At 41.2% G+C, this 70,385-nt stretch overlaps 6 protein-coding genes and 1 long non-coding RNA gene across 8 annotated transcripts in view; 4 read left to right on the forward strand and 3 right to left on the reverse strand.

Annotated features, from left to right (window-relative positions):
* Nucleotides 1-2,619: 2,619 nt before the first annotated feature.
* ywhag2 (3-monooxygenase/tryptophan 5-monooxygenase activation protein, gamma polypeptide 2) lies at nt 2,620-9,218 on the reverse strand. Its single transcript, XM_084950492.1, has 2 exons — nt 8,952-9,218; nt 2,620-5,917 (listed from the first exon to the last, which is right to left on the reverse strand). The coding sequence occupies exons 1-2, from the start codon at nt 9,036-9,038 to the stop codon at nt 5,261-5,263; spliced, it is 744 nt and encodes a 247-aa protein (XP_084806618.1). The 5' UTR covers nt 9,039-9,218; the 3' UTR covers nt 2,620-5,260.
* A 7,012-nt stretch (nt 9,219-16,230) lies between these two features.
* LOC146373477 (RIMS-binding protein 2) lies at nt 16,231-18,615 on the forward strand. Its single transcript, XM_084951870.1, has 5 exons — nt 16,231-16,559; nt 16,922-17,078; nt 17,431-17,552; nt 17,678-17,749; nt 17,843-18,615. Exons 1-5 carry the CDS (start codon nt 16,338-16,340, stop codon nt 17,906-17,908), a joined length of 639 nt encoding a protein of 212 aa, XP_084807996.1. The 5' UTR covers nt 16,231-16,337; the 3' UTR covers nt 17,909-18,615.
* A 5,094-nt stretch (nt 18,616-23,709) lies between these two features.
* On the reverse strand, nt 23,710-34,878 carry ca4b (carbonic anhydrase 4b). Its single transcript, XM_084951649.1, has 10 exons — nt 34,843-34,878; nt 29,384-29,500; nt 28,174-28,258; nt 27,377-27,421; nt 27,103-27,267; nt 26,646-26,791; nt 26,429-26,521; nt 25,886-25,952; nt 25,459-25,622; nt 23,710-24,520 (listed from the first exon to the last, which is right to left on the reverse strand). The coding sequence occupies exons 1-10, from the start codon at nt 34,876-34,878 to the stop codon at nt 24,347-24,349; spliced, it is 1,092 nt and encodes a 363-aa protein (XP_084807775.1). The 3' UTR covers nt 23,710-24,346.
* A 7,277-nt stretch (nt 34,879-42,155) lies between these two features.
* LOC146373479 (dehydrogenase/reductase SDR family member 11-like) lies at nt 42,156-49,345 on the forward strand. The gene is made up of 6 exons (XM_084951650.1): nt 42,156-42,275; nt 42,358-42,452; nt 48,698-48,827; nt 48,947-49,039; nt 49,138-49,200; nt 49,316-49,345. The coding sequence occupies exons 1-6, from the start codon at nt 42,156-42,158 to the stop codon at nt 49,343-49,345; spliced, it is 531 nt and encodes a 176-aa protein (XP_084807776.1).
* A 5,247-nt stretch (nt 49,346-54,592) lies between these two features.
* On the forward strand, nt 54,593-57,904 carry LOC146373480 (dehydrogenase/reductase SDR family member 11-like). Its single transcript, XM_084950080.1, has 7 exons — nt 54,593-54,855; nt 55,333-55,542; nt 55,808-55,902; nt 56,994-57,123; nt 57,266-57,358; nt 57,444-57,509; nt 57,633-57,904. The coding sequence occupies exons 1-7, from the start codon at nt 54,724-54,726 to the stop codon at nt 57,660-57,662; spliced, it is 756 nt and encodes a 251-aa protein (XP_084806206.1). The 5' UTR covers nt 54,593-54,723; the 3' UTR covers nt 57,663-57,904.
* A 1,912-nt stretch (nt 57,905-59,816) lies between these two features.
* Nucleotides 59,817-67,971, forward strand: LOC146373481 (dehydrogenase/reductase SDR family member 11-like). Its single transcript, XM_084950082.1, has 7 exons — nt 59,817-60,098; nt 61,397-61,606; nt 66,333-66,427; nt 67,178-67,307; nt 67,427-67,519; nt 67,627-67,692; nt 67,808-67,971. The coding sequence occupies exons 1-7, from the start codon at nt 59,967-59,969 to the stop codon at nt 67,835-67,837; spliced, it is 756 nt and encodes a 251-aa protein (XP_084806208.1). The 5' UTR covers nt 59,817-59,966; the 3' UTR covers nt 67,838-67,971.
* The window catches only part of LOC146373482 (uncharacterized), a 13,414-nt gene continuing 9,443 nt past the window's right edge, over nt 66,415-70,385 (reverse strand). For both annotated transcript variants that reach the window (XR_014802160.1, XR_014802159.1), the window contains one exon: nt 66,415-67,080. This is a non-coding gene — a long non-coding RNA (uncharacterized LOC146373482). The remainder of the gene's footprint in view (nt 67,081-70,385) is intronic.

The following is a 70,385-nucleotide window of genomic DNA, read 5'->3' on the forward strand; positions in this document are numbered from 1 at the left end:
ACCAACATGCAATTTAGTGCTGGTTAATCTGGAATTTTAACACGAGTGTCTGTGTGGGCTGAGTGTGTTTTAAAGCTGGCCTCAAAGGGTCTACGCCAAGAGCTGCCATTTGTGTCTCTTCTGTGTTTGTTAGCCCCTGAAGTTGCTGCTTTACACATTTAAGTCTAAAAATGGTTTTTTTCTTGTTCCCATCAAGCATTCCTATTATAATACACCAAATCTCTGTCTGTCTGTCTGTCTGTTTCTTTGTCCACTAACTCCTATCAGGAATTAAGCAACCAGACTTGACACACAGGTAAATCTTGGGCCACCCAAGGTTCTTATCTATATCATTGTTACGCAGAGAGGTGTGGTGAGGAAAACATCAGACATCACTCTATCTTAACCGAAGTAATGACTTTATTGTCTCTTGCCAATATCTTGCACATACAGACAGCGACTTCTCAAAATGGCCCCTTAGCCATTTCCTGCCACCTTTAAATACGCTAGAGACCACGCCTTCTCAATTCAGACTGGCCTATAAAAGAGCTGCAACTGAGGCGGGCCTCCTCTTTACAGGGAAAACAAGATGGCCACCACAGAGGCAACCTGCGAACACCTTGCTGCATTAGTGCTTCCCAACAATCATATATATTATCAGGCTAAAATGATGTGTGTGAGTATTTATTTACCTGAAAAATGTTACATACAAAAGAATTGCATTGTTTCTCATTTCATGACAGTAACATTTGATTTACATCCACAAAACTTGCAATATAACGACATATGATAATGCCATCAGGTTGCCTGGCAACCACCTAGAGAGGGGCTAAAATCACCTGTTTAAAGCATTTATGTGCCTACTTTTATAAGGTAAAGCACCTTGTAAAAGCATTGTATTATTTTAACTTTATGGCCAACAGCACAAGCAGGGCAAACAATCCTATACCACAAGGATGTACTAAAAATATCCAAGGTACTGGACACACTGGGAGTGCAGTGCAGTAAGTTTTAGTTATTTTAAGATAGCGCTAGGCTAACTCTTTCGCTTTAATTTGCTGGAAAGAGATGAGAATGGTGAAATATCCTCATCAATCCATAAGCATATTTATAAAATGTCTTTAAATTCAGTGTCTGTACTTTCAGTTTCCTCTTCTATGCGTCACGTACATAATCTAAATAAGTGTGTAGACAGCTACTTCTCTACAACCTTGAAAGAGCTTGTGAAATTCAGAGAGGACAAAAATAACCTGCCCCTATCACTACAAGCCTGACTTCCAAAGTTTATTTTTAATCCATCATCAAAGGTATACATTCTTTGTATCACCAGAAACGTCTCAGGAAATCTAATTGTGGCCCTCCGTTGATGATAACGATTCAGTGATTTAAAAGACATTTTGATGGCATAACAATAGCTCGATGATACCTAACTGCATCGTCATCCCGGCTTCATCAGGGAAATGATGCTTCCTGTAATGACAGAGCAGTTATTGTAGATGTGGAAGTGATGCACAGTTAAACAAATGTTTCCCGTGTATAGGGCCTTTAATACCTAATGTAAATAACTAATTTAAATGAACATATATGTATGGAAAACTATATGTATATGTATGCATGTAAAACTATTGAGTTTTATTCAGATTTGAAAGAATTTGCCATGAGTGGTACTAAATTGAATTTGTAGCTACTGGAGATTCAATTACACGTCCATCAGCAGGCCCCAGAGTGTTTTGGGATGCATAATGTCAGCAGCATTTACCAACAACTGTGACACCGGTGTCCCTGAAAGTGTGGCAGTGAGTGCATTGAAGCACCAGCATGAAGATAGGTTGGTGCTGAATCCTAATGCCTCCTGTGCGCTCTGAGCTTTCATTTTTTACAGGATGCAGTAGGTACTGGGCTGATAGTGGGGTACTTATTATAGCCCTAGCAACAGGAATGGGATTGGTGACTGCAGAGAGTAAGCTTGTCAGCTATTGGCTGGTGAAGAGGACCTTTCAAAGCAGAGAATTTCATCTCATGAAAGGTTCAGTGCAGCAAGCTGCAGCGAGAGGCTGCAGTCCGGGGGTGGGCGAGCCAGCAGCTTTATCAGCGACATTGGGTTGACAGATGTGCATAAATGCTCAGATAAACTCGACCTTTGGGTGTCAAAAAATACAACAGGGAGGTGAATTTAAAAGCCTAAGGGATGGTGATTCTCCATCCTTGCCCAACATTAGATGCAGGACTTTGTTTTATTGCTGCGGTCATAAAACCTCTAGTCTTTTCAAGAAATATTCTTTGATCTATGGCCTAATTTAGTTAATGATTAGCAAAGCGGCCTGAAAAAGAGCCTCATGTAAGACATACTGCAGTAAGCTGTATGTGCTGGCAGCATCTCTGCACTGCAGCTAATACAGACTCCATCTCATAAGTTCAGCACATGGAACAGCACAGTTGCATACAGTACACGCATACTCACCAAGATATGGATGCACATACCACATGTATGTGGTATGTGACCCACAAAAGGTTATATAAGGTCAAACTGGTTTCCTGTATTAATGTGTGGGCAGAAATGTTGAGTATTGGAATGAAAAAGAATGAGCTGTGGTGGTTTTGGCATGAGTGTAACAGACAAAAAGAAAAAATATAGAATAATACTGATAAACAAATAACTTTAATGGGCAACAGATGGCAACCAAAAATTCCTCAGAGGATACAGTTTGTACTGTTTTCAGTAATCAACCCCTGACCCCCAACTCGGACTAATTTGCAGCAGCTCAGCTCTTTTATTTTTAATCAAATTTGTAATTTATCTGTAATTTCTGCATGTTTTCATGTCACAAAAACAAAGATCAACTGCCAAATAATGAAAACTTAAAAAGAAAAACACAAAGCACTGGGAAAATAAAACAAATTAATTTAAAAAGGGAACACAATGCATGTTTTCTTGACAATGAGTGAAAGTCTTTCAAAAATATCCAAACAAAAACAAGTGACAAAATTCCCTTTCTACTCGTTTCCACACACAACACTTAAAAATTAAAGCAAAGGACTGAACTCCATTTTAATATTGGTGACATGCGTGAGCAGTTGTGCCAATTAGGATTTCATGCTTTTTGAGTGGCGAGCTTTTCAGCGCCGTCAACTTTTAAACTGCGTTAAAAATAAATCAAAGCAGCTGTGACATAAAGTGTGAGCTCATGGAGGCTGACTCATGATGGTGACATAACCGGCATACATGAACAAGGTTGTATGACTGACCTTAAGGCTTTAGGTTTCTCTCTCAAGTCGTCACATCTGAAATAAAAAAGGTCTCCCAACCTGCCATGCATTAAGAAAAAACTAAACTTCCATTTGTGTGAATATATTAATACTCTAAAGAACTAGCAGCATTGTGACTGTAAACCCAGCAGCAACCTCAGCAGCTTTCTGTCCTCTTAAGCAGCTTCTAAGTGTTTATTTAAAGTTTGTTCTGAAGACGTGTAGTCGCTAATCGATAACCAACACTAGCGAACTGACTGTGCTCTCCCTGTGACTGTTGATGATGATTATTCATACCCATGTGCTGTACAGACAGCAGAAACGTGAAAATGAGAAAACACTGAAGGGAAAATATTATCTTTCACACATCCTTGCAGGAAAGTAAAATACTGGCAGATAAATCCTTTTTTTTCCTCCATTAAAGGTCAACTTGCAAACGAGGCATCTTAAATAATACAGGCACGCACAAAAAGAAGCCAGTACTGTACTCAGGGCACAAAACAATAGTGAAACATTTTTTTCCTATGAAATGGTTTTCTTCAAGAACAAATTTACTTATGGGTGACGATACAACAATACACTAGACCACCACGGAAATGGTGCATGTATAATTTAGTCATATTTTTTTTTATTATCATAGCTATTATTTCGGTTCTTGTGCAACTGCTACATAATGACTCACATTCAAGATATTTTGTCACTCAGGAACAGCTAAAAAGTATAAAAACAAACAAACAAACAAAAAAATGTATACTGTCAGAAATAAAATATGGTCCATGTCTGTGAATTCATAACAGAAACATTGAGCTTGGAAACTTCACCATTATTAAAACTGGATAGCATGACAGAAAAAAGTACTTAAATACTGTTCAAAGAACAAAATATATCATAATCATACTTCAATGTGACAAACACCAGCTGATAAGATTAGGTGATCACTGGTGGGTTTTTATCTTCCTTTTTTTTTCTTTCATTAACAAATTAAAATACACATATTGCATGTCACTATAGCAACGCCCATTACAGGTCAATTTTTACGATCAGCATTTTGGTATAGCAAATCAAAAACCATAACAAAATGAAATAAATTAGAAATCAACATCAGACAAAACCTGTTTTTCTCAATCATATGAATACTTAACACCCACAGTATAAGTTAATAAAGTCAAGCTACTGTATATAAATACATCACCGGCATGCACAATATTGAATAATCGATATTATTGTTGTCATCATCTTACACTGAAGAAACAGTATAGTAGGCAAGTGCATTTAATAAAACAAACACAGAAGTAAACCACAAACTCTGAAGCTGCTTTTATTTTGTATTTTTTGTCTTTTTTTTTTTCGTTTTATTTTGTTAAGTCTCTGCCTTTTAGTAATCTTCACCTCCAAAAGAATCTATGGTTCCAGCGACAAAACGGACTAATAGAACAAGGGGAATTAAATTTAACTAACCAATCCTCAGATATTTTCACTCCCGTCTAATTTAACCTCTAAAATTTGGGGGACTTGACTGGTTTGAAACTTTCTCTTTGTTTGCTAGTGTGAGTTTAAAGCATCAGTGGCTTTCAGGGCTCTTTCTCTTACGTAGACTACTACTGGAACCAATGCAAACTAGTTTTGTGAGGCATTCCCATTCAAGCATTTTCTCTCTCAAGTGACTCAAATGCATCTCTATCACGCAAAAACCTAACTAAGCAGCTTATCTTGACAGAACAAGTTCAGTTCCTACGCCAGTGTGAGGCTGCCATTTCAATCCAACAACAACCACTTCAGGCTGATTGACTGACATATCAGTGGTTTTGGCAAATGTCAAAGAGAAAATCAAGAAGACGGAGGCCCCTTTCAACTGTATATATATTTCTATATATATTTAAACTAAGATTTAACCTCCACTCTCACCTCTCTTTTGATTCTTTTCTTTTAACACATGGAAAAATAAAGAACTGCTGCTGCGGTAGTATCATCGGCAAAAGCGGCTGCCAAAGTCCACCGGCCCTTCATATTTTTTTTTTCGAAGTGCGGTTTCTTTTTAATTGTTGCCCTCCCCTCCCTCGTCATCCTGCTGGTCACTTGTCCACAGTGTCAAGTTGTCTCGGAGCAGCTGCATGATGAGAGTGGAGTCTTTGTAGGAGTCCTCGTTGAGGGTGTCGAGCTCAGCGATGGCGTCGTCGAAGGCGGTCTTGGCCAGATGACAGGCCTGCTCGGGGGCGTTTTGAATCTCGTAGTAAAACACAGAGTAGTTGAGAGCTAAGCCCAGGCGGATAGGGTGGGTGGGCTGCATGTGCTCTTTGCTGATCTCGTGAGCCTCGTTGTAGGCCTTCTCTGAAGACTCCACCACGGTGGCCCTCTTCTCTCCTGTGGCCACCTCAGCCAGGTATCGATAGTAGTCGCCCTTCATCTTCAGGTAGAACACTTTGCTCTCGTGCTGCGTGTCGCTGCAGTTCTTGATCAGGAAGTTGTCCAGGAGGTTGAGCACATCCTGGCACACGGCCTCCAGCTCCTTCTCAATCTTCTCCCGGTAGGCCCGCACCATCTCAATCTTTTTCTCATTGCCGTCGGCCGAGGTCTTCTGCTCAATGCTGGAGATCACCCTCCAGGAGGAGCGACGGGCGCCCACCACGTTCTTGTAGGCCACAGACAGCAGGTTCCTCTCCTCATTGGACAGGGCTTCGTTCAGCTCTGTTACCTGGAAGAACAAGAAAAAGAAGAAGAAGCAGATGGACTGTTAAATAACAGCACCAGACTACATTCACTTTGTGGAAAAAAAAAAGTTAAAGCAAGAACATTTCATCCAAGAAACAATTCTCAAGATGATTTGGTAAAAATGACAAGGCTGTTGCTGTTTAACGGTAGCATCTTCTCAAAACAGGGTGATTTTGTGCTCTTTAGTGGTTTGTAATGGAAGCATAGAACTCCATGAAATTTTTAATTTTACAGACTAAACAAATGTAGAGATCAACCAATAACAAAAACAGCTGTTAGTTGCAGTCCTAATTGCCACAACTCAAGCTTCTTTTGCATGAAATAACCTGGGTTAATGGGGCCATCCACAGCAAAGAAGATGAGCAATATTTCACGTCATGTGCAATTCCAGTTTCCATGGCAATCCATTCATTTAGTGCACCAGTAGCTTCAGCTGCCACGTGGACAGCTAATGCTAGTTAGTGAGAAATGATATTCAAGATAGTTGGCAGCAGTGGGGGGTTGGGAGAGGAAAGGAGGACTGGAGATGGCTAAAATGTTCCCACGAGCACTCGGGGGCAGCTGCACTGTAAATGAAAACCATCACTGCTCAGGCGGTTCACATGTCCCAGTGACCTTCTCCCCAACTGAAACTGACCTTTTTACCTGTCTAAAACACCACACGGTGACATCACTCTGAGTTAGGCTGTTAAATTGAGATTTTGATGAATCCGAATGCTGGCCGGGCAGTCCTCAAAGAGACTGGGTTATGTAACTCGAGGCTTTTATATTGGAAACGTAGTTTGTGCTGGAACATGGCCTCTCGCAGATCAATAATCGGTACGAAACATGGTGCTTAGGCTTATCATAACTTTTCACCGAGAAAAGAAGAAAGAGCTTATTGCAATTTTTTTTGCAGGTTTTACTCAAAAAGCTTTTCGTTTTGTGCAAACATTTCTCCTGAGCAGGTCTGACATTCTCTGCTCAGGCAGAGAAGCACAAACATGGCGCAGACTTGCTGATGTCACAGCGATGGAGAGCAAAGCTCTCAACTCATAGGGATTGAGTGGCCTTTGCTCTGCTTGTTCAAAACTGTCACACAAACCCAGTGATACCATCAGACTGCAGATGAAAAACACACGAAACAGTCAAATGAGGTAGATTACTGCTAATCTGATGACTCAACCTATGTGGAGGGGTTTTGTTGTAAAAAGAAAGGAAACAGGTCACTGCTCTAATTATTGTGATGCTTCCAACTGGAACTACACTAGTACACTATATATAAATATAGTTATACTATTATATATGTACAAAATAAAACAAATACCTCATTGCTGATGACATGGTCATAAAACAAGACAAGAACAACTGAGGTTGATACAGAGTTATCAATCAGTCGTTTAAATGTTTTATTAGGCAAAAATGAGATCAGCTGTGAAAAGAGTTCTGTGCCAGTTCTGTATTTTGGGCTGTCTATCAGCACTGGTTGGGAAACTTTTGAAGGGCATTTCTTGTAATTATTCACATTTCTGCCTACATTTTTCATGAGGAACACAACGGTGACAGCCTATCATTTGTCTTCTCTGGCTGCAATGGCGAGGGATTCCCTTCGATTAGAGAGGGAGAGTACACACCCCTGCAAAAGGGCCCACTTTGGACCGCACTGACATGGCAGATTGCTTAAAGAGAAAGGAATCCCTCCCCTGCATGCACATCATCCCACCTCCTGCAACCAGAAACCCTCGATGACAAGTGCTCCACGGGGGCTCAACCCATCTGGCATAAGGCAAAATGTTCCTCGTTTTAAAAAGTATGGGATGATTTTAATCCGTGTGTGAGCTCACGGACGCTGTGCTGAGACTACCGGGATGTTGCTGGTTCCAGTATGAGCTGGTGTGACACAGCAGTTTTTTTTTAAAAAACCTGTTACTGAATCCACTTCCCAGAATTTCTTAAGGGGCCAGAGGAAAAAAAAAAAAAAAAAGGCAGACAAAGGCTCTGTCCTCAGCACCATCCATTAAGAGCTGAGAAAGCTACAGTGAGGCAGGCCAGCATGTCATCTTCTTCACATCAAATATTACACCATTAACCAGGGTCATTAACCAAAAATGGCATTAAAATGGTACCAGATATCAGGCCTTGATACACAAGCAGCATGCACAGAAGGTGATATGTGACAAATAAAGTAATAAATAGGAAGGAAATTCCTGTAATCAAATCTGACCACACTGACTCACTGCAATATGACAAAGAATATTCTAGAGAGATTCTGCTGCCTCCTACGTTTGTTTGGAGGAGAGCGTTTAGTTTTTGGAAGCTTTTTCTTTGTCCAAAGCAATCATGCTCCAATTTATCCTCCAAGCCTCGAGTAGAAACATTAAAATGATCGCCATCATTCTTATTGTTTTAATTTATGTGACAAAGAGAGAGGAGAGGAGGCGGCGGAGGAGGAGTGGGAGGAGGAGGAGGAGAAGAGGACGAGGAGAAGGGGGGGCAAGAGCAGTTGATAGGCTTTTTCCGAGCAACCTCACATGGCTCCCAGCAGCAGAAGCTCTTAGAAATTCAGCATAATGGAGGAAGGGGAGGTGTGGTGGTGAAAGAAGGGGAGAAAAAAAAGGAAATCAGCAAATGTGTCAGAGCAGAGCCGTTCCACGATTCGAGTCTCTTCTTAGCCTGAGAGTGAAAGCTCGGGCCTGCATGCGTTTCATTGTAACGCGCCCTCAATGAGCGGCACGGCCGATAGAAAGGCACCGCCCAAGGAGGAGCCGATTTGGACTGGAATCAGAAAAAAAGCCTCTGAGCTGTCAGGGAACTGGCGACAGCACAATAAACACAATGAACGTTATTTCAGAATGACCCCCAGATGTAGTGCTGTAATATCGAGAGCCAGTTGTAACCGCAGCTTTACAGCTGCGAGCCTTTACGCAGGGCGAGCCTTTACGCAAACGCAGCAGCTTTACACCGATATTCACGCACATGTAAGCCACAGTTATCATCTTTCTTTTTTTGTATTTTACTGTTATTTTGAATTGACTTACCGATTTCATAGCAGCTGCCATGTCATCATATCGCTCAGCCTGTTCAGCCAGCCTGGCTTTCTGCACCAGCTGCTCGCGATCAACCATTTTTTAGATGATGTTTGGTTGCTTTGTCGAGCTGCTCTACGTGAAGTTTGGGGAAAGAAATTACTTAAAATTTAAATCGCAATGCAGTGAAATCCTACGCGAACCTAATGCTGCAGCTGTTCCCTGCTGTCTGTCTGAGCTCCGTGCAGACGGGACACCCTCTCCTCGCTCCCTCCCTCCCTGCCTTTCCTCCTCCTTCTCCCCCCTCCTCCTCCTCACACACACACACACACACACACACACACACACACACACACACACACACACACACTCTCTCTTCCCGGGCTGCGTCATCACTGGAAAAGGTGGGTGTCTGTGCCAATGATGTAACACTCCATACATGGGAAGTAGAGGGCCAGGCCTGTGGGGATGGATGGATGGGAGCAAAGGTGAGCTATAGATGAACTATGGGAAATGGGGTCCCCAGCAGAGCGACAAAAAGGCCTACCTAAAGCACAGACTGTATAAATGATGGACATACCGCGGTGACGTCACCCACCGGTTTTGGACTGTGTATTTTCCGTGCTGTTATGTTAATGTTTCGGATCCAGTATAGTGCCCATACTTGAATGAAAAGGTGGAGTGCAGCTGTATCTTGCATCTTGACATCACACAGCTGAGGCCATTGTATTGCAAGCATAGACAATATAAAAGATGGGTGTAGCTTCTGGGACTGAAAAGTGAAGTCATTGCAGTGCCTTAAACTGCATTCTTTTTAGAGGCCTCCAGGGTGCGATTGCTTTGGCTGCAAAACAGAAGCCTACAAAAAAAAAAAAAAAACCCAGCCCTTTGCCCTAAACTAAGCAAAGAAAACACTTTTCCAGTGAGTTTATTGGCACAGTCACTAGTTTTGGGTCATACTTATAAAAAATTAAGTCCATTTTGAAAATTCTGGTCATTCCTAGTGTCAGAAAGGTGGGACATCCAGGTTACATTTATTGACAAGCCATTAACCAATGAGTACACAGGTTCACAGCCTTGCTTGTTAGCCTTAATTTCAGCAAACATGACTTTAACATTATTATGTAGACACTATTTTTTAAGTCAGTTTTGTAACTTCAAAGGTTTGTGATGTATACACTGCATCCACACTTCACCATCTCTGCACTAAATGCTTGATCCAAACACAGATAAAGATGAATTTATCCACTATAATCACATGACCCTATTATTTTGAACTTTCCATTTTGAAACCTTAACGTTAGCATTTTGGAATCCTTTATTTGCCAGCTGTTTAAGATGGTCAGAGTCTGAAGCTACCATATTTGGACAAGATTTCGAGTTATCAGCCAAAGTTAGCCAGCTTGGTTAGAAAGCGCTGTTCTTTAACCAGTAACTTCCAAGAAAGCTACACTATATATGAAATAATCACATTTCAAAGCTCCAAACATAGTAAAGAGGTCTTTCAAAGAAAAGGGTATTTTAACATGAGTGACAACATACAGAACAAAGCAGGCATCACTGATAACAGATTGGTTTTATTCAGTCAGGCACAACATGAAAACAAGGAGATGAGGTGCAGGTGGGTTGCAAAGCAGCTTGTAGATGCACAATAGGCAACTGTAGGCAAGATAAATCAGTAAAGCTATCACTGTAGGTAGGTGTAATTACATTTGTGGTCTGGCAGGGAAGGTGGTCACCATGACACAGCATGGTAATGACTGATGACATTGCTCACTGGCCAATTCTTCCCCCAAGGAGAGGAAATACCTCAATAAAGTGTAGTAAGAGTTAGACTTAAGCATAAAAAAAGCTTTGTAAAGTTCCAATCAAGGGAAAAAGCATATCAAGCTCTCCAGTATTCATCTTATTTATGTTTAATACAGGATTAAATGCCCTCTTGACCGCACTCACATTGGTAGAATATGGACAGTAACTACACTCACCTACAAGGCAGCATGATAAAGTGCCTTTAAATAAAGGAGATGTAATGCAGTGTCATATGAGCTGCTGTTGTAATTATGGGGGAGGTATGAAGAAGAAGTGGAAAAGATGTGATCCATTGTGCCTCTAACATGCCTAAGAGCAGAACTGGGTGCTATTTCAAGTGAGTAAAAACACGATTAGTGATTATTAGGGTGCTGTCACGTGTGAGAGAACACGATGCCATGATGAGTGCTCTTGCAGTGAACGAACACAAGGTGAACAGCCCTTCTGATGAAAAACAAGAAATGCTGTGCCCTTTACAATGCCCTTATGTTGGACTGGTCTGACCATTATGGTAACAATTACACCCTTAAAACATTTTTTTGTTGTTGTAGTTGGCATTTATTAATGTAGATGATTTTAAAACCACGTCAGTACAACTAGTGGTTTGCCTTTATATGTCTCTCTTCTCTTTTGGTCTATGCAGCTTTTTTCCAATTTAAAACACGAATGACACCATACAGAACAAAGACGGGAACAAATACTATCAGGTAGTAATATTTACCTGATAGTATTTTTTTTCGACAATATAGAAAAGATGCACCATCTCTGCACTACAAGCATAGCAGTTCAACAGCATTCTCTTAACCTACTAGTTTTTGGTAGTTTTATTTGTAAAAGTGTTTTAAAATTTTTACACACTCTTTTCTGTTGGACATCCTTCTCTCAAAATGCTGTTGCAATTTTTCATCTTGAATTAATCTACACTTGTAAAGAGGGAGATTAGCTCTGGGTTAGCCAGTGGTGCTAGATAGATAGAGAAAAATGATATTAATACAAACAGATTTGCAGAATCTAACAGGAGACAGGCTTTTTTTGTCCAAAGGTTCAATCAAAAGCTGCAAAAGCAAGGGCTTAGTGAGAAAGCTCAAGTTTAAGGTTTTATAACCTTCATCCATACATTTTCTTAACAACTTAACCAAATTAGGATTGGAGCCAGCTCTCAGGCCAAGAGGCAAGGAACCATTCCACACAGGGCAAACATAGAAAAACAGACATAATTTACAGTCACATCCAACCCTTCTGCAAATTTATAGTCAGTCACTAACTAGCTTAACCATATATCTTTGGTCTGTGGCACAGGGAAAATACCAGGAGGCCTGAGCCAAGGGGCAAATTCAAACCAAGAACCTTCTTGCTCTGAGATGATATTACTAACCCCCGTTAACTATGCCACCTGCTTTGATGGTTTCTATTTTATGGTTATAAGGTACTGACTTATTATAACAGGATAAGGAATTCCATTTTATTTCGTTTGAGAGTGCAATCCAAAACCTCCTACAGAATATCGCAGAAAGTTGATTCTGCTCTTTCACATAAACAGGAAAACCATGTTCACATTAGACAAAATCAAACTTTTCTCTCAATGAATCAATGTTGACCCTAAAGTTCTCCTGGCTTATGTGCTGACCCTACCATTTGCTAATGACCTAACCTAGCAGCTAGCCTACTAACCTTTACTTGTTTTGCAGCTAACATCAATATCAGATTCCAATCAAGGAGACTGGGTCACACCTGAAATGACTGGAGTACACAGCTAAGAGAGTATTGTGAACACACACTCAGTTTTCATATAAAATGCACTAAATTGTTGTATTTTGCTACACTGGTAAAAGTATTAACAAAATAAAGAGTGGCTTGCCAAAATTATGATTTTAATTACAGCACGCTCTCCACACTTGAATAAAAGAAGGGCACTAAATAGTTCTGTTGATATTAAGTATAAGTTTTATATACAAAAATTATTAGAATAATTATAAAGCAGTGTAAGAAATAATGGCCCAAACTGTATGTAAGCGAGTATGAGGTGAAACGTCTGTGAAGGTTCTCAGTCATCCAGGTCATCGTAGTCAAAGGAGCTTGCAAAGAAAAGCGTCTGGACTTCTTTAAGTTACTTGAAGACGTTTCACCTCTCATCCGAGAAGCTTCTTCAGTTCTAAGGTCAAATGGTGGAGAGTCCCAGATATAAACCTAGTGGGAGTATCCCCCCACAGAGGGACAAAAGGACCCCCTGATGATCCTCTAATCGCCTGAGCCAAGGTGTGAAACTGGGTGTGGGTCCCAATCAGCCAGAGTTTCGGGTGTGTTCATTGTGAAACCTGGCCCCACCTTATCATGCGAATTCCTGAGGTCAGATGGCCCAGGATGTGAGTGGGCGTTAAGGCGTCTGGGAAGGGATCTCAAAACTGGATTATAGATGGCAGAGAGTTGGTGTCGTAAACCCCCGCCTCTGTTCAAAGATGGTCGCTCACAGTGGACATCGATGGCTTCTTTCACTCCTCTTTCAAACCATCTGTCCTCTCTGTCCAAAATGTGAACATTGGCATCCTCGAAAGAGTGTCCTTTATCCTTAAGATGCAGATGGACTGCTGAGTCTTGTCCTGTGGAGGTGGCTCTTCTGTGTTGTGCCATGCGCTTGTGAAGTGGCTGTTTGGTCTCTCCAATGTAGAGGTCTGGGCATTCCTCGCTGCACTGTACAGCATACACCACATTGTTAAGTCTGTGTTTTGGCGTTTTGTCTTTCGGGTGAACCAGTTTTTGTCTGAGCGGCAGACCCAGCAACACGCTCAGACAAGTTTTTGTCTGAGCGTGTTGCTGGGTCTGCCGCTCAAGCGTTTTGTCTTTCACCCGAAAGACAGGGGGGATCTGACTCTCAATAGTTATTCGGATGCTTTAAGTACATTTATATGCAATTTAGAGTGATATGCATTTATAAGGACAGAAGTTCTTAGTATAGGTGTCTGTGTATGTACCTGTAAATCAATATGTATCTAAAACTTTGATGTCACATGAATTTGTTAAACTGACTAATTTTACAGCAGACTCTTTATTATACTTAGAAACATGCAACAGCTCCCTCTTCTGGGCAAACATAAAAAATGACAAGAGAACAAGTGAGAATGAGAAATGTTTTCAATTTGCTGCTCACTGAAACCAAGAGTAATTTTTGGAACCTGCTTTATTAAATCCTTTAAGAGGTCTCAAGCCTGTGACTTTGGAGCCACATGTGGGCACATGTGGCCCCTTCCAGGGGTGAGTGGTCATTTTGGCTAAACGAACTAAATGACGTTAGCAAGTTGGTGTTTTTTCTTTCATATTTTTGTTATACAAACAATGAGTTTAATTCAAAATTTAATACAAAAATGACCTAATCTTAGGCATCCATAGATTTTTCTTCGTTCCTTCTTTCTTTCTTTCTTTCTTTCTTTCTTTCTTTCTTTCTTTCTTTCTTATTAATCTATTTATTTATATCTTTAGAGCTACATAAACTTGGCCTATACATCCTTCTTTTCCATCTATTAGGATGTGTAATGAGAAAAAAGCAAACAAATTTCATTATTGTAGTTACATGGTTTCATAAATGCAAGAAAAATTGTAGTATTCCAGTAAAAATGCAAAAATAATCCAAACCAAATCAAAAATAAAACATACTAATCATACACAGCCCTCTGCAGAGTAGTGGGGTGTGGTTGATATGCTGATTTATACTGAATAGACTGCACCAACTCCCTGAACCTGCTTTACACCTCCATGTAGATTTTTCTGATTAATAATTATTAAAAATGGTTCTTTTATTAGTTAAGAAAACAAGATTCTGCCACATGTCACCAACAGTCAACCTGGTCCCTGGGTCCAGATTTGTTTTTGATCATTTCTTGATAACAAGAAGGAGATGTCTACCAACATTTCTTATTTCAGTTTCATGTTTATTTGTCAAGTTATGCTCTATTTCTTATTGGGAAAGAATCTATGTTAGGGCTAGCTTTATCTCTGGTAAAGATTTCATCTAAAACTGTGGCTTTTCCATAGCTGATCATGCTAGCAAACAGATAAACAGACAAACTAATCATATAATCTTTTGGAAGCAAGTCACAGAACCTGAATCATTTAACTCAAAATAATCAGAGATGTTAATTGGAAAGCCTGCTTGACTCATAATTTAAGAACAAAATGATCCAAAAGAGCAAAAATAATAAAGAGGGCATATGAGAACAAATGACTGTCTGAATGAAAACTGACTTTTGAAAAGCCTAACTAACAACTGAAGAGGACAAAAAGCAGTGAGTGCACATGTTCGCTGGTTCTTCTTTTAATCATCAACATTAAAACACAGATTTTGTCTCTCAGCAGTAAAACTGAAACATAATTGGGCACCAGTTTAGCTCATCTGGTTGAGGTTTGAGTCCATCCGAGACCATTTTTGCATTTCACCCTCTCTCTCGCTTCATTCCTGTTTACTTTCTACACTGTCCTGTCAAATAAAGGTGAGACAAAATAAATCAGATGGGGAATAATGGGAAAATGAGGGCTGAGTAAGCTAAAGTAATGAATAGTGGCAGTTAATACATAAAGAAAGATAATATTCTTCGGTCTTTACAGAAAAGCATTTCTCAAAGTCCAAAACATACACAAACAAAAAAACAAAAACTGAACAAAATTAATGAAGTGAATAAAATCAACAACACCTGAAGCTACTCAGCCTCAACTTCCTCAGATACAACTTTCAGTTATTCAAACAACATAGCGCCAGTTAATGGTTGGAAGAGTAAACAGCAGCAATGGCTCAGATGTGTTTTCAGTTTCTGCCTTACCATTTTTCAACAAACACACAGATGATTGATAATCTCTGCTGGAGGAGATTATCACCTGCTGACTTGGCCACAGGTGAAGAAAGGAAGTGTCGACTTTCAGTGATGAAAACTGGGTCATGTCAGGAGGAGGAGGAGCAATAAGACGAAACAAGAAAACAAGGCTACTTCCTTAAATGAGCAAGGCTTGATAGTTTAAGGAAGCAGAGCCACATATACACTATACACTCTACACTGTACACAACCAGCCACACTGAACTATTCACACTCACACTGATAAAGGGCTTTGTTCTCCAACCAGAACCATTGTTTTACTAAGTTGCAACACTTCAGAAGAAAACCAGAGCAAGCAGATAAAACCCACCAGTACCTCTGGCGAGGCCTATGAGACGAGGATCAATGCAAAAGAAAGTGTATAAAAGAAAATAAATATTACGAACAGAGCTACAGTTAAACGTATCTATGTGTCATTAAGAAATATTTTTTAAAAAGGTCTGTTTTCTCTACTTTTGTACTTCTCCTTTCAAGTATATTTGGAAGCATTTTTGCTTTTCAAATATCTGCATTAAAACTAAAGTTATTTCATCTTGTGCTCCCATTGCTTTGCACACAGTGCAGTTTGGCAGTGCTGAACTAATGAATCTATCTACTTGCTTCAAAGAGGATTACTGTTCCTTGTGCTTAGCTTAGTTACCTCACATTAGGTTGAGGCTAAGGAGAGGTCTGCTGTCTACAGTGGCCATCTGTCTGCCAGGTGGACAGTCGAGCACTCACTTTGCTGTAAATGGAGACAAGGCTCGAATTGGATGTTTTGATATACCCAGATGAAGTAAGGATCGCTACTCCGGAGGATCTCAGGGACTGGGAGCTGGAAACTGCGAGCCAGGTGTCCATACCCACCGTCCGGCTCTTTGTTGCACTTTACCCGTACAACCCGGCTGCCATGTCTCCAAACCACGAGACAGCTGCAGAAGAGCTGCCCTTTGTGCCAGGCCAGATCATCAAGGTAAGATTAAGTGTAATTTCATGCACTGTGTACATTGTTACACCGAAGCGCTTCTCTGTGTTTGAGTTGCGTTTCATCTCTTCATCAGTTTAAAATGTTCTTTGAAAGAACCTATAGTGTTTCCTGTTTGTGCTGGAGTCACGACAGTTAAATGTGTAAGAAGACAATAGGTTTTTTTTCTTCATTTCCTGTCACCTTTTTCATCTGATTGATGTGATTTACTGCCCTTTTTCTCTGAATCTGTCTGCTGCTGCATCACATAAATACAGACAAATACATGTATGCAATAAATACACTCTTTTATTCAGAAACCAAGCCTAAAGTTTTAAAAGTAACTGCTGGTGCTGGGGTTTTTTTTTTAGGTTACTGGAGACAAAGACGCAGATGGGTTTTATCATGGTGAGTCTGGCGGGCTTTCTGGGTATGTGCCGAGTAATATGGTGGCTGAGATCCCAGTGGATGATGAGTATCTGAAGCATCTACTCATGCAGCAGGGATTCCTCCCCGTGGACCACACAGGTATTAGCCTGTTTACTGTAACACGCTGGCAAAACAGTGTTGCTGGGGTAACTGAAATATAATTGAAAAACAATTATTGTGGCATAATTTGGAACGAGGCCGAACAAATATCTCTCCGGGTGTTCAGAGATGATCTGTGAGAGGATGTTTGCAATGAGCTCCTCCCCACAGGAAGTTTACAACAGATATTAGGACAAATAACAGTGAATAAAATTATCACGCATGTCGCTTAGAAATGTGAATGCAAAATTTACTGATTGTAAAAATATGACACTGTCACTGCGTGGAGTGTTTGTTTATCCCCTAAGTTAGCATGAAAGCTTCATTGGGATGTTTGCTTTTTGTACTGCAGGCATGTCTCTAACACCAGACCTGAGCGATGTCACCAGTATCCCTGACAGTGGGGCTGTTAGACGAATGGTAGCCTTATTTGACTATGATCCATGGGAAAACTCACCCAACATGGACAGTGAAGTAAGCACCGTGAAGTAACATTACCATATGTTATATATTTAAAATATCAAGATTAATCTACTGTTTAAGTCTAGTGTTAATCTACTGTTTTACACAAACTGGTTTTGACTTTCTCTGTCTTACAGGCCGAACTCGGCTTTCGTTCGGGAGATATCATATATGTTTTAGGTGACATGGATCAAGATGGGTTTTACTATGTAAGCATCATCCTTGCACTTACAATACAGTGACTGGTGTTTAGTTTTCATACTGATGTCTGTACAGAAGCTAAACTTTCATTTCAACTTCAGGGAGATCTTCACGGACAACGAGGTTTGGTTCCATCAAACTTTCTGCAGCTGTTTCCCTGGGATTAGAAGAAAATGTACGCTAAGCTGTTTGCTACAAATGCCAAGTCACAGACGCAGTGAGAAACCAGAAGTTTCTATGTAAAATATGGCTAAAAGGACACTTCATATATCAAAAAATAGTTTATTTTATTTTTATATTCTACTAACTGCATCCGTTTTAGACTGAAAGTAAGCAGCTAATGAACCCCTCTGTTAGTATCAATAAGAATGCTCAAAACTAAAAAGAGTTCAGACCTTTGTTTAAATGTTTCTTTATTGAAATAACAGATACTTACAAACCCTTTGATGCAAAACAAAAAACAAAAAAACAAGAACAACAAAAAAACAGAATATTTACAATAATGCATATTTTGAAAATTACAGGTAAAATACAAAATTTTTTGTCTGGCAATTTTTGCTTTAGGCGCTTTCACAAAACCACAAGAACTGACTTGCTAAATAAATTATCTGATGGGAATGGATAAATTATTTTAGCCTTAATAATACACAATTTACAGATTTCTTTCTCCCCAGTGTTTTGATATAGCATTTCTATTTTTTTGCCTTATGCCCTGTGTATATATTTTCTATCACTGGCTTATTTCATATAAGTTATTTAAAAAGAAAAAAAACATTTTGAATTTTGCAGCAATTTTTTTGTAAAAATAAAGAGACTCTTGTTATAACTGAAAAAAAGTTTTAATCATGTAACAAATGTAAGAGCTGTAGTTAAACTGAAAATAAACTGTCCTAATTCTTACTTTCCTTACCTGATTTTTCTTTTTAACAATGGACCAAAAATTGACATTCAGTTCTTTTCTTGTCTGGTGAATACATTTGTTGTAATAAAAAGAAATACAAAATTTATTGGTTAAAATAACAAAGAAGTTCAGCAGGTTTTTAAATGTTCATATAGTCGGTCTGGTTTCTTCTTTTACTTTCCTCTGCAGCAAACAGTATACTCATCCATAAAGTAGGAAACACTACACTGTGTAGTAAAGTTTAGTAGTGCTTTCTACTTTATGGGTGACAACACTGTACATCAAGTAGCTTCTGGTCGATCCACCGCAAATACTGAAAACTGAAGGTTAATCAAAGGCAAGGCTTCACAAACTGAACCGAACACACGATCAAAATTCACGTTATCATTCTTTATAAAAAGAAAGAAAAACATTCAAAAGACTTGACATTTTGCTCAAAATTAGGCTGAAATGAAGTAGTAATGTCTTAGTATGTTAGTGTGTTTAAAAAACGTTGATCATCAGATTTTCAAGTTGTCATCAGGGTCTTACCAGCGTTTGGAGTCCAAGGAAGAAAGAAAACCCAGAAGTGAGCGTGATCTTTTTATTAACCCTGTCTGAGCCACGTGGTTTACACAGGAAAAGCCCCAACAGTTTCTCACACACACACACAAAAAAATACATGCATGCAAGTGTATGCAGATGTGCACACACACACATGCACACCCACAAAGACACACGTACGCACACACACCACACAGTAGTTGAAATAGTATTTATACATTTCCTTAAGATAAAGCAGGAATTATTAGTTGTATTAACAGCTTTTTGTAGAGATTTTTTAAATTTGATGTGTATGTAATCTTATGAACCTGTAGCTGCTGTTAGTCCAACTACCTCGTACACACCTAAACATGTACTTGTACTATACTTCATATTTCTTTTTTGTGTTCACACTAAGTAAAAATATCAGATCAATCTACTTTCACAACCTAAAAGTACCTCTGAATTTAACGTCGTTTATCTTAGGAGGTCTAATTTAAGTGTTTATTTGCACATCTGCACACACAGACACAACCACAAGTGCGCACACACACATGCACACATGCAAATTCAGAGTGTACACCCAGGTCCTGGCCGACTGCACCGCTGCTGCCAAGCGTGATCTCAACCCTTTTAAGGACATACTTTTACGAGGTGGCAACTGCTTTTAAAACAAAGTCAGTCTCTGAAGCAGATAGATATTGATCTTGATAATAATTTATGTGGATGTGTACCAATGATCTCGTAGCTCTTTGCCAATGCAGCACTGAGGATTGACTGAAATGGCAATGTAATGATAAAAGATCAAAGTGAGTCAAAGTAGACTTATTGATTGAGGAAGCTCACTTTGGAGATGCTGAAGCTCTTAAAGGTTTATGTTAGCAAAGGGAGAGCGGTGCTCCTCAGCACAGTCCTCAAAAGTCAGACATTACTGTCTTGCAAGTCTAAAACATTGTGTATAAATTACAGGAAGCACTTTGTATCTCATTTATAATTCTGAGAACTCATTCACGCCTGCATGTTTGTGACAAGGTGTGGGTGGGGGTTGGTGGTGCAAGGCTCTTCCCCTATCCCAGCAGCAAATGTGCAATATGCTTGCAACAACAGAAACTTTGCAAACAGAATAGAGATGGGCCTGTGTCCTCTGTTGTCACGACAACCCAAACCTCAGAGTCACACCAAGTGAAATAAGAGGAAGTGGGGGATGGGTGGCGTGCACAAACCGAGAAAAGATGTCCTCGTTAGAAGAAAAGGGAGCCAGAAACAAGCAGAAAGAGAGTAATGGAGAAGATCATCAAAATGCAACACCAGACAATAAGTTTCTTTTTATGCAAGTCATCAGATATTAAGCCAGCCAGCATACACATACACACTCACACATACAGATACACACACACATACATATAGGTTGTACATTTGTGAAGGCTGAAAAAAACAGCAGTGAGTCTTTGCAGCAGGCCAGCATGACTGTGCATCTCTCTGATTATCTCAGCACTGTTGCACCAAAGGCTGTCCTTGCATCAGCCATCTATTCCTGTGCAACATGGGATTATATCCTAAGTGAGTCCTTAAAGTAATTAGGGTGATATAGATAGCGTCAAGGGGCCAAAAACGAGCACAGCATCTAATGACACCGGTAGGTATTATCCTCCCAGCAGGGCTTTAATTGAATTATGTTTTACCTTTGACCATTGAGCTCATGAGAGAATAAATAGAATTTAGGCAGCTGTAAATAAAATATAAACAACTCAGAAGGCATTAGAATGAGCAACAGGGCGGCAGATATAATCTGAATCTGTCAAGAAAAGTTCACCTTTCCTGTTTCTCTCTCATTTTAGGCGTCTAGATTTCTTATTATCATGTTGGTTTGGTTCCATCCCCAAGGATGGAAGAAATTAACTGTCCGAGAATCCTCTTGCACTTTCTTAAACTCAGTATGTGCCTTGTGTTGCTGCTGCTAGTCATGCGCCTGATCAGTGCTGCCATACAGTCAAGAGATTTTGATGAGAAAAAAATTTCAGTCACTTTCATGTACTTGCTCTGTATTTAGTTATTCAGTATCTCAAAAGAAAAAAAGAAACAAGGATTTAGGACTACACAGATCAATGAAATAACATCTTTTTCAATTCAGTTGTATATATCTAGCACCAAATCACAGCAACAGTTGCCTCAAGGCGCTTTGTACTGTAGGGGAAAAGGCCCTACAATAATACAAAGAAAACAGAGAAAATCCTAAAAGTTAAATGCCCCCCTATGAGCAAGGCAAGAGGTGTATGAACACATAGTGAGTGAAAAAGGTGAATGAAGAAGGAACACTCATCATGGAAATCCCCCTGCAGCCTAGACCTATTGCACTGTAACTAAGGGAGAATTCAGGGTCACCTGATCCAGCCCTGAGACAGGATGTTTCTAATTTTAGAGATATTGCGCAAATAGAAGAAAACACACACATATATACTAAAACGTAGTTTAATATGTGCATTGAAGGACATATCCTGGTCAAAAATGACAGGATATGTGTTACTGGCTTAACAGTGTTATTGGAGGCCAAGGAATACCATCCAGTGTAAAAATCTGGTTAGATACCATATTTCAGTTTTAGCTGAATTTAGAAGCAAAACATTAGAGGTAATCCAGGTCTTTATGTCCTAAAGACATTCCTGCAGTTTAAGTTGGTGTGTGTGTGATCTGGCTTCATGGATGGATAAAGTTGGGTTTCATCTGCATAGCAGTGAAATGTATGCTATACCTTCTAATGATAATGGCTAAGAAAAGCATGTATAATGAATACAGAATTGGACCTAGCACAGAACTCTGCAGAAATCCATAATTAACTTAAGTGTGTGAAGAGGACACTCCATTTACACCTATTAGATCTATTAGATAGATCTGATTCAAACCACTGCAGTACAAGTACCTTGTACCTAAAATACCTAAAGCTGATGGTTTGGGAAAAGTAATTACTGAAGTTAACCCAGAAAGGTTAATTTGGGGTAAAAAGAGTAGAAATAGTAAAATTATTAATATGATAATCTGCCTCTGTGGAAGTAACCCTCAGGTAGCTAGTCTGCACTGTGTTAGCACAAGGTATTGGACAAGATGTCAGTGGATGAATTATACCCTTAATCTTAGTTACAGCACTTTCAGAAAGACTTAGATACCATATTTCAGAAATGATCAGACAAAAGAGGGTTTTCAGAAAAAGAATTTAAATGTTTAGTTTCTAACAAGATCCAGAGTGTGATTAAAAAGGCAATTGAGTCTAATAACAGACTAAATGCTATCTTGAGGCTAATATTTTTAGTATCTACAATAATTGCTTTATCTGAGCTGAGCACTAAATCAGATAAAAAGTCTGAGAAATCAGACAGAAACCAGCCGGGTGAACAACAGATAATAACAAATAAGACGGGCTTATGAGTTTTCCAACTAGGAACAAGGGTAAGCATCTGACTTAAACCCCGTCTGGGTCTTTGGTTGATTAACAATCTGGAGTGGGAGACTGTAACTCTAGTTACTGGTCCCAATTCTGGATAGTCACATTTTAAAAACTTTCCCATGTGTGGGACTAATAAATGTTTATCTTAGCTCTTATGTTATTCTGGGCAGTTTGATGAATTTTGCCAGATTTCTACAAATGAGAGGTGCTGGGATGGATGCCATCTATCCTAACAAGTTTCTCAATTATCTATAAAGCCCACATCACTCAGACAGCGAGCAATTTAAGGGAAACATGTGGCTAAATATGTCACTCCTGGTCTGATTGGAGAGGGGACCAGAGAAAACTAGACAAGCCAGCAGTGTTATGGTTACAATATTGTTACAATATTAATTTTAGTGACCTCCGATTGACTTAACCAGGTGTTATTACATGTTATTATCTTATCTGTCTAATGTGTGTAGGGAATGTCAAAAGTTCCAGAAAAGATTGCTCATCAAACAACTTGTAATAGTTGTGCTGTGGAAGAAAAGTGTACTAAAATGTCTGATAAACTGACCATAAATCTTGTGTGTATTTATTATCTTTTATCAAGCAGTTTGATTGGCCTCCTATGCTAGGAGGCTGTTTTACCAGATGAGATCGTGAGATCAATAATTACTGGAAAAGGACATTTGAAAAGAAAAATTGATGATGATTTATACAAATTCTAATAAATTTTTGAGTTTTGGTAAAATATTGATGCTTTTCACCTCTTCAAAAGCTAATCATTCATGTGGATGTGTGGCACGTAACCACATTGTTCAGCTCTCTTGGCTCAGTCTTTATCTAACAAAGACCATAAATAAGCAAACAGACTGTTTAATCTTACTTTTTGAATTTGGCGACTGCTGCTGTTCGTTGCTCTTGTGAAGCAGCACGTTGAAATGTATTTCTGTTCTGACACAAGGGCCGCTCTCATTCAAAAGGGTTTATTTGTCGTGTGTGGTTAAATTGGTTTATTAAGAAGTTGTCGTTTGGTGAGCAGTCCTTTGTATATTGGAAAGCATGACTGATTTGGATTAAAAGTGTATGATCCAGGAAAAAACATACAGGAATATGCCATGAAATCTTTAATCGTGACTTTATTTGATCATTAATGACATTACAAATGACAAAGAATTGATAGGTAAAACATACCTTAATAGTACACATTATAGTGTTAACACGTCTGTATTTTAAATAAATATGACACTTTAAAGTCAGAGTTTAGATGTTTCCAGAACAGTAGGAAAGCATGTAATAGAATGCATCATGATATTTATCAGAAATATTATATCAGCACAAGTGAATATATGTGAATCAGAATCAGAATTCTTTATTGCTATTCTGCTGAAAGCACAATGAAGTCATATGTTGTCCCATTCAGTGCAAAGAAAGCAATCTAACTATCCTTAAACATTTAGTCTATGTCCCCCAAAAATGTGTGTAAATTGTAGTGAGATCATCATTGTGAAACATTTTCAACCAAAAGTAACTAATTTACTTATTTGTCAATAACATATTTTGTTGTAGATAAAATCTTACATATCTTACATATTCTGATTCAAATAAGCATGTAGTGTTTGATACATGTTGTTTTGAAGCATCTATTGAATTTACACCCTTTACTTTTAAATATACACTACATTATTTTTTTCTTCTTCTATTTGAAAATCAACAGATGTCACAAACAAGGGTATTTGTGCATAAAAATTGATTAAATTAAATAAAGCTTGCACTGGATAGCAGCACTGACTTGGTGAACAACACACAGCTGACCAAAGCAAGTTGGCCACTGGAGTAATACACCTCTCTTCCATTCAAAGGCTGTACTGGTCTGTAGTTGTTGACCATTTTCTGTCCATCATAAAACAGAAGTTGGTTGAAAGCAGTGAGCTGTAACAAAAAAAAAAAAAATTAAACAGGCAGTTAAACATGTACTTTTATTAAAAATAGTATGCAAGGGGCATACTATGATAGAACGCTTTGCTAATAAATACAGCTATTATCAATGATAACTAGGCAACAGGGTGTGTCTCACTAAAGTTAACTTGCTGCTTTACTATACTTGTTCTACTATAACTGCAGTTTTTTCATATAACTGTTTGAGATCAGTACAGAAATAAACAAAGAAGTGCACTTGTTTTACATTAAATGGGTTGTTGAATGTGTAATATTTCAATAATGTTTCAGTAACATAAATTAAAATTAACACATTTTTCATACAGACAGCATAATTTCAAGGTTTATCCATTTTGAAATACATTTTTGGGTAATTTGGGAGCAGTGGAAACAACTGTAATTTGTTAGCAAACAACTCAAAGAGCCACATTAGCATAGGCTTGTGTTACGTATTACATATAAGCCCTGTATTCTTTTTCTCTAATCTCATTTCATGTCCCTATGCTTTCTTGGGTAAAGTATATGCCTCATTAGCACTTAAATACACTGCATTTTTTTTTTTTACCCATAAGGTATGTGTGAAATTATTCTTGTTATTTTTAACATTAAGTTTCCATTGTAACAAATTTACAATGACCAACTACTACCATCTAGTGGCTATAGTTATTGTAGCAAATACCTTGGGTTGCCATAACGTTTAATATTGGTCTAATATTTGTCTTTGATTCTGGTTATACCTTTATTAGTGTCAAATGTAGCCAGTTTAAATAAATTTATTCAGAAACTATTTACAATTATCATTTGGGGGTTATAAAAAGTTTCCAAGAAAAAGTTATTAAAAGTTGCCTTAGTGTTACACTAAATTAAATTTCAAGGATAAATTCATTACAATCCTCTTCTTTATAGATTCAGTACGATGTAGGGAATGGTACCTGATTCCTGCTGAGAGGAATAGTGCTTTCAAACAGGGTCCAGACCACAGCTTCAGCACAGTCAGGTGTGGTGAGGGAGCCCTTGTAGCGAAAGTACTTGGTCCTGTTAATTTCAGAAGGAATGAACATGTCCAGGGAGACACCCACCAGCGTTACATTCGTTTCTGGTTTGATGAAATGTTAACAAGAACATAAAGTCAGAAAGCCAGAAAAGACTTCAATCATCACTAATCCTCAAAAAATCTTCAAAAAAGTTTTATTGTGTTGTTGTGGATGTTATATAACATTGTGTTGTTGTGGATGTTATATAACATTGTGTTATCTAATAATAGATGCCCTTTAGCCTAGTGTAATCAGCTACATATTTAGGACTCTATATGGAGGGTGAAAAGAAGATTATTATCATTTTTCAGAAGATATAACTTACTAGGTTGAGATATGTATTTCAGTGCACTGATAAGATGATCATACTTCTCATTTGCAGACTCAGACTCCTAAAACGAACGAATAAAATGTTAACCGTCATACCAAAAGCAATTTATAATTAAGAAAACAAAGCTAGTACAACATACAGGAGCTAATTTGGTTTAAAGACACACTAAAGCTCAAATTATACAGGACATGTGATCATTCAGCAGCTGGAGGGTTGTTCAGTCTGATGGCAAAGGCAGTCCTCTGGAATGTTTTCTGATTGGTCCACATTTATGTAATAAATAATCAAATACAGCAGATTATTTGCATTTGGGAGCAGTATAATTAGAAAAGCTTTAACTCTTGCTGTTATTCTTTTTGTTGTTTTTAATCTGCCATTTTTTTAATGGTTAGTCTATTTTTCCTTATTATAGGAACATTATACCTGTATGCTGTTTTAAAATGTGCCTTTTGCAAATGTTTTTTTTGTGGCTACTAACTAAACTACTGGTTTGGACTGGATGCTGGACATTTTTTTGAAATGATGTTTACCAAGTACCTGGAAGAAAAATCCCAAAACAGCCACACCCGTACTGTCTTTTGAAGCCTCAGCTAACGAGTCATATTCTTCTTTTATATGGACGATATGCATCTACAGATAAAATAAAGCACTGCATTAGAATAATTAGGATCTATTTGAATCCAATACATAAAATTACTTAAATACATATAGTGTCAATCACAAAATATTTCTACTGATTTATGACATACTGTACCTCCATTGGAAACTTTTCTCCATCAATTGTGTGCTCAGAACCAAGTCCTCCATCTTTGCCCCAGTGCAGGTGAAACTGAATTGCCTTGTATTCATCAACCAGATTTCCTCCTTTGATTTGTACACTGGAAGGCAAATTTAGCTGAACTGAAATTCAGAATTAAAAAATAAAAATAAAAACCATTAGACAATCTTCCATGGATGCTCCCATTATTTCAGTTACAAATGACCACACATGACACACATGACACATGCTTTTGCACATGACATATTTTAAAAGGTATTTTTGTTACATGAGACGCTTGGTTGCTATTATTGTCCATTTTACCACCTCCTCCTCCCTATACTTTTATCCATGTTATCTACAGATGGGGTAATTGCATTTTTACAGCCAGAATTGAAATCATGGTGTCAAACTGTCTTCCTCAAATAAACTTGCAATTATAATTAAGACATACCACTGTGGCCATTGTTTATGAGGTTCCCATAAAAAGTCTCTTTATAACCGGTGAAGTGAAAAGGAGTCAGGCGTTCATCTGGTAGCACTTTCCTTGTGACAATATTAACTGGAGACTGAGATCTGCCATTGCAGGTTTGTGAAACCAGTCCCCACAGCTCTGGACCTGTGAGGAGAAGAATAGAAACAGCTCCACTAACATGCCTCCTTTGTTTAACCATTCATTTGGCTTGTTTTATTATTATTTTTTTTTTAATATATTTTTTAAAGTTTACCTGTGCAGGTGTGGTTGCATTGAAGTTGGGAATAGTAGCAAAAATCTAAAAGATCATGTTTGGAATATTTAAAAAGAGAAAAGAATTATTCATCTGTAGGTTATGAGGTATTAATCTTTGAGCATTTGCAATCACAATGGCATGTGACTTTATCTAATCTATCTAAACTTTTAATACAATTTTAGATATCTGGTTGAATTAAATTGACCCTATTGGTCACAAGCACATTTATATTAATGATTAATTATTTCAATAAATACACTTTTGATTTTATATATTTCAGTTGTATTGTAGTCAACATTGTTTACTGAAGGCAAATAAAATCTATCATTTTTTGCGTGCAGTATCCAATGTCATGCAACTTATACACAAATTTAAAAAACAAAGAAATATAAAACTCACACCTGCCCCTGAGACGAGACTCACAAAAAATGTGAAGAGAAATAAAACAGATCTGAGCAGCATTGTGAATCCACTTATAGTGTAGATTCTTCCAGCACTGACTGTTTTCAAAGATGATGCCAGAATCAAAGTTCAACCAGACTATCATACAACTGGGAGCCCCACCTATCAACCCCGTTTTATAATGCACGCTTTAGATTTATGACACCTAATTTGTAAGCAGGGCCGTGCAGAGACAATTAAAGGGGCGGGTGCTCAAAGTTAAAAGGGGGGACATTGAACCAGGCTGAATAACAACAACACACATTCATCAAGAATCTAATATGGCATCGCATCATACTATATCACTGTTGTGAGGTGGCGACAAGGCAAAGCAAACGTAGCCTATGTTTTACCTGATGGGTACAATGTTGCTGTTGAGGGGTTGCTGCTGCTCCTGCTGCTGATAGTGCTGGAGGGCAGGGCTGTGTTGATCTGAGACTGTAGACATTAAAAAGTCCATAGGAGAGATGGTAGCTGATTAAACAACTGTCATGAGATAATAACAAAATGCAAAGATTGGTGACAGCGCTTGGAACCATAAGGCAACAAAAAACTGTGAGAAATAATGTAGGCTCTGCCTGTGAATCACTCTTAGCTTCTCTTCTTCCTTCCATCCCATCATCTCATATATCACTCTCCACTTGCTGTCTATCTGAGAACAAGGCACAACTTGCTATTGCAATAAACTATAATCTAATTATCCACACCTAACAACTCTTGCACTTAATCTATAATAAAATGATGACAGAAAAATGTTATAGCACTGCCTTTAGTAGCCTCACACAGCTCCTACTGTTTCCTCCTCATGTCCTTACCAGGCATGTCTGGACAATGTTATATCATGAGTAATAATTTAAAAAAATCCATATACATAAAACAAACACATGCACGCACACACAGTGACATTTTAGACCTTCTTCAGAATACTGTATATACTATGGGCATCACGGTGCTGATCCAGAATCCTTACATTATTATTTGTTACTAGAGCTACAATAATAAAGCAATGAGGAGGGGGAAGTAATAAATATGAAATAATGTCATTATGATGATTCCATTTGTTTCACTATCCACTCTGTGCAGGGGGAAAGCTTATTACATTTTTAAACTGTAGAGATACAATGATTTTACTGCTGTAAAATCCAAATTTTGTCTTATTTAAAATATAAATCTAATATAATCTGCTTCTTAAAGTGTGTTTTTTAAAATATTATAATAATGCATAATTATGTGGACATGCATATTAGACCGTTTTTTAGCGAAAAATAATCCCCCCAGAAAGGCAGGAAAAGCTCTGTAACTTACTTTAAAACTAAATATGTTCACTAAAACGGTGACAGAGCTACAGACCCATGACAGTCTTACCCAGTGAGCTAGCAGCTATGACCAGCACTACTTGTGCAGTTAATAAAAGGACAGGTGTGTTCGTCGCGCTGTTGCAAACACAGCATGCTCATTTGTTTCAGTTCGTCAAATTGCCACAAGACAACTTACCAACGTGTACGTAATAAGCCAATACTCCTGGGTGCTATAGACTACAGTGTACGCTGTACACCTACTTACTGGTTTTGTCGCATCAGTCTGTGTGTCTGAGTTAATTTGTGTTTCTCCTACAGCTCCGGACTGCAAAAAATGCGCGTGCTCTTTGTGAGCTCGTTCCCGGCTCGTAACAAGCGCGTTCTGCCGTCAAGAGCGATTATTGGTTAAATGTGATCATGTGACTGATGCAAGCCAGATCCTTTTATTTAGCAAAACTGTGATTAATAGTATATATTATTGTTGAGGGGCACAGACAGGACTCCGCACGCCCACACACATAAAAAAATTAAATAAATTAAAAAAAAAATTAAAAGTTGCCTCAACAAAAGGGCACTTTGGGCACCCATCAGGAAAGGGGCGGGTGCTCAAGCCCCTCCAGCCCCCCCCCCCCCCCTCTGCACGTGCCTGTTTGTGAGGACAGTGACACACAGCAAGAGATATCTCAGCGTTCATATTCTTGAGATAATGAATGGTCCCTAACGCTGAAGGTGTCTTCCTCCAGAAATGAGCCCACAGGTGATTTGTCCAAACTGCAAGCTACAGTTACATTTTTGAAGTTAAGGGACCTCTAGTGGTGATGTGAAAAAATGCAAGTGACATGTTTGCGGGTGTCGTTACCTTTAAGAAAAACTGCAAAGTAGATTTATTAACCACGAGAAGTGTCATTTTTTGGGATTAGATTTGTGATACTATTTATGAGTTAGGATTGTTTTTATCACTCTTTTCTACTATGTCAGGGTCACATGAGACAGTGAGAGACTGGATGAGCAGTTCATTGTTCATTCAGCAGTTTGCACACAAAATTTAGTTCATTTGAGTTCATTCCAGGTTTTGCAATAATTAGCCAATTAAAAAACTCTATTTCATGTACCATGTTGAATCACTCTTTAGAGCTCTGCTGTGCTGAGAACGGACAAATCCACCAACAAATCAATGATGGGCCAGAGCAGAAGAATTCATTGGGTTCCTGCTCACCAAGAACAGCAATAGTGGGCTAAAGTGGGCAAACCAGAAAGAAAGTAAAAAGATAAGTCTGCAGATGGTAGGTTCATAATTTGGCAGCAGGAGTCCATGTACCAAATCTACCTTGTATACAAATTGCTGATGATGATGGTTTAATGTTTTTTTGAGTTCCTCAATATCACCCAATCATAGTTTGGATTCCATGCTTTATATTATAGGAATGAATTTGTAGCTGATCTGCAGAAATTATGTGATTTCTATGGTGCTAATGTTTTAGTGACTGTAATGTGCTCTGTCTCAGAGTATAAATATAACAAATTACAAATGTTGGGGGAAAAAACAAACAAAAAAAAAACCAAACAAACACAATTTATATGGTGTTATGTCCCCACGATGAAGGTCTAGGGGTGTGTGTGGGGACTGGTAACAAATGGGTCCAGAATGGAATGAAAGGAAAACAGACAGAGGTGTTTAGTAAATAAAATAGTTTTTAATCTTAACATAAAGAGCCAGCAACGCCGTTTTTCCAGTAACACTAGAAAAAGAAAAAGGTTGCAACAACAAAGAACACAACAAGTCCACACCACGAGGAGGTACTTCCAGGGGCCCACAAGCCCTCCCTGTCACTAGCAGCAGCAAGTTCCACTGCTGCTGCTGTTGAGGGCCACAAGCCCACACTACTCACATGAAGCAGCTACTCTCCCCACTGCTCCTACAACTCCACGCCACAGGCAGGACAATCACACAATAGGACCGCTTTTGACACCTAAAACACAAACAGGAAACAGAGAAATCTGCCTCCCCTCATCCAGTTCATGCCCAGCTTATATGACCTCAGAGAGGTGATTGCTGACTGGGCCCAGGTGGTAAACAAGGCCAACAAACAGCAGCTGTGTCCTGGGGAGAGAGAAGAGTGAGAGAGAGACAGAGGGGTGGAGCAAGAGAGGAGGAGGCGGGAGAAAACACCACACCCACACAAGATTAGTTTCAGGAGGCCCTGCTAGGACCATAACATATGGCTTTCACTGGCTGAGCAATTAAAGTTTGAGAATGAAAATCTCTGTTGGCCAAATATGATCACAAACAGAGAAGAGTGGAAAGGCATAAGACAGAAATGGTCACTCGTGTTTTTTAAGTGATATAAAAGAGTAGAAGGAAAAGGAGGTAAAGGAGGAAAAAACAACCCTTTTTCACCACTTGAGGCAAAAACACACTGTTGAACACAGCCAGGCTATAAAGGAGGTGATACTAGCAACTGGTGTAACACAAAAGGAAATGAGTGTTTCTGGACCACTTGCTAGTTTCACTCCATATGACCGAAAGAGGAAATGGTGGATAAAAATTTCTAATGTGTACATGGTGGTAAAGGAGGGTCTTAAAAAAGCTCAAAAATATAAAAGCAGCTGAAGCCATGAAGTTGGCCAAGCTGGCTGGGTATGAAAGTGGAGGGCTGGGCAAGGGACATATGAAAAATTCAGGTTTGCTCAGAAGTGGAAAAAATAGTTTCTGCAAAGAGTATGTTAACATTACCTGACTCTATGAAAAAATAAATTTTGATGTTAAACTTGCTGTTGGCTAATATCATATAGGCAGGTTATTATTTTAAATATACTGGTTTAACCACTCAGTAACAACAAAATATCTATTATAAAACAGACCTGTACTACATGTAAAAGCTAATATTTAATAGTTTTTCTGACTTTAGTCCCATACAGAAATTTGATAGCTGGACATTAACTTTTTTTTACGACTCTTATCAAAGTTACACTAAGTGTATTTAATTTGTAAAACTTGTTTTTTGAACTCCAGAGTTTTCATTTGAAAGTAATTTATTAGAAAAGCAGATCATTGTGGTTGGTATGCTTCACACTGATTTTAATGAAGGCCAGTATACTGTTGTAAAAACAGGGATCATGCCTAAATTAAAAGTCATGTAAAATTGGAATGCAATGATTTGGATTTCAGTAGATTTTTTTTCTTAATTTTTTTCTTTCTTTATTTCTTTCTTTATTTTTTTTTGTTAAGGCAAGTAAAAACGTTGTGACACTAATGGAGGCGTGATGAGATAAAAGCATTGAAATTACCCTGACTGTCTTTAAATATTCAAACAGATCCCATTTGTAGGATAGAAACAGGTTTAACCAGCAGAGGGCAGAATATGCATATCTAGGAGCTGGGGTCTATTGACAAGAATTTTTAGAGATGAGCCAGAGAACCATATTTGACATCCAGTGCTGAACTCCCCAAAGAGACTCATTAAGACAACTGTGTATATTCAGTGTCAGATGAAATACCAAATAGGTAGGTAGCTATATCTGAGTGCCATCAACAAAAATAATGAATATATACACTGTGTCTCTGAATTATATACTCAATAGGGAGCAAGCATAAAGAAAAATAAACTGATGATTGAGTTAGAAGTTCTTTAGAGACACAGAACCTCCTATTTGAAAAATAAGAGTTTCACTCAAATTTGTCAAATACTGCATCAAAGCTGTAGCAGAAATTCCTGCACACAGCTGAAATTGCTTGGTTGTATCTCATGTGGATTCTGATCACAACCTCTCTAATGAAAAGGCACAGAGGCTGCTCTGCTCCATGAGGACACTGAGGAAAGCCATCCTGTCCGAAAAGCTGCTGGTGTCCTTCTACTGTAGCTCAGTGGAAATACTCGGCTATGGCATTCTGCTTTGGTATGCCAGCTGCACTGAGGCTGCACAAGGAGACTCTGGAGAGAGTCATAATATCATCACAGAGGACTGCCAACATTCAGATGATGTTTGGGCCACAAACATCATCAAGTACTCTTCTCATCCTAACCACCACCTTTTCACACTGGTTCCCTCTGGAAGGCAAGTCTTTATAGAGCTCACAAAAAGTTTTTACTTTATGTGTCTGAATTGCATTTGAGACTAATGCAGCCCTGACTGGAACCTCTCAAAGATAATATTACTGTCTAGTGCATGGAGCAATTGTGGTATTTTTTTAATGAAATTTCTGCTATAAAAGGTTATTTAGAAATTGGTCTAAATGGTCTAAAGGTATTTTCAAGTGTGACTTGACCAACGAGGAGGAGTTTCTGGGATTTCTTCCCAGCAGAACATTGCGTTGAAAACAGATGATCACTTTAGTTTAGTGATCCTTAGTTGTTGTTATTTCAGAAGGTTTGCAAATGAATGTGTTAAAACAGCCAAAACATGAACAACAACCTAGCTCATTAAAATAAATAAGACATCACAAACACAATAGATGAGAAAGATAAACTGTTACACAAAAGTGGCTAAATATGGTTTCCTCTTCATTCTTCCCATGGACACATGAAGCTACAAGTACATGTGCCAGTGTAGAGGGTGTTGATTATAGACAGTGTTTTCTTTTTTTCTACTCTTGCAGGTGAGCATTCTTACATTGAGTATCTGTGAACGTGAAGCGTATCAGTCAATGAAAGGGAGAAATGTGGACGATGGGCACATCATAAACATAAACAGGTGCAGTTTTAATTACCGATGGACAGTAACAGACATGGTTGTGAAGCCTGTAGATATAATCATCAGGTAAATATCTTTTTATAGAATCTTCATCACGATTTAGATAGCGATTATGAAGATAACTTTTGCAAACACTGTACAAAGACATTTCAAAGACTGAGGCCATGCCTCTTAACTGGAAGGTTGAATCGGGTTAAGCAGGGATTATACTTTCTTGCATCCGGGAGTCCACTAAGGTCCGCTGCGGTCACAGTCACATGAATTTCGTCAGACAGCGTGAGGGTCCTTGTAGATGTCCATGTGGCTGCCTGTTTTTTGTGGCGTTACAGGCTGTGGAGAATTGACATTACAGTGCACCAAATATTCATGTTCCATACTTCATGTTTAAGACTTAAATAATTGATGATAAATTATATACACATTTTTGAGACTTTAGACCTGATACAGATTTTCTTGAATCATTCAGCCAGATACTATATGACTGCAATATTAAATAATCAATTTCAGTCAATTAGGCTTTCGTATTAAGTTCTGAGATCTGATCAGAATATGCTGATAAATGCTGATCTTCTTCTGTGGCAGCTTAAGTGGTCATAAAGTTTTTTTCTACTGCTGATATGATTTTCTACAATGCCACCAAGTACGCTGTAACTGCTCTGACTGATGGCCTGGGGCAGGAGCTGCATTCAGAAAACAGCCATATCCGAGCCACAGTACGCTTTGAAAGACACTCTAACCAGCATTTAACCCCAATATCAGCTGTTGTGTGACACATATACAGCACTTTATGAATTTCCTTCATTACTATCTCTTTTGTGAAGAGCATTTCTCCTGGCTTTGTAGAGACAGAATTTGAACACAGCTCTACAGGGAATATCCTGATAAAGGAGCATAAGGTAAAAGTATTATTCCTACATGTAAGGTACTGTTAAGATGATTATTCACATACAAAATATTTGTATTTTATACAAATACTTTTTACTTCTCAGACAGCCTATGAAAGCAATAGATATTGCTAGTGCTGTCATATACGTGCTCAGTGCCCCCCTTCATGTTCAGGTTGGTCATTTTCTCTTACTGTTAACCTTTTTTATTGTGACAAATTTTTATGTCTATTATGTTTACTCATAATGAATTCATCAAATTTTTCTTTCAGGTTGGAGACATTCTGTTTGAAGGTGTGTCGCAGGTGAAGCAGAGTTTGTTACCCTGGCAACTACAGTGCAGGAACTCATAATAGCTTTACATTAAAGTGGTGTGATTGATTTGCCTCACTACTCAACTCTGCCAAATTGTAGTCAATTCACAGCAGACTGAAAAGAAAGAAACTCATCCAGCTGTTAACTCTTCTTCTCAAAGCCTCACCTGCTATCTGCTCAGAAGTGCTATTGACCAACCAGGATTACCCAGGAAAACACTTTAATTAATGACAACTTCCTACTTATTATATTAAATCTTACTTGTTGGATAGTTTTAAACCAGTAAAAGGTTTGTTTTGTTGTTGTTGTTGTTTTTTTACGGTTAAATCGATGTTAACTGGTTAAAACCTTAGATAAGGATGTTGGTTAGACACACACAGTGTGCATTTTCACATCACTGAGAAGAGGCTACTGGTATGTTAAAGAAACCTTTCAGTCAAACCTAAAAAGTACTGTTGTGGAGGTAAACACAGACGACACAAGAGCTCTCGATTAACACTGCTCGTTTATTGCTCATCACCACACAACTGAACACTTTCCCTCCAAAACACAGCAACAACACTTCCTGAGAACTGGGTGTGAGTGGAGCCCTCCAGTGGTCCACCACACATGCCCCCCCCAACACCCAGTAGGGTCATCCCCTAGTCCAGAACCCTTGCTTTAATTAAACGCCCAGAACGGCTGAACCGGGGAGGTGGAGAGCTGGCGGAGGGGAAACGAGCCTGAGGGCCAGGCTGGCATGGGCGTTCAGGAAAAACTGAAGATAGCTCGGGCCCCGCCAGGTGGGGGGCGCTCCCAGAGGAAGAAGCAGGGTTGTCCAGTCCAGTGGAAGGCGGGCGGCCATGGCAGGGGGCCTGAGCCGGCACCACCTGGCCATCCAGAAGCACATGTGCTGGTTTAAGTCTGTCAATAGAAACAGCCTCCTGCCGACCCCCAAAATCCAAAAGGAAATGCTTCCAGCCCGGTTGAATAACCCTAAAGGGGCCGTCATACAGTGGACGCAGCAGAGGCCTATGAGCGTCATGCCTGACAAAAACAAACTGCGAAGAGTCCAACGACCTTGGAACAAAGGTGTCGGGCACACAATGGTGCACTGGGCCAGGAAGAGAAAACGAGTCTCTTGGGGGACGGAAAGACAGCACAGGGGGAGCGAAGCACGGGGGTGGGCTCTCAGGCAAGAATTCCCCGGGGACCCGGAGGGGCTGACCAAGGACAAGTTCAGCCGGGGAAACCCCAAGGTCTTCTTTAACCGCGCAGCGCAACCCCAGTAAAACCCATGGAAGGCGGTCAACCCAGTTGACATCTGTGAGAGAAGCACGGAACGCGGCCTTAAGCGACCGGTGGAAACGTTCGCACATCCCGTTGGCCTGTGGGTGGTACGCAGTGGTTCGGTGGACCTTGACCCCCAGGCCGTCAGCCATGGCAGACCAAAGCTTGGAAACGAACTGGGGGCCCCTGTCTGAGGTGATGTCGGCGGGGGGACCGAAACGCAAAACCCACGTTGACAAAAATGCCCTGGCCACTGCTGCTGCTGTAGTGGACGCCAGAGGCACTGCCTCAGGCCAGCGGGTTGTGCGGTCCACTACAGTCAAAAGGTGCGTGAAACCTTGTGACTGCGGCAGAGGACCAACCAGATCCACATGCACATGATCAAAACGCCTCCCTGGAACGCGGAAGGATTCGAGGGGCGCCTGTGTGTGCCTATGGATCTTAGCACGTTGGCATGGGATGCACGCGGCTGCCCAGTCTTTCACCGATTTATGAAGGCCCGGCCAAACGAACCTAGAGCTGACCAGCTTGACCGAGGCCCGGACGCCTGGATGAGAGAGGGCGTGTACGGAGTCGAAAACGCGACGACGCCACGAAAGGGGAACTACAGGGCGTGGACGGCTGGTGGAAACATCGCAAAGCAGGCTAGGCCCGCCGTTCCACACGGGTCTGTCCTCCAGTACAAGGCCCGTTTGCGCAGACCGAAGGGCAAGGACATCCGGGTCGGCCTGTTGGTCAGCGGCCATAGCCTCAAAGTCTATGCCAACATAAACGGGAGAAACCAGCACGCGGGATAGACAATCAGCCACGCAGTTGGACTTACCAGCCACGTGCTGAATGTCAGTTGTGAACTCGGAAATGGCTGCCAACTGGCGCTGCTGGCGCCCGCTCCACGGATCAGAGACCTTGGACATCGCGAATGTCAAAGGTTTATGATCGACGTACGCGGTGAAGCTCCGACCCTCAAGGAAAAAACGAAAATGCCGTGTCGCGAGGTGTAGGGCCAGCAACTCCCTATCAAAAACGCTATATTTGCGCTCACTGTCCCTAAGCGTGCGACTAAAAAAAAGCGAGCGGTTGCCAGACACCGGAGATCCGCTGTTCTAACACTGCGCCCATTGCCACGTCCGACGCGTCGGAGGTCAACGCAATCTCCGCCGACGGAAACGGGTGGGCCAGCAGGGCGGCGTTTGCCAGCGCGGTCTTGGCCCCAGAAAATGCCTGGATGCGTTCAGGGAGCCAATCAATCGGGTCCTTAGCTGTTTTACCCTTCAAGGCAGCATAGAGAGGCTGCAGCAGGTGCGCAGCTCTGGGGAGAAAGCGGTTGTAGAAATTGACCATCCCCAAGAACTCCTGCAGCGCTTTAACGGACGCAGGACGCGGAAAAGCCGAAACGGCCCGGACCTTGTCTGGCAACGGAACCACACCGTCAGCGGAAATGCGGTGGCCCAAGAAATCCAGAACCGGCAAGCCGAACTGGCACTTGGAGGGGTTGACGATCAGGCCGTGTGCCGCCAAGCGCTGGAAAACCTGATGCAGATGGGACGCGTGCTGACTCTCAGAGCAGCTGGCCACCAATATATCATCAAGGTACACGAAGACGAAAGGCAGCCCGCGCAAAACAGAGTCCATCAACCGCTGAAAAGTCTGGGCGGCGCCTTTCAGGCCGAACGGCATGCGCAAAAATTCAAACAGGCCGAAAGGGGTAATAACGGCAGTTTTGGGGACGTCTTCGGCGCGCACGGGAACCTGGTGATACCCCCGCACCAAGTCAATTTTAGAAAAAATCGAGGTGCCGGCGAGGTGGGCGGAAAAATCCTGGATGTGGGGAATGGGGTAACGGTCGTTCTCCGTGACATTATTCAAACGGCGAAAATCCCCACACGGCCGCCACCGACCGTCAGACTTGGGCACCACGTGTAGCGGAGAAGCCCAGGCACTATTCGAGCGCTGCACTATGCCAAGGCGCTCCATTGCGGCAAACTCTTCCCGAGCGACGGAGAGTTTCGCGGGGTCGAGGCGGCGCGCGCATGCGAACACAGGGGGACCGACCGTCGGAATATAATGTTCAACCCCGTGCTTCGTTGCAGTGTTCGAGAAATTAGGAACAGTCAGTGAAGGGAACTCCATGAGCAAACGCTGAAAAATATTCCCTGAAGTCACTAAATTAGCCCGATTCAGGGGCTCGATGGCGCGAGTGAAACAGGGTATTGAAGAAAAAGACAGTGCATCGATTAAGCGTCTGTTAGCGATGTCGACCAGCAGTCCGTGGGCACAAAGAAAATCTGCGCCCAAAATAGGTACAGAGCTAGCGGCAACAACAAAGGTCCATTGGAAATTCCGACCATGAAAACAAACAGTCACGGACCTTTCCCCGAACGTTGCGATGGGAGAGCCATTAGCCGCAATAAGCTGCGGTCCGCAGCCCGCTGCCAAACTGTCAGCTCCGGACGGGGGAAGGAGGCTCTTCTGGGAGCCGGAGTCGACCAGGAAACGTCTCCCAGAGCGCGAGTCTTCTATGAAGAGCAGTTTTTCTTTGTCGCCAGCGGTCGCGGCCGCTACAGCGCGCTGGCAGGGTCCATGTCCCAGGGTCGGAAAAGCGCAAGGCGGCAGGCAGCGGCGCGCTCCGGCGCCAAAACGCTGATGGTAGAAACAGAGGTCCCGTCCGTGGTGTCGCTGTGCCGCGATCTTTGCCGTCAACGAAGGATCGGGTACGTCGTGGCAGGTCAGCGGGGAAGTGGAAGGCGCCGCCGGCGAGGCTGGAACTAGGTCGTGATCGTGGAAAGTTCGGGTAGCCAGGAGAATACGATCCGCGTCCTCAGCCAGGGAGCAATAATCCTTCGTGCCCAGAAGCGGAGAGTTGGCGAGGCCGGCTCTCACGGCCGCCGGCAGCTGTCAGAGGAAGATGTGGGCGAAGAGGAATCCCCCGTCGTCCGGTCCGAGAAAGGATAGCATGTGCTCCATCAGTTCGAGAGCCGTACCGCCACCCAGGCCTGAGAGGGAGAGGAGCTTCTCGGCTCGCTCTGCGTCGAAGAGGGCATAGCGCCGAAGAAGCAGCTCCTTAAGGGCGGCGTACTTCCCTCGGGTGGGTGGGTCCCGGAGGAGAGTCAACGCACGACGGGGGGCTAGCGGGTCGAGAGAAGCCACCACATGGTGATATTTCGTGTCGTCAGCCGAGATGCCACGAAGGGCGAACTGAGCCTCCACGTGCACGAACCACGACGGGGGATCGTGAAGCCAAAAGTCCGGCAGCTCGAGCGCCACAGCAAACGTAGCTGCAGCCGGAGGCAGAGGGCTGGCGGCTGCTGATGCATCCAGAGCGGAGTCGGTGCCACCATCGGACTGCAGCATGTTCGAGTCAGGGGTCACCAATGTGGAGGTAAACACAGACGACACGAGAGCTCTCGATTAACACTGCTCGTTTATTGCTCATCACCACACAACTGAACACTTTCCCTCCAAAACACAGCAACAACAATTCCTGAGAACTGGGTGTGAGTGGAGCCCTCCAGTGGTCCACCACACTGTCTTGATTTGTGTGATATGCAGCAGACAGTGATATTTCGGCAGATAACGGATATATGGAATATCGTCCATCAGAAATCATTTTCATAGCTTTTTTGTGTAAACTGTAGTAGGTGTGTGAAAAGTAAATTTATATTGTGTAGCTGGTTATATATTTTTGTTTCATATTTTGCCTTTGTCTTTTTTACACGACTGTACTACGACCTCTAGTGGTTAACATTATAATGGAAGTTAAAGCAGAGCTGGTTTGGTTTCAAAAACTGGCAGCAGAGTGTCAAAGTGCTGGCCAGCCCTTTCAAGTGTGACTTGACCAAAGAGCAGGAAATTCTGTCCACGACTGTACTACGATCTGTAGTGGTTAACATTGTAATGGAAGTAAAAGCAGAGCTTTGAAATGCAAAATGATGATGAACTTCAGTGGTCTGTTTTCTTGGGACATTTGTGCTCTTCATTAACAGCCAGCCATGGTTTAATTTCCATACATCAGTATTGCCATGTTTATACCAGTGTTATCTTATTATGAGTGAACTGCTTGTTTAAAATGCAATTAAAATGAAAGTTCAATAAGTCACAGTAAAAAACATGAAATAAGAGAAAATCACAAATCTGAACGTGCAGAGAGGCATCAGAGAAGAGAAAGAGCTTAGCCGTCTTTGTATGATGTGTGTTGGTCTACCAGTCTACAGACAAACTCGACATGTCTTTTCTCCACAAGTCTTCCTCAAAGAGAAATCATATTTAAAATAAACCAACTGCTGCTACTAATACTACTGCCACAAATAATAATAATAATGATAAGGAGGTTTTTTCTGCTGTGTCATGCTGACATGAAACCAAGAAACTGGGCGGGCAGCCAGTTTATCTTACTGTAAATACATTAATAAAACCGGTTAGTTACAATTCATCTTCCATTATAACACTGTAAACCTGACTCTGTGTAAAATGTAACAATCTTTGGTGTAGTGTTTTTTATTTTATATGGGTTATTTATGGAAGCTTGTCTCTCTCCCCCCCCGTCAAAAATAAAAACAACAACAAACAACAAAAAAACCTTAATGGTCCAAAATTCAACTTCCTCGGAAGTTTGGATTTATTGGAGTCACAATTCTGGTATAAAGTAATACCAAATAATGTTGATGAGCTGTGTAATGTGAAATGCTTGACCTTCACAAGTTTTCCATTTCTGCAAATTCACTCACTTCAGTCTTTATTGTCGCAGTCACAGTGTATGGTGCATAGAAGGAGAGCTTGCTGACACAACCATGATATGTTAGTTTGAGATAATAACTTTTGTTTGATAAAGAATTTGCTTTGTAGCCAGTGATTCAGCTGAAATGAAGTGGTTAATCAGTCAATGCGTTCCATTCGTTGGCGTCTCGTGAAGTCTGCACCGAGACTTAAGACGTTCCAATATATATATCTATAGATGGATGGTTAACGGGCACAAGATAGTTGGCGCTCACTGTCACTGAGACTCCTCATCACTCTCTTCATACTTTTGGTGCTTTCGTGCGTGTAGCAGGTTACCGGTGTCTGTGATGGAGCGCTGGCGGGGCAGAGTAGCTCTGGTGACCGGAGCCTCGGTCGGGATTGGGGCGGCTATAGCTGTAGAGCTGGTCCCGCTCGGCATGAAAGTGGTGGGCTGCGCCAGGGACATCGGAAAACTCCAGGTTTGTTCTGAAAACTGGATTTCAACAGAGATTATTTAATGTAAAACTCTAATGAAAAGGAATTTTTAATATGAAGCTCTGTCAGGCGAACATCATATTGGGGCTGTCGAGCAGACAGACCCTTTATTTTACTGTGAATAAATTATAAATACTTTAATTCTTAAAACAGGTGCATTAGTTTACGATAAAGACATTTGAGGGGAGTTATTATTTCCATCTATGCACCAAACCGATTTCAGCCGAAATGGATGGAGCAATAACAAATTGCATAAGGCAATCCTATTGATGTACGCTTCAAAGAAAAAGAGTTGAGAGAAGCAAAAAATAAAGAAACAAATAAAGAAAAACATAGTTTATGCGGTATATATTGGTCTATATGCATGGGTTACATCTTGATGAATGGAGTTGTCCAAATCCACAAAGAGCAGTAAACCTCAGGTCAACAGCCACAGCACAGGTCAGCTGATCACAACCTGTACACAAAGAAATCTGCTGGAGCTTATTATGATTAATTTACTCATACTGCTATGATATATATATATATATATATATATATATATATATATATATATATATCCTGTTTTTTTTTCAGAAACTGGCAGTAGAGTGTCAGAGCGCCGGCTACCCGGGTGTTTTGGTGCCTTTCAAGTGTGACTTGGCCAAAGAGGAGGAGATTCTGTCCATGTTTGCAGCGATCAAAGAGCAGCACAAAGGCATGGACGTGTGCATCAACAACGCTGGCTTGGCTCACCCAGAGCTGCTGCTAAACGGCAAAACCAGTGCCTGGAAAAACATGTTGGATGTAAGGACTCAGAGTTATTTTAGAAAAACAAAATTCCAGATATTTTCTTTACCATTTATTTCGCTGCTTTGGTTACTTACAGGTGAATGTTCTTGCACTGAGCATCTGTGCACGTGAAGCTTATCAGTCAATGAAAGAGAGAAACGTGGATGATGGGCACATCATAAACATAAACAGGTGCAGTTTTATTTTACTTAAGGACAGTGATGGGTATGCTTGTGAAGTTTATTGATTTAATCATCACACAAATACCTCAGTCATGATCATATTGAGATTATGAGCTTCTTTTGCCAACTCTCTAGGCTCTACCTGTCACGGGTTGCTCTGAGGATCCACTCGCAGGACTCCGGAGTGTGTTTTAACAGAGACGGTTTATTTACAAGATCTTCACCAAGTGTATTTACAGACAGTGCGAGGACAGTGCTATATACAAGATGTGAGAGGCAGGGTTCCAGGGCTCCAGGGAAAACAAGGGAATCACACACGCGCTCACGCCAACCTCTCTCCGCTAGTGACCAGTCACTCCTTACACACTCCACACGGGGAAACACGGGGACGGGTCCGGGGAATCTAGAACAGAGAGACACACGTTAACTTTCTGAGACGGAAGCGTGGGAAACTTGGGCTCGACGTGTACTGACTAGAGTCTTCACAACAATCCAGCATTGAACAGCTGATCTCCTCCTTCTAATATACCAGCTGGTCTGATGAGGCCCAGGTGTGCACGATCCGGGAAGGCGTGGACCGAGGGCGTGAACCCGCCATGAGTTCCGCCCCGGCAAAACAGGGGAGAGGGAGAGAGAGAGGAAAAAGAGAAGAGAAGGGGGGCTAGGAGTGGAGAGATGCTGATCAGCGCCTTGCCGATCCCGCAGGTCGTGACAGTACCCCCCCTCCAACGGGAGCCTCCCGGCGACCCCCAGGCTTCTCAGGGTGAGCCTCATGGAACCGCCGAACCATGGCCCGGTCCAGCAGAGCCGCCCGCAGGACCCAGGAACGCTCCTCGATGCCGTAGCCCTCCCAGTCCACAAGATACTGCAGGACACGGCCACGGCGCCTGACGTCCATAATCCGAGTCACGGAGAAGGCTGGACGGCCAGCGATGACCCGGGCGGGTGGAGGGGGTCCGGAAGGAGGGCACAGAGGACTGGAACAGTGGGGTTTGATTTGTGAGACATGAAACACATTGTGGATACGCATGGTCCTGGGGAGCTTGAGACGCACAGAAACGGGGTTAACAACGGAGTCCACGTCGAACGGTCCAATGAAGGCGGGGGAGAGTTTTTGTGATTCTCTTCTGAGAGGTACATACCAGGTCGAGAGCCAAACTTTCTGTCCAGGTGAGTAGGCCGGAGCCGGGGTCCTGTGGCGATCTGCCTGCCGTTTGTTCCGGTCTGCCGTGCGAAGAAGGGCAGCTCTAGTGGCCCGCCATGCGCGCCGACACCGCCGCAGGTGCTGCTGAACAGAGGGCACAAAGTGCTCACCTTCGATTGCAGGGAACAGGGGAGGTTGGTACCCCAGGGAGGCCTCGAACGGAGAGACGCCTGTGGCCGACGAGGTAAGGCAATTGTGAGCGTACTCCACCCACGTCAGTTGCTCGCTCCAGGTGGTCTGATTAGTGGACGTCAAGCAACGGAGAGCTGCTTTGAGTTCTTGGTTGGCCCGTTCCGCTTGACCGTTGGTCTGTGGATGAAAACCCGATGAGAGACTGACCTGGGCCCCTAAGGAGGTGCAGAACTCCCTCCAAACACGTGACGTGAACTGTGGGCCTCGGTCTGAGACCACTTCAGCAGGGATCCCGTGGAGGCGAAACACATGAGTTGACAGAAGCCGGGCGGTCTCCAGGGCAGTGGGGAGCTTGGGGAGAGCAACAAAGTGGGCAGCTTTAGAAAAACGGTCGACAATGGTGAGGATGACTGTGTTACCTGATGACGGCGGAAGACCAGTGACAAAGTCAACCGCAATGTGGGACCAGGGGCGGCTTGGCGTAGGTAAGGGATGAAGTAGGCCGGCAGCGGGCTGGTTGACAGGTTTATTCTGGGCACAGGTTGGACAGGCGGTGATGAATTCTTGGACGTCCTTGGCCAGTGTAGGCCACCAGGCGAACCGCTTGATGAAGGTGACGGTGCGATGAATGCCCGGATGACAGGTGAGTTTTCCGCCGTGGGCCCATTGTAGCACTCGTGAGCGAACCGACGTGGGAACAAAGAGCAATCCCGGGGGACCAGTCCCTGGGTCCGGTTCTGCCCGCTGGGCCTCCCGTATGGCGGACTCGATCTCCCACGACAGGGCTCCGATAACACATGTGGGAGGGAGAATGGGAGCCTCACGGGTGGGGTCCTCTGAGGTGGTGAATTGGCGGGAAAGGGCATCGGGTTTCACGTTCCGAGAGCCGGGCCTGTAGGTGATGGTGAAGCAGAATCTGGTAAAGAACAGAGCCCACCTGGCTTGTCGGGCGTTTAGTCGTTTAGCCGACCGGATGTATTCGAGGTTCTTGTGGTCTGTCCATACCACAAAGGGTTCTGTTGCGCCCTCCAGCCAGTGGCGCCACTCCTCCAGGGCGAGTTTGATTGCCAACAGCTCCCTGTCCCCGATGTCGTAGTTCTGCTCTGCAGGAGAGAGACGACGGGAGAAGTAAGCACAAGGGTGGAGCTTACCCTCTAGTTGCTGGGAGAGGACTGCTCCAACCCCTACATCCGAGGTGTCCACTTCCACGATAAACTGCCGCTTGAGATCCGGTTGCCGGAGGATGGGCGCCGACGCGAAGCGTTTCTTTAGCCGGGAGAAAGCCTCCTGAGCCTGATCATCCCAGCAGAAAGGTACCTTAGGGGAAGTTAAACGGGTTAGTGGCAAAGCAATCTTGCTGTAGTCACAAATGAACCTCCGATAAAAGTTGGCAAACCCGAGGAACCGTTGAAGCTGCTTACGGTTAGGTGGAGTGGGCCAGTCCAAGACTGCTTGTACCTTAGCTGGATCGGTTCTTAAATCGCCCTGTTCGATGATGTAGCCCAAAAATGACACAGTACTCACATGAAACTCGCACTTCTCCCCTTTAACAAACAGCTGATTCTCCAGGAGACGTTGCAGGACTTGTCTGACGTGGCATACATGATCAGAGAGAGAGGGGGAGAAGATGAGGATGTCGTCAAAGTACACAAACACAAAACGATTGATGAAATCTCGGAGAACATCATTGACTAGACCCTGAAAGACAGCTGGAGCATTAGTCAGTCCAAACGGCATGACCAAGTATTCAAAATGGCCCAGGTGCGTGTTGAAGGCCGTTTTCCACTCGTCTCCCTCTCTCATCCTGACTAAGTGGTAAGCATTCCGCAGATCGAGCTTAGTGAAAATGGTCGCCCCCTGCAGGAGTTCAAAGGCGGAGGATAAGAGTGGCAGAGGGTATTTATTCTTAATAGTAATGTTATTGAGGCCCCGGAAATCAATACATGGCCGAAGGCTTTTATCCTTCTTAGTGACGAAAAAGAACCCGGCAGCCACGGGGGATGAAGAGGGGCGAATCAGTCCATCAGCCAAGGATTCATTAATATACTTCTCCATGCATTCACGTTCAGGTTGAGAGAGACTGTATAAGCGACTAGTGGGAAGAGGTGCACCTGGGAGCAAATCAATACTGCAGTCGTACGGGCGGTGAGGAGGAAGAGAGCGGGCTCGGTCCTTACAAAATACTTGCTTGAGATCATGATACTCTGACGGGATGGCTGAAAGGTCAGGGGGCTCGTGTGGTAGTGGGTTAGATGCTTTAACGGGAGTAGCTGCTTTTAAACAAGTCATGTGACACTCCTCCCCCCACCCCAGAACCCTCTCCTCCTTCCAGTCGAGTACGGGGTTATGCTGGCGCAACCACGGAAATCCTAGCACTAGGGGCGTGAGAGGAGCTTTAAAGACATAAAACTGCAACAGTTCAGTGTGATTCCCAGACAGAGTTAGGGACACGGGTTCTGTAACGTGAGTTATGTCGGGGAGACGTTGACCATTTAAAGCGGTGACCTGCAACGAGTGGGGCAATGCTTGTGTGTAAATCTTAAGTTTGAGAGCCAGGGAAGCATCCATGAAGCTCTGCTCCGCCCCAGAGTCAATCAGCGCCTGAAGAGAGTGAGAGGCAGAGTGGACAGTCACTTTAGCGGCTAGCATGAAGCGTGGAGGAGAATGTGAAAAGGAGACCTCGCCCACCTGTATCCTCCTTTCTACCGGCGGGCGAGGTCTTTTGGCCGTGCAGGACAGACCTTGGCGAGATGGCCCTTGCGGCTGCAGTAAAAGCACTCACCGGACCTCCATCTGCGTGCTCTCTCCTCCGGGGAAATTTGGGAGCGTCCAATCTGCATGGGTTGCTCATGCTCGTCGCCGCGGTCCACTTCCCGATCACTACTTCCGCTTCCGCCGGAAGCTGTCTCCGCTCGCCCCACAGGCCTCTGGGAACCGTAGTTGCTGGCGCGGTGACGCGCCCTCAAATGTTCATCTACCTTAACACATAAGGTGATTACTTCCGACAGAGTCTTGGGCAGCTCCCTCATTAATAGTTCGCCCTTGAGTTCATCACAAACATTGTTTAATAAGGTACTTATCAGGAAGCGCAGGCTGCCCCCATCCAGTCTCCTCAGCCAGTGTCCAAAACTCCACAGAGAAGTCCGCCATACACCGTCTTCCTTGTTTTAAGTTCAGCAAACGGTGGCCCGCTGCCTCAGCTCCGGTGCCCCTTTCGAACACACTTTTGAACTTTGAGAGAGAATCAGGATAGGTAATCTCCGGGCTGGTTCGTAATACTGCTTGAGCCCAGTTCAAGGCTTGACCGCGGAGTAACTGAACGAAAAAGGCTATCTTAGCCCCATCACTTTCATACGTTCGCCGCAGCTGCCTAAACTGCAACGTAATCTGTGTTAGGAAGCCAGCACACTTGTGGAACTCACCAGCGAATGGCTCCGGTGACGGTAGAGCTCGTTCCGGGGGCTCCGCGGAAACGGGGGCTGGTGGCGTAGAGAGTTCCGGGGCTGGCGGCTGTGCGGGAGCAGACGGGGGGGGCATAGCGGGACCTGGCAGAGGTATGTGCTGAGCGAGAGCCTGAGTGAGTGCGAGCAACTGATGGTTAATGTGTTGTAGCATCTGCTCGTGTCGCTCCAACACGGCTTCTGGAGGAGGGGTGGGTTGCCGAGCTGAGTCCGCTGGATCCATAGTATGGCTGGATTGTTACTGTCACGGGTTGCTCTGAGGATCCACTCGCAGGACTCCGGAGTGTGTTTTAACAGAGACGGTTTATTTACAAGATCTTCACCAAGTGTATTTACAGACAGTGCGAGGACAGTGCTATATACAAGATGTGAGAGGCAGGGTTCCAGGGCTCCAGGGAAAACAAGGGAATCACACACGCGCTCACGCCAACCTCTCTCCGCTAGTGACCAGTCACTCCTTACACACTCCACACGGGGAAACACGGGGACGGGTCCGGGGAATCTAGAACAGAGAGACACACGTTAACTTTCTGAGACGGAAGCGTGGGAAACTTGGGCTCGACGTGTACTGACTAGAGTCTTCACAACAATCCAGCGTTGAACAGCTGATCTCCTCCTTCTAATATACCAGCTGGTCTGATGAGGCCCAGGTGTGCACGATCCGGGAAGGCGTGGACCGAGGGCGTGAACCCGCCATGAGTTCTGCCCCGGCAAAACAGGGGAGAGGGAGAGAGAGAGGAAAAAGAGAAGAGAAGGGGGGCTAGGAGTGGAGAGATGCTGATCAGCGCCTTGCCGATCCCGCAGGTCGTGACACTACCTTACTATATAAAGCACCGTTGTTGTGATTTGGGGCTAAATAAATAAAAATAACTGATTTAAACCTCACTATGGCCAATGATTGCTTTTATTGCTGGTTAATCGAATAAAAATAAATGCCAGACAGCTGTGAAAAATGTCACTAACAATATCCTAAAGCCATAAGTAAAATCTTCATAGTGCTTTCATTGGCAACTAGCAGCTCAGAACCAAAAGATTTTTCAGTGTACTATGAAAATCATCAAAGGAAAAATGCAGGATAACCAAATGAAATTAATACACAAATAACTACTTGAAATTATATAGAAACTGCCAAATTACAGCACAACAGCATGGTTGTGCAGTGGTTAACGCTGTTGCCTCACAACTTCTGGGTTCAAATCCAGCATCTTTCTCTGTGTAGTTTGCATCTTCTCCTTGTGTCCAAGAGTTCTCACCTTCTCACATAGTCCAAAGACATGCAGTTAGTTGGGTTAGTTTAGTTGAACTGTGTCTGTGTCTCTGTGTTAGCCCTGTGACAGACTTGGGACCTGTCTCTGCTGTACCCGAGGCTCCAGAACCCCGAATTAGATAAGCAGAAGCAAACAGATGGATGGTTAATGCTGATTTGATTAGCAGCTTGTAAATCTCTGTCTGTTACAGCCAGTGCGGTCATCAAGTGTTTCCTAATGCTGATGTACATTTCTACACCTGCACCAAGTATGCTGTAACTGCCCTGACTGAGGGCCTGAGGCAGGAGCTGCGTGCAGAAAACACTCATATCCGGGCCACAGTAAGCCTTTGAAAGACACTGTAACCAGCTCCAAAGTACCTTTAACACTAATGTCAGCTGGTATGAGATGCACGCACAGTACTTCTTGAAGAATCCTCATTAATAATGTCATTTTGCAGAGTATTTCTCCTGGTGTAGTGGAGACAGAATTTGCATCACGCCTCTACAGAGATAATTCTGATAAAGCAGCTGCTGTATACAATAAATATAAGGTAAAATTATTATTCCTTCAACTCCTACAATTCCTACAGTATTGCTGATGTGATTATTCAGCTAAAATTTCATTAAGCACTTTTAACTTCTTTGATAGTCTCTGGAAGCAAAAGACCTCGTCAGTGCCATCACATATGTGCTCAGTGCCCCTCATGTTCAGGTTTGAGATTTTCTCATATTTTCATCGTTTTTGTGACCTTTTGAATGTTTGTCTTTTGCATTTTAAATACCAGCAGTTTAGTCATAAGATAACATTCATCTATCTTTTCTTTCAGATTGGGGAGATTTTGCTTGAAGGTCTGTAGCAGGTGTCATGCAACTTGGCCGTGAGACCCATCCCAGTCTTTACATCAAAGTAGTGTGACTGGCTCTCCTTACTTCTCACCACTTCAGATTGTAATCAGTTCACAGAAGGATAAAATGGAGAAAACTCATCCAGCTGGTTTCTGTCTAACTGTCTTCTTATCAAAGGCCCCTGTGATACCTTTTTACAAGCATCCTACTGGCCAACTCCAGGAATGCCCATAAAAACACTTTGATTAATGACAGCTTCCTTCTTATTGTAACAGATCTCAGTTGCTGGATAGTATTTAAGTATTTTTACTGTTGAGCAGGTGTTCATTTCATCTGGTTAGAACCTTCGATGGCGATGTCAGTCAGACATAGAAAGAGTGTATGTTCTCATCCCTGATGAGAAACTGTTGCATCTTTAATTTGTAGCCTCCTTTCAAAACAGTCTGTGAAACATTTACCATCTCTGTGTTTTTTCCATCTCAGTGAGAAGTTGCAGCATGTCACCTTAATGTACCTTAATGTAAATTTTACTGACTTTATGTACTCATGAAAACACTGTATAACATTTTACTGATAATTTTCACTAAGGAATAAAATAAAAGGATTTTCAGGGAAATTTCTTTCATTGCAGTGCTCTTGTTGTGGTAAAGGGTATTTAATGTGCTGTTTGTAATAGGACATTTAAATAAAAATGTCCTGTGGAGAATATCCAGTACACAAATATTTATATAAGAATAAAAACAAAGAATATATTTAAGGTAAAAGCAAAATATCTGAAAAAATTACAAAAATCTCAATAAAATTACTTAAATATATTGTAATTAAGGTAAGAATAATACATTTTTTTATATCTGCATAGACAAAACACCCAGAAGAATTACTATAACTAACTAGATAGCCAAGGAAATTCCATCCTGTCTTTGGTTGAATACATATCAGAAAAACTGTGTCATTTCTTTCAGACACTGCTTACACTACTTAGCAAATATAACATAAACTGTCAAGGGGGGGTGGAAATCATGGAGCAACTGGGTAACTGGGAGGTATCCTGGGGGAACTCCCAGGTCTGGACCATTGCATTACTGAGCTCCTGGACAGCCTGAGTTGCAACCTGGTGGCATCACATGGACAAAAATATATTGTCCCTGAAGTGTTCTGTTGGTTTTATCTCAGGTGAATCTGGGGCCATTCGGCGGTATCAATTTATGCTCTTTATGTTCCTCCTTGCACAAAGGAGCAGATACTTGTCCAGCTAATGTTTTAAGGACCTGCGGCGTTGTCCATGTCTCCTAGAGTAACTGCCTAACCTTTGGAATTTCTTTCATGCTCTTGAAACTGTGCTGTGAGCAAAGCAAACTTTCTGGCAATGGTGCATTTGGATGTACCATCCCGGAGGAGTTGGACTACCTCTGTATTTCCAGGTATAGCCTCCTGCTACCATCTCACACACACACACACACAGTTCTCACACACAACTACACTGAAGTGTTTTAAGAAGATTATATATTATAAGATTGTGAAGATTTAATAATTAGGAAAATGTGTGACCTTTGACCATGTTGTGACCTATTGTCAGAAGGCAAAGGGTTAATCTAAGGGTGTCCCTTTGGGCAGGGCCCTCAGCCAGAGCCCTGCCCGTACCCTGGCCTGTACCCGACCCCTGCAGCTGTGTTTGGGCACGTGGGAAAGTTACCCAGCAGCAGGGGGCGGGGATACTGGTCCCTATATATTAGGGGACCAGAGGACACCCACTTTTCCCCCTCTGCTGTTTCTCTCTGTCCGGCTCTGTGTTGCTCTACAGTCTGTGCTTAAGGCTGTACACCCCGGGGTTTTGCTTTGCTTGTTTTCTGCTTTGTAATTCTCTTGCTAAATGTCTGTATGTATTTTTCCTGCTGTTCATATGATTCAGTGTATTAAACTCTGTTCCAAGAATTCTACTCTTTTCCAGAGCATCTTTTTGAGTGTCTTGATTTTAATTGGATCTAAAAGGGTTGGATCTCCACATCGTTGGTGGGAGAAGATTATCATGATGGCTTCAAAATTTGCGACCACAAAAGGTTTCCCTGAACAAAAACCCCATAATTCACGGGTTGTTTCACCATTGCCGCTCTAGTGCACCTGTTGTTAATTAACACCAAATGAGATTAACTTACCAGATCTTATCACAGAGCGGTGTAGTTACAAACTCAGCTGCAGGGAGCAATACCAGATGAAATGACTAACACGCCTATTCTTTATTAGTTATTAACCTTTCCCCCTTTATGTACTATGTGAAGGGGCAGTTATGCTGACACAAACAGATCAAAGATGAAGAGCTGTTGTCAGCCTGTGAAGTTTTCAGGGACTAGCATTTGAGTTATTGTGGAAAATTTACCTACTAGGCAGTCTTTATGGAGAACACAGTATCAAGTTTATGTAGTGTGCATAGCAAATTCTGTTGGTGGGCTGTTTTGTTTAATGAGATGAACCCACAGGTAGAGCAAATAACTGCTACAGTTATGTATGACGCCAAAGGTCTTGAAGAAGTGACTCTCACAACTTGGCATCCATCCTTGCAACACTTCTGGTTACTTATTTGGGCAATTATTTTGAAGCAGTATCTAAATTAAAGTTAATTGTACTGGTCATAGGAGCTGCATGTATAGAATCACCAGTGAAATCTGATTGAAGAGGAAAAAATGGTTGACTATGCTCCAAAATAAAAGATAAACTTCTACCACCATCTTTGCTGTTGAATAGATATCAATTCAGAGTTCCTTCAGTGCCTCATCTCTCTCTCATTCTGTGCTGATTTAAGCAGGAGATGCGCATGGATGACCAAATTAAACAGAGACTGATTTGCCATAAACATATTAAAAGGTAAAGTGAAGTTTTTCTGAATTTAAGAGCATAAATAATGTGTGTTTGAATAATGTGTGTCTGTTTATCAGTCTACTCTTAAACTGTACATGTCTTTGTGTATTCAAAAAGAGATCTCGTTCTCAAAGACAATATATTTAAATGACGGATTAAATACTGCTCCTACTTCTACTACTGCTAACAGGGCTCTAGACTAACTTTTTGCCATGGGCGTACCGGTACGCCTAACTTTAAAAAGTTAGGCGTACCAGCACAAAAGTTAGGCGCACACAAATTTTATAATAATTTATATAATATAATGTGTTTTTCTGGATACACTGTGCTTTTTCAGCATTCAAAGATTGATGACACCGTGTCAGAGCACTGGCTATGAATTTCAGAAGGATCAGGCCTTAACTTAACAGAAAAGTTAGCAATAGTTCTTTTCCTATTACAGCTACATCCACTTCTGTCGTGCCTAGGCTGCTCACTAGGGCTGGGTATCATCACTGATTTCTATAATCCATTCGATTCCGGTTTTCAAAGTTCCGATTCGATTCAGCTTAGCCTCAGACAGTCAGAAATATTATAATTCTGATCATTTATCAGTACTGACTTCATCAGAATTGTGAACATCACAGCAGATGCCTTTGTGTGAAAGTAACTGAGAATAAAACACAGAAAAACATGAAGGAGATTTTCCTGGTCTGGCTTTTTATAGCAGATAACCTTAAAAATATTCTACAATGTTCTGCATATAAAGTTTAAATTTCTTCAGTATTGAACAACAGAAAAAATAGGCTTTCTTGTCCGAGGTCATTTAAGTGGAAAAAAAGAAAAGAAAAAGACAGCAGCCGACAGCGCTGTAAACAACGGTAGACTGGTGGGTAATACGCGAATGAATAATACAGAAAACAGAGATTGGAGACGGGAAACTGTTCTTGAAGTACAGAGAGAGATAGAGAGAGAGCTAGCTGTGCATGGAGTGTGATTTTAATTGTCGTGGAAGCAAAACAGCAAAATTCATGACGACATTGATCAAATGTGAAGCGCAGTTTGCTGCTTCTTTTGCTGCTGGCTCGGTGAATTTTGGTTGGAGAGAGACAAAACCTGCAGCTCAGAATCAGCGCAAAAAGACGTAATCACAGCGCGGACCGGACGCATCAGAATCGCTAAGCTCCGACAGCGTGTCCGTCTACGGGCCGTCGGGTGAGAAAGCCGAGAAAGACAAAGTTGATTATGATGCGTCGGTTCCGCTCCGTGTTTACGTCTTTGTGTGGAATCCGTGTACCTGCTCTCATTTGCTGTTTGGTTGTTGTTGAAATGGTTTTGTGAGCTTTAATCTGAGAATCTGGCGTTTCTGGCAAAACACAGTTATATTTAAAAGTCGATTCAGGATTTAATGAATTGATATCGCTTTATTCAAGCTACTCACCTCCCACTTCCACCTGCACTTTCAACTGGACCACGGCCAATCAGAGAGGTCCCGCCCCTTACTATCTCTGATTGGTTTAGTCCACGATAGGGGCAAAATGTGTGTCTGTTGTTGACCACAGGGAAGGTTGCAGATTTTTTTTTTTTTTCGCTACCCGAACAGTTGGTCGCACAGCTGCAACCAAATATTTTTTTTAGTCGCACCACTGAAAAATTTGGTCGCATTTGCGACCAAATTGGTCGCACTCTAGAGCCCTGGCTAATGCTATCATGATGATGGAGTTTTTTTCTGCTGTGTCATGCTGACATGAGAGAGAGACTGGGTGGGCAATTAGTTTGTCTTGCTGCAAAGAAATGAATAAACCAATTATTTACAATTTATCATCCATTTTTGTAAATATGACTCTGTGAAAAAGTTCACTGTTCACAATTGGTTTATAAATGACCAGGTTTATTCCAGTTTAAAACTACGGTGTTATGTTAAAACAGCATTTATGTGTTCAACTTTACAATGCAAGTCTTGTTGGATGTAGTTATTTATTTTTTGTTTACATAAAAACAAAACAAAGCTTAGAAACTTGAATAAAAAACTAAACAATATTCAAAGCTCTTTCCCCTTAAATTTAAACTTCTACCACATTCTTTGTTGCAGCATAGATTTTGATTCAGGATTCTTTTAGTGACACTTTCTCAGTCTATGGTGTTAGAGAGGAAACACCGATGATGGTCACAAACACATTATTATCCATTTATTGCACATTAAAGTGAAGCAACAGGTCTAACTTAATCTGCAGATGTTATTGTGGCAGTGCAAGGTGCAAAGAACTGTGCAGGGAGTACTAAAACAAATATGACATGAAAGCTTGAGATAAGAGCTTTTGTTTGGTTTAGCTTGGGAGTGTAACGAATAACAAGTGTTTAATCAATCACTGCTTTCCATTCATTGGCGTGAAGGCTGCACCAAGACTTGCAACATCTTTCTGTAATATATATATAGAGAGAGAGATAGCTCACTTTAAAGGACAGTTTGAGCTCAAGGGTGACTATCCTGGAGACCCAGCGTCCCTCTCTTCATACTTGTGGTTCTTTCTTGCGTGTAGCAGGTGTCCAAGCTGTGATGGACCGCTGGCGGGGCAGAGTGGCTCTGGTGACCGGAGCCTCGGTCGGGATTGGGGCGGCTATAGCCGTAGAGCTGGTCCGACTCGGTATGAAAGTGGTGGGCTGCGCCAGAGATGTTGGAAAAATACAGGTTTGTTCTGAAGTGAAAGACTCATATAATTTTTGATATGCAAATCATTTTTAATGGCTGGAATGAAAACTCAGACTTTCTGCGAGAGTGCAAAGTATATTTTACACAAGATCTTCCAGCTGTGTCAGGCTTACATAAGTCGTTTTATTTAACTGTAATTAAACCGGTTTTACAACAGGTCAGTCATTGTCGCACGGCAATACAGACTGTGTGTAAAAGTTGATTATTGATAGATGATCAATAGATTCATTGATAGATGTGGCACAACACTTTCAATTTCAATTTACTCCATTGCAGAAAAAGAAGGCTGGACACAACTGAACTGATGACAAACATCTGAATTTCAGTTTTATTTTTTTTTCTCGTCTCTACAGTTTTCACTAGAAAATAAGAAATTAATAAAAACACAGATCTTAATCTTAATTCTTACCTTTCTAATCTTAAAGCTTATCATCTGCCATTTCCTTTTGGTTTCAGAAACTGGCAGCAGAGTGTAAGAGCGCCGGCCATCCTGGTGTTTTGATGCCTTTCAAGTGCGACTTGACCAAAGAGGAGGAGATTCTGTCCATGTTTGCAGCGATCAAAAATCAGCACAAAGGCGTGGACGTGTGCATCAACAATGCTGGTCTGGCACAGCCAGAGCCGTTGCTAAATGGCAAAAGCAGCGGATGGAAGAACATGATGGACGTAAGAGCTCAGATATTTTAGAAAACATAATTATCTTGACTTAGACTTCAATAATATTTTGTGTGCGGTATGTGGAAATACATTCACTGGAATGTTTTCTTTGCAGAATATTGAATGAAATAAAATTATCACTTTTATGTAGCTCTAAAAGTTGGGGAATTATTCTGTTACAGAAGCAAAACACCAAAAACAATTTAGCCCATTAAAATAATAATAATAATTATAATAATTTTTACTTTTTATTTTTCTGCATGGTTTCTTGCAGGTAAACGTTCTTGCACTGAGCATGTGTGCATGTGAAGCTTATCAGTCAATGAAAGAGAGAAATGTGGATGATGGGCACATCATAAACATAAACAGGTGCAGTTTTATTTACTGATGATCAACGACGGCCATGCCTGTGAAGTCTGATGATTTAAACATCTTTCAAATATCTTTGAATATAATCATGCTCAGATTCAGATTGAGATTATGAGCTTCTGTTGGTAACACTAATGGCAAACAAAGAACAATCAAAAGAACAAGATAAAATATACAAACAATAAGTTCACAGCGAACATGCAGACTTGAACAGAGAGGTTTTAAGTTGAGATTTCAACTGGGGGAGAGAACCAATGTTTCTTATATCTGGAGGTAGAGAGTTCCACAGGCTGGGAGCAGAGCAGCTAAAAGCTCTGCTTCCCATGGTGCTGAGGGGAAAGAAGGCAAGCTGGATAGAAGAAGAAGCTCGAAGTGAGCGGGCAGAAGAGGTAGTGCTTGACAGGTCAGAAAGGTAAGGAGGAACAAGGTTATGAAGGGTCTTGAAGGTAATCAGAAGAAACTTGTATGCCATTCAGAATTTCATAGGGAGCCAGTGACATTCCTGAAGGATATGGATGATGTGCTGGTATGCGGGCAGCGCAGTTTTGAACCAGTTGAAGCTTATGGAGGGATTTTTGGGGGAGACCATGCAAGAGAGAATTACAATAGACAGTGTGGGATGTAACTATACTATGATCAAGAAAGGATACAGACTGGGTGGAAAGAGAAGGATACAATCGGTCAGTGTTGCGTAGATGGAAATAGGCAGAACAAGTGAGCTCATTAATGTGAGATTTATAGGATAGTGAGCTGTCTAGGATGATGCCAAGACTCTTAACCTGAAGTGAATGGAAACTGTGGAGTTTTCAATAGTGAGAATGAAAAGATTTGCCTTTATTCCCGATATTGGGAATAAATAGGCATATTTGTGCACATTTTTGTATATTCAATCCTGGAATTCAGTTCAGTAGATGAGTTTGAGGTGAGGAGGAAGAGGGTGACATTTTATTAAGATGCCAGTGGTGCTCACTCGTTTCATTTCTTTGGTAAAGAGGACTCCTCCTCCAAGGATAAAACACAGGTGTGATCCTGAAATCAGATAAAAAATATGTTGGTAAATGCTGACCTAGTGAAATGTTCTTCTGTTGTAGTGTGGGTGGACATCATGTCTATCCCTTTCCCGATTTACATTTCTACATGGCGACCAAGTTCGCTGTAACTGCGCTGACTGAGGGCCTGAGGCAGGAGCTGCGTGCAGAAAAAACTCATATCAGAGCCACGGTAAGGTTTTAAAGAACACTGATAAACCCAAAAAGTGCCCTTAAAACCAATATCAGCTGCTATGAGACACATTTACAATACTTTCCGAAGTTGACACACAATCACACTTCTTTTACCTTTGTTTTTGTTTTGTTATTTACAGAGCATCTCTCCTGGTTTAGTGGACACAGAATTTGTATCACGGCTCCACAGCGATGAACCTGAAAAAGTAGCTGCTATGTACAGTGAATTTAAGGTATAATTATTAATCTCACAGTTTATAGATTGTTAATATGATTACTCTGATAAAAGTTATTAAGCATTTTTCACTTCTCTGACAGCCTTTGGAACCAAAAGACATTGCCAGTGCTGTCACATACGTGCTCAGCGCCCCGCCTCATGTTCAGGTTTGTAGGTTTTCTCTTATTTTCAACTTTTTAAATGTTCACTTATTGAATTTAGCTCATTAATATTCTAAATATCACCAGATTACTCAAAATAAGATAATATTTCTATAACTTTCCTTTCAGGTTGGCGACATTAACTTTGAAGCTGTGTAGCTGGTATCACAGTGCAGGCACACAATCCAGCCTCCACAACAAAGTGGTGTGAACCTCCTGACTGCTCAACACTGCTCTCCATTTATCCTCTGCTAAGAAAAAATAAATAAAAACCACCAACCATTACTGAGCATACTCCTACGTGATCCTAAAATGATAAAAAGCCAAGTCAAAGTTGAATTTTTCATCAAACAGAACTGTCAAAATGACTGTGAGAAAATTACCAAAATAAATTTTTCTAATGCGAATGAAGAAAGACTTGAGAATGTTTTTGTTCAATTCAGATGCACACTGACCTAAACTGAAATTGAACACAACAGAATTAACAATAAACTGTTCTTATTAGCTATGCCCTAGAGACTGGTAAGTGGCCTTTGTTCATTAATCTATGTTCGCCAACCAGTTGGTGAATGGTTGCTGGAAGTTTTTGGCAGTCACTAGGTAAAATTCGGGGCAAGGAGGTATATGGTGCTGTACTAAAAACTCTGTTGTGGTTCCTTTGTACGGTAGCAGATTTCTGCACTCTCCAACAGTTTGTGTGGATGGTAAATGGCCTGTATTTGTATAGCGCTTTTACTAGTCCGGCCTAGGGACCCCAAAGCGCTTTACACACGCAGTCATCCACCCATTCACACACACAATCACACACTGGTGGAGGCAAGCTACAGTTGTAGCCACAGCTGCCCTGGGGCAGACTGACAGAAGCGAGGCTGCCATATCGCACCATCGGCCCTTCTGGCCAACACCAGTAGGCGGTAGGTGAAGTGTCTTGCCCAAGGACACAACGACCGAGACTGTCCGAGCCGGGGCTCGAACCATCAACCTTCCGATTACAAGGCGAGCTCCCAACTCTTGAGCCACGATCGCCCTACGATGATGGATGATGCAAATATTTCTGAAAACACTCACCAAATCGCTGAGTGTCTTGACAATTTGACACTGCTCAGCAAGCACAATGCTCCATTGTCAAGGATGCAATAGAGAACTGTTTGCTAGTGTTAATTTTGGTTGTAATAAATAATACATTTGGTGTAAATAATTAAATGCAGGTATCTGAGAGAGTACACTTTTAAAGGAGTTGTCAATATAAAACTTAGCCTACCAAGAAATCATATAAGTTTGGTTTCAAAAACTGGCAGCAGAGTGTCAAAGTGCTGGCCACCCTGGTGTTTTGGTCCCTTTCAAGTGTGACTTGACCAAAGAGCAGTAGATTCTGGCCACGACTGTACTATGACCTGTAGTGGTTAATACTGTAATGGAAGTAAAAGCAGAGCTTTGAAATGCAAAATAGTGATGATCTTCAGAGGTATGTTTTCTTGGGACATTTTGTGCTCTTCACGAAGAACCAGCCATGGTTTAAATTCCATACATCAGTATTGCCATGTTTATACCAGTGTTATCTTAATATGAGTAAAGTGTTTGTGTTTAAAATGCAATTAAAAGGAAAGTTCAATAAGTCACAGTAAAAAGCATGAAACAAGAGAAAATCACGACTCTGAAAATGCAGAGAGGCGCTGAGCACATATTATGATGGCACTGGCAACATCTGTTTTTTCTAGTAGCTATCAGAGAAGAGAAAGCATGTCTGTCAGTCTACAGACAAACTCAGCATGTCTTTTCTCCACAACTGTTCCTAAAAGAGAAATCCAATTTAAAATACTCCAACTGCTGCAACTAATACTACTGCCACAAATAATAATAAATAAAGTTAATGATAATGAGGTTTTTTCTGCTGTGTCATGCTGAGATGACACCAAGAAACTGGGCGAGCAGCCAGTTTATGTTACTCTATAACCGAGTTGCAATTCATCATCCATTATAACTCTGTACACATGACTCTGTGTCAAAGTTCATTTTTATCAGTATAATAATGTAACAATGTTTGGTGTAGTTTTTTTTATTTTATATGGATCGTTTATGGAAATTTGTTTCTACCCTAACCTAATTCTAACTAAGTAACAAAGTAACTAATTACTTTTAAAAATAAGTAATCAGTAATTAGTAACTACTTACTATTTTCAAGTAACTTGACCAACACTGCTGATAACACATGAGAACAATAAACGTATCATTTTCAGTTGTAACCCACAAACTGAACGGTAATGTAACGACACTCGTCTTTAGGTTTTTGATAGTTCGTCACTGTTTCTACGTCTAGTTGGTTGGAATGGAGGCGGAGTCAACGGGATCCGTTCTCCCTACCTAGTGCGTGCTCCCGACGCAGAGGAAACTAATTCTGTCGGGGATATCTATCTTGGCACGTCTTCAAACTTTTGGTGCGTGAGCTGGTTAGGGCTGTCTTTGATGGAGCGCTGGCGGGGCAGAGTGGCTCTGGTGACCGGAGCCTCGGTCGGGATTGGGGCGGCTGTAGCCGTGGAGCTGGTCCGGCTCGGTATGAAAGTGGTGGGCTGCGCCAGGGACGTGGGGAAAATACAGGTTTGTTCTGAAATAACAAACTCGATTTCGGAAGAGTTATGTTATGCCGGTATGCAGTTTTCTCCGTTAGCAGTAGTTTACCGTTTTCTTGCGTCTTTTTTGTACATCAAGCTAGTTACCGTTACAACATTCACTTTCGGTCACACAGGAAGTTACCAAAATAAAAGCACAAACGTTCAAGGTTCAAGGTTATTTATTTGTCACATGCATAGTTATACAAGTATAACACACAGTTAAATGTAGCCTGACACGCTCCTCGACATGTGCAAAAATGGGGGGGTAGAGGAAGAACATTATATATATATAGTATATACATTGGGTGAATGTGCAGTAGTAGCAGCAAGCAGGTGAATTCTGTACATTAATATGAATAGACATCTGACATCTGACTATTTTACAGAATAGTTATATTACGTGTTGTTGAGCTAGCTTTACATATCCGCCGTTACACTGTTTGTTTTACAGTAAATCATTTATGCTGTATATATTGGTCTATATGCATGGTTTAAAATAAGCTGCACAATACCAGATCCAAGCTGTGTACTATGCAGTAAAATAAAAAATGGTATAAACAGTATGTTGGCACTTGGCAGTATAGGAGACGGAAGTCAGACATGATAACTTACATACTGATGAGTTGTGTAAATCCACAAAGAGCAGTATACCTCGGGTAAACAGCCACAGCACAGGTCAGCTGATCACAGCCTGTAGACAAATCTGCTGGAGCTCTCAATAGAGCCTATTGTGACTCCTGATTCCTTTCCTCACACTGCTATAACCACTACAGTGATCTTAGGGTTCTCAAATCTGCAAATCCCATTTTAGCCCCTGACTATATACTCATATAGTATATTAATAATAATTATATAATGATGTATTGTATTCATATTATTAAATTAATATATGTATATTCTGTTTAGATGTAGAGGCAGACTCATCCATCTACAATGTAGGCTGCAGCAAATAGAGCTATGAGTTCATTTGTTTGTCTATGCTTGTGTTCTCACTATCATTCAGGTGTTCATTAGAGTTTAGGTTTAAATTAAGTTTTCATTTCCATGACTAATTTTGCTATTATGTTAAAGTTGTATGAGGTTGGGTTTCCTTTGCAAAATAATTGAAAAGTCCTTATCTTCTTACTTTTTTGCTTTGAATTCATTTCAGAGTCTGGAAAATTTATCTTTTATCTTAGTAAAGAAGTTTAATCCATAATTCAACTTTTACCAGAGTATTTTTACCACAAGAATCTGAATGCAAAGGTGATTATCAAGGTATCGTCTTTTCCTTTTTGTTTTCAGAAACTGGCAGCAGAGTGTCAGAGCGCCGGTCACCCTGGTGTTTTGGTGCCTTTCAAGTGTGACTTGACCAAAGAGGAGGAGATTCTGTCCATGTTCGCCACGATTAAAGAGCAGCACAAAGGCGTGGACGTGTGCATCAATAACGCTGGCTTGGCTCATCCAGAGGCGCTGCTAAATGGCAAAACCAGTGGCTGGAAAAACATGTGGGATGTAAGAACTCAGAGTTATTTTAGAAAGAAAATATTCCTGGTTGGTATGCAGTAATATGTTGTTGTGTGCTACATATGAAAGCATTCACAGGAGTGGTTTCCCAGCAGAATACTGTATTCTAATGAAATGATAAATTGAGTCATCATTATTTTTTAGAATGAGATAGATGTCTTTTATTTATACAAAAAGTTGGATAAATAGTGTGTTAAAATGTCAAACTATGAAAATCCCCATCTCGTTAAAATAAATACACAATCACAATAGATGAGAAAGATAAAATATTATGCAAAACTGGCTAAAGGCTGTCACTTGGTGTTCGCTCTCTCTGCGTAGAGTATCACTTCCTGTTGCAACACACAGTGATGTTTTTGTGTAGCATATGTGTTGTAATAAAAACTGTATTTACTCGCTAAATTATAGTCACTGTATTCACTCACTGTGTCTTTAGGGATTCACTAGCTTAGCTTAGTTTTTAAATTTTTTATTTTAATGATATTGAATTCGAGACTCGGTTTTGTACCCTTGAAAACTCTCTAGCTAGCCAGCCTCCTGTAGTCAGTGCAGCCGAAGGTAGAAGGTAGCGCAGGCCCCATTAGGTGTCCCCCGGCAGACTGTCAAGTAGCTGGGAAAACAGGATGGCTGGATGACGGGGAGGAGGTATCATAGCCCCCGGTACACTACCAACCTGTTCATGTGGCTAACTGCTTTTCCCCACTCAACGACACACTCGCAGGAGATCAGACTCTAGTAATTGGCGATTCTGTTTTAAGACATGTTGGCTAAGGGTAAATGCAAATTCAGTAAAATATTAAAAATCAACAAAAATCGACTTAAATGTTAAAAAAGTCACAAAGAAAGAACAATACAGTATCCTCATGAGCACCAAAGAGTAAAACATAAACATTAGGTCTCTCTCTTCCGAGTCTCTGTTAGTACATGAATTAATAATTGATCAACAAATCGATTTACTCTGCCTTACAGAAACCTGGTTACAGCAGGATGATTATGTTAGTTTAAATGAATCAACACTCCTGAGTCTCATTTACCATCAAAATCCTCGAGGCACAGGCTTGGGGAAGGTGTGCCTGCAATTTTCCACACCAGCTTATTAATTAACCAAAGACCAAGACATACTTTTAACTCATTTGAAAGCCTGATGCTTAGCCTTGTCCACCTCAGCTGTAAAACTCAAAAAACAGTCGTATTTGTTATCATCTATCGTCCACCTGGGCCTTACACAGAGTTTCTGTCTGATTTTTCTGACTTTTTAACTGATTTAGTGCTCTGTTCAAATAAAATAATTATTATGGGTGATATCCATTAGGGCTGCCACGATTAGTCGACTAGTCACGATTACGTCGACTCGTCGTTTGAAGCTTTGTAAGATCCCAAAAGACGCAGGAATAGGTAGTAGGATTTAAGAGTGTAATAACGGACTGAAACAGAAGATGGCAGCACTGCATGTACAAGGATGACAGCTGCCGTTAAACCCCGAAGAAGAAGAAACTGTGTCCCAGAATTCATAGCGCGACCCTGCTCAGTTTCCAACAATGGCGGCAGCTAGTTAGTTTTAATATTACTCTTATTATTCTTTCTGGGTCACAAAATAAACGTTTAACATATTTTCAGGCGAGAATGTAGCTGTGTAAACCTCAAATATCTGCTCAGTTCATCAAGACACCACATATTTTCAAAAGCGCTCCGACGTTTTCGGAGACGTCTGTTACCCACTAGCTCGATAGTTAGCCGGGGTTCAAGGGTCACTAGAGCCCGTGAGAACACCGGACTCCCGGCAAATCGTTTTCAAACCCACCGCCGTCTTTCGCTACTCAGGTTAAACATGATGTATAAGTCACTTAGATAACTTAAAAATGTTATTGTTTTTTTTAGTATTTTATTTGTTCCTGAGTAAATCTGTTTGGCTGAGATTAAAGTTATAGTTTTTACACAGCTGAATAAACGTCAAGCAGACAGCTGATTATCAGAAGTGAATATATAAATATCAAGAATATACTCCGGTGTCCTGTTATATTTTAGATAGCAAGGAGTTTATTAAACTTCACCGAAACAATCTGCAAATTTCATTAAAATTTAATAAACTATCATCTTGTCTTTATTTTTAGTTAGCACATACCTTAAACACCTAAAGCTGTAAGCTAATGATAGTTATATAAGAGCAGATGCATGCTGGCGCAATAAGCTGTACGTTTTACGTCCAATGGATGATGATCTGATTAGTCGACTAATCGCAAAAATAATCGGTGACTAGTCGACTATCAAAATAATCGTTTGTGGCAGCCCTAATATCCATGTAGATGTTAAAAATGACAGTCTCAATCAACGTGGTATTTAATATTTTATTAGATTCAATTGGCTTCCCTCAAAAGGTGAAAAAATTGACGAAAAGCACCGTTGAGCAAAGTATTCCTTTAACGTCAACTAGGAAGGACTTAATGAATTTATTCACAAATCAAATTTTAACAATTAGAGAAAAAATTACTCATAATGATCTCACAGATCTAACATTATCTACACATACTTTGAGTACCATTTGTATTTATTTAGTCTTTTTTTCCAATTGACCTTTCTGAGTTAACATAAGTAATTACTTCCTCCAAACCATCAACGTGTCTTATAGACCCCATTCTTACAAGACTGCTGAAAGACTGTTGCCTATGTACTTCAGGCCTTCAAGCTGGCAGTAGTTAAACTTAAAAAGCCGTTACTTAAAAAGCCATCTCTTGACCCTGCGGTTTTAGATGTTTATAGGCCAATTTCTAACCTTTCATTTCAAAAATTGTCAAAGAGCTAATAGATCATATGCAGACAAATGGCTTATATGAAGAGTTTCAATCAGGTTTCAGAGCTCATCAAAATACAGAAACGCCTTTAGATAAGTCCCAAAAAATTGATTCTGTTCATCTGGACGTAGCATCTCAGTGGGAGAAACGTTTCGTCACTCATCCAAGTGACATCTTCAGTTTCAGATGACTGCAGGTTTCCCCAACCTCATAAACAGTACCTTTGCACAATGACTGAAACCAGCCCACTGAATGAAAAAAATGGGCTGTGAGGTCAGCTCCTGGATTATTACTATCCAAACTGGCATGACCAAAGATCAACAACCGCTGAACAAAGACCATCGCTGAACCAATTTTACAATGCTGTGATTGCAGCTATTTGCTAACTCACTTTTAGTGAATTTTACAAATGATCTTCTTGGCCCCTGACAGTAGTCAGTCTAGCTTATCCTGCTAGACCTCAGCGTTCAATAATGTTGACCATAATATTCTATTAGAGCGATTAGAACATGCTGTAGGTATTACAGGTACTGCACTGAAGTGGTATGTATCATATCGATCAAATAGCCTCCAATTGTTCTGTAGTTTCTGTGCCAGGACCAGTTTACATGCTTCCCTTAGGCAGTATCATCAGAAGGCATAAGATGAATTTTCACTGCTATGCAGATGACACCCAACTTTATCTATCCATGAAGTCAGATAACACACACCAATTAGTTTGATGTGTGTTAGAAAAATGTCTTAAAGGCATAAAGACCTGGATGACCTCTAATTTTCTGTTTCTAAATTCACAAAAAACTGAGGTTATTGTACTCGGCCCTAAAATTCCTAGAAATATGGTATCTAACCAGATACTTACTCTGGATGGCATTACTTTGGCCTCCAGTAACACTGTGAGGAACCGTGGAGTCATTTTTAACTAGGATATTTCCCTGAATGTACATTTTAAACAAATATGTAGGACTGCTTTTTTTCCATTTGCACGGTATCTCTAAAATTAGAAATATCCTGTCTCAGAGTGATGCTGAAAAACTAGTTGATGCATTTATTACTTTTAGGCGGGATTACTGTAATTCATTATTATCAGGAAGTCCTAAAAACTCCCTGAAAAGCCTTCGGTTAATCTAAAATGCTGCAGCAAGAGTACTGACAGGGACTAAAAGAGAGAGCATATTTCTCCTATACTGGCTTTCCTTCATTGGCTCCCTGTTAAATCCAGAATTGAATTAAAAAATCCTGCTCCTCACATACAAGGTCTTAAATAATCAGGCCCCATCTTATCTTAATGATGTCATAGTATTGTATCCTTGCATTAGAGCACTTCGCTCTCAGACCACAGGCTTACTTGTGGTTCCTAGAGTATTTAAAAGGTGAATGGGAGCCTTCAGTTTTCAGGCCTTTCTTCTGTGGAATATGGGAGACAGACACTATCTCTACTTTTAAGATTAGGCTTAAAACTCCTTTTTGCTAAAGCATATAGTTAGGGCTGGATCAGGTGACTCTGAATCCTCCCTTAGCTATCCTGCAACAGGTGTAAGCTGCTCTCTTCCACAGCATGTCTTTTATCCTGTTTTCCTTCTCTCACCCCACCCGGTCGCGGTCCCTGAGCCTGGATCTGGTGGAGGTTTCTTCCTGTTAGAAGGGAGTTTTTCCTTCCCACTGTCACCACCTTGCTTGATCATAGGGGGTCATTGTATTGTTGGGGTTTTTTCTCTGTATGTATTATTGTAGGGTCTACCTTACAATATAAAGCACCTTAAGGCGACTGTTGTTGCGATTTCGTTCTGTATAAATAAAATTGAATTGAATTGAATTAAAAGAATTTGTTCATCTTGAGTGCAAATAGCAACAAGGAAAAGTATAATTTTGATGCATTGATTACATATATTTGTTTTACCGTTTATTTCACTGCTGGTTTCTTACAGGTGAACGTTCTTGCACTGTGTATCTGTGCACGTGAAGCTTATCAGTCAATGAAAGAGAGAAATGTGGACGATGGGCACATCATAAACATAAACAGGTGCAGTTTTATTTTACTGATGGACAGTGATGGGTATTCTTGTGCAGTTTACACAAACATCTTATAATTCAGTCATTCTTTTGGCCACCCCTCACAATGGACTTTTCTCACAGCACACATTCTCCCCCTTTAAGAACCCTACTATAGCCAATGAGTGTTTTTATTACTGGTAGGTCCAATAAAAATAAATACCAGACTGCTGTGTCAATAACAATATATTAAAACCAAAAGGGACATGTTCATATTGCTTTCATTGGCCAGCTAGCAGTTCAGAACTAAAAGATTTTTGAGTTTACTATGAAAATCATCAAGAAAAATGAAACCAAATCTAATTGCCAGAACCGAGAAATGTTTTGCTTTTTTTTTAAATATCAAAACACAAGTACCTTCCTGGTTATACATTATATAGAAACTGCATAGTGATGCAGTGGTTAACACTGTTATCTCACAACTTATCTCACAAATCCAGCATCTGGCCAGTGTCTTTCTCTGTGTAGTTTGCATCTTCTCCCTGTGTCTGCAGGAGTTCTCACCTTCCCACATAGTCCAAAGACATGCAGTTAGTTGGGTTAGTTTAGTTGAACTGTGTCTGTGTCTCTGTGTCCTGTGACAGACTTGGGACCTGTCTGTGCTGTACCCGAGGCTCCAGGACCCTGAATTAGATAAGCAAAAGAAAACAGATGGATCTTAAACGATATAGTAACTGTTGCCATTGTTGTTGTAACACTTGTAAATATCCTTCTGTTGCAGTGTGTGCGGCCATCAAGTGTTTCCTAATCCTGACGGACATTTCTACACCGCCACCAAGTATGCTGTAACTGCCCTGACTGAGGGCCTGAGGCAGGAGCTGCGTGCAGAAAACACTCATATCCGGGCCACAGTAAGCTTTTGAAAGACACTGTAACCAGCTCCAAAGTACCTTTAACACTAATGTCAGCTGTTATGAGATGCACGCACAGTACTTCTTGAAGAATCCTCATTAATAATGTCATTTTGCAGAGCATTTCTCCTGGCGTTGTGAAGACAGAATTTGCATCACGCCTCTACAGAGACAATTCTGATAAAGCAGCTGCTGTATACACTAAAAATAAGGTAAAATCATTATTCCTTTATTTCCTACAATCGCTACAGTATTGTTGATATGATTACTAAATGATTACTATTAAAATTTCATTAAGCACTTTTCACTTCTTTGATAGTCTCTGGAAGCAAAAGACCTCGTCCATGCCATCACATATGTGCTCAGTGCCCCTTCTCATGTTCAGGTTTGAGATTTTCTCTCATTTTCCTCTTTTTTGTGACCTTTTGAACTTTTCTATTTTCCATTTTAAATATTAACAGTTTAGTCATAAGATAACATTCATCTATCTTTTCTTTCAGATTGGGGAGATTTTGCTTGAAAGTCTGTAGCAGGTGTCATGCAACTTGGCCGTGAGACCCATCCCAATCTTTACATCAAAGTAGTGTGACCGGCTCTCCTTACTTCTCAACACTGTCAGATTGTAATCAATTCACAGAAGGATAAAATAAAGGAAACTCATCCAGCTGTTTGTTCTGTCTAATTGTCTTCTTATCAAAGGCCCCTGTGGTACCTTTTCACAAGCGTCCTACTGGCTAACTCCAGGAATGCCCATGAAAACACTTTAATTAATGACAGCTTCCTTCTTATTGTAACAGATCTCAGTTGCTAGATAGTATTTAATCTCTAAGAGTGTTTTTACTGTTAAGTAGATGTTCATTTCAGCAGGTTAGAACCTTAGCTGATTGGGGGTTGGGGGGGGGGGGGGGGGTCATGGAGCAACTGTACAAGTCATAAGGGCCTAAAGACTGATCAACAAAGGTCACTTACCAATGTATGTTCTCCAACCAGTTGGTGAATGGTTGCTGGAAGTTGTTGGCAGTCACTAGGTAAAATTCGTGGCAAAGAGGTACATGGTGCTGTACTAAAACCTCTGTGTGGTTCCTTTGTATGGTAGCAGATTTCTACACTCTCCAGCAGTTTGTGTGGATGATGCAAATATGTCTGCAAGCACTCACCAAATTGCTGAGTGTCTTGACAATTTGACACTGCTCAGCAAGCACAATGCTCCATTGTCAAGGATGCAATAGAGAACTGTTTGCTAGTGTTCATTTTTGGCTCTAATAAACAATACATTTGGTGTAAATAAACAAACGCAGGTATCTGAGAGAGTAAGCTTTGAAAGGAGCTATCATGTCAATATAAAACTTTGACTACCAAGAAAACATAAGTTTGACTTAAAAAACTGGCAGCAGTGTCAAAGTTCTGGCCACCTTGGTGTTTTGGTCCCTTTCAAGTGTGACTTGACCAAAGAGCAATAGATTCTGGCCATGACCAATGTTCCCTCTAATTTTTCATGTGTCTGAGCGACCACACAAACTCCCTGAGCGGTCCCTTGGACCACTGTGAGCAACATTAGACGTGTGCACTGTGGTTACGCCAGCATCGAATCCATCCAAGGTTTATTAAAATAATCAAATTACAGCATTTACATTTATGTTAGACTACTATTAATTAACTGCTTTAGCCCACTTACAATGAAAATTTTTAAAAAAAATCTTGTTCATGACCTGTGTAGTATGTTAACACTTTTGGAAGTAAAAGTAACTTGAATTCCAATTTTGAAAACAAAACTTTTTTTTTTTTTTATAAAGCTCTGAATTGAATTATGAGTATGGGTCTGTGTTCTGGGAGAGAGTCCTGTAACTCTCTGTCTGCAAAATACAGTATATAATGACCAATGTTGGACAATTAATTATATAGTTACTTCTTCAAAAAAGTAACTGAGTTATGCAAACAACAAAGTTTTTTGCAGCTGTTTACCTAAAAATGCAGCCAAAATGCATTTTTGAAATGTTTATTTTTTTAAATAAACATTTCAAACTATTTACAGAACAATCAGCTGTTCTGCATCAAAGTTGATGCCACACAAATTATTTGTGCCACTCCAAAAAATAATTTCTGTCCACTATGAGATAAAGGAGAACAACAGCCTGATACCTGCAGGCCTGACAACAGGAGATGTATCACTCCTGTAACACCTGTAACATTCAGCAGTCGCCTCATTGTTCTGACACACACAACAAAACTATTGGCTACACTACACACTAACTATACAAGATTTGCGCTAAACGTCGCAAATCTCTCACGTCTCAAAACACCGCCGTCACTCCTAAAACTTCCCCCCTTCCTAAACAACTAAATGCCATGTTGCTTTATCATTTTTTGATTGGTCGACATGGTACATTTGTCAACCAATAGCAAAAGGGTAGGGGGGTCTTTTTGGTGTTGTTTTTGCTCACAGGCGGAGAGTGCTTTTGAGGTTTTCCTTATAAAACACAGTTTTTACTGTTTCTTCCCGCAGTAAATATAAACAACGATAGTATTCAGGAAGAAAACCAAACATTGCATATATTTTTTATCATAACTCCAGTTTTACTTGGCCTATCAACACAATTTAAAAACTGGTATAAAGTTCACACTTTTTCCGTCAGTTGCTCCATCTGTCCTGCTCACATCTCCAATGGTTGTACATGTTGTCATTAACGTGGCTTCGCTCCACATCAGCCACGCCGCTTTGCTAGCTAAAACACCAGTGTCGTCACATAAGGACGCTGTCATAGCCTGTCAATGACGTTCATTAGCTGCGTATATATACGAATGTGAATCGCATCATTGGCTGGACTATGGGATAAGGTGGCATCGTTCTAATCCCACACGGGAGCAGCCAGTCACTTTCTGACTAACACTGCAAAACAGAATTGTTAAAGTATTTATTTTAAGTTCAATTCAGGTTAGATTTTTTTTTGGTGCACAACGCAGATTTTCTGTGCGCAGAGACCGTGCCAGCAGTGCACAATTGCGCACGCGCGCAGCTTAGAGGGAACATTGGCCAGGACTGTACTATGACCATAGCTGGACTGGCCATCAGGCATACTG

This window comes from Perissodus microlepis, chromosome 14 (assembly GCF_051167445.1).
Source record: "Perissodus microlepis isolate ML-2025 ecotype Zambia chromosome 14, ASM5116744v1, whole genome shotgun sequence".
Classification (NCBI taxonomy): domain Eukaryota; kingdom Metazoa; phylum Chordata; class Actinopteri; order Cichliformes; family Cichlidae; genus Perissodus; species Perissodus microlepis.

Coding starts and splice junctions, on each gene's coding strand:
- ywhag2 (XM_084950492.1), bottom strand. CDS start 9,038: ATGGTTGATCGCGAGCAGCTGGTGCAGAAAGCCAGGCTGGCTGAACAG. Junction 5,918..8,951: donor TGGCAGCTGCTATGAAATCG/GTAAGTCAATTC, acceptor TTGTTCTTCCAG/GTAACAGAGCTGAACGAAGC.
- LOC146373477 (XM_084951870.1), top strand. CDS start 16,338: ATGGAGACAAGGCTCGAATTGGATGTTTTGATATACCCAGATGAAGTA. Junction 16,560..16,921: donor TGCCAGGCCAGATCATCAAG/GTAAGATTAAGT, acceptor TTTTTTTTTTAG/GTTACTGGAGACAAAGACGC. Junction 17,079..17,430: donor CCTCCCCGTGGACCACACAG/GTATTAGCCTGT, acceptor TTTGTACTGCAG/GCATGTCTCTAACACCAGAC.
- ca4b (XM_084951649.1), bottom strand. CDS start 34,878: ATGACCAACCTGAACATGAAGGGGGGCACTGAGCAC. Junction 27,422..28,173: donor AGCAACATTGTACCCATCAG/GTAAAACATAGG, acceptor ATGATCTTTTAG/ATTTTTGCTACTATTCCCAA. Junction 25,953..26,428: donor TTTTGGGATTTTTCTTCCAG/GTACTTGGTAAA, acceptor CGTTCGTTTTAG/GAGTCTGAGTCTGCAAATGA.
- LOC146373479 (XM_084951650.1), top strand. CDS start 42,156: ATGTTTGCAGCGATCAAAGAGCAGCACAAAGGCATGGACGTGTGCATC. Junction 48,828..48,946: donor ACACTCATATCCGGGCCACA/GTAAGCCTTTGA, acceptor GTCATTTTGCAG/AGTATTTCTCCTGGTGTAGT. Junction 49,201..49,315: donor TCAGTGCCCCTCATGTTCAG/GTTTGAGATTTT, acceptor CTTTTCTTTCAG/ATTGGGGAGATTTTGCTTGA.
- LOC146373480 (XM_084950080.1), top strand. CDS start 54,724: ATGGACCGCTGGCGGGGCAGAGTGGCTCTGGTGACCGGAGCCTCGGTC. Junction 57,124..57,265: donor AAACTCATATCAGAGCCACG/GTAAGGTTTTAA, acceptor TGTTATTTACAG/AGCATCTCTCCTGGTTTAGT. Junction 57,359..57,443: donor CTATGTACAGTGAATTTAAG/GTATAATTATTA, acceptor CTTCTCTGACAG/CCTTTGGAACCAAAAGACAT.
- LOC146373481 (XM_084950082.1), top strand. CDS start 59,967: ATGGAGCGCTGGCGGGGCAGAGTGGCTCTGGTGACCGGAGCCTCGGTC. Junction 60,099..61,396: donor GGGACGTGGGGAAAATACAG/GTTTGTTCTGAA, acceptor TTTTGTTTTCAG/AAACTGGCAGCAGAGTGTCA. Junction 67,520..67,626: donor CTGTATACACTAAAAATAAG/GTAAAATCATTA, acceptor CTTCTTTGATAG/TCTCTGGAAGCAAAAGACCT.